Raw genomic sequence first — 72,089 nt, 5'->3', positions numbered from 1 at the left:
AAAGGAGATGAACGCAGAAAGGGAGGTAGCTCGTGCAGCAATTCGGATGCTGGGACCTGCGTCTAACGTTGAAAGGGTTCCAGCCAAACCAGGTCCGATTTCGCGGTTATTCGGACTGCCTGCGGTAAAAGGCATGATAGGAACTGTGTGTAAAACTGTTACTGACTTGAAAAGGGAGGATGAAGTAGATGAGGAGTGGAACGGGATCACCGCGCAACAGCCGATCGAACCGGAAGTTGATTCTTTGAGCGGTTCCGGCTCGACTGAGGAGGACGCGGCAGTGCGTCGGGAGGGAGGAACGGCTTTCTGCGGTCGCCGCCCACGCTCTGGCGCCCCTCCTTCACTGCGGCCCTCTACTCCTCCCATCGAGGAACTGATTCCTTCAGCGCCACCCACATCTGGTAGCAGGGTCATTAAGGATACTATAATGCAGGGACACTTGATGACTCCAAATAACAGTGAAGGGCTTATGCACTTAGCCTTTCCTGTAATTCAAGAAAACGGATAAGGAAAGAGGGAGATAACAGCATCTCTCATGACCTCACATTCAATTAGAATTTTCCAACTGTATTAATATGTTGTAATATATTTTGTTTTCACGTGTCCTTTTCCATAAATGTTGCAATCGGTGCCTTAAAGATCATCTTAAATTTGGTATATTCTGAAAAATGATTTGTTTTCATGTCCCAAAGGGATAGGCTCCAGAAGAATCTGGGAGTGGTCTCTCTTTTTTAGAAATTATTTTTGTTTAATTCTCTAGTTTAAAAGAGGGACAACCTCAAGATTCTCTTCAGACTTTGGAGTTAACTGCCGTAGCTTGGGCCTTGTTAAATTGGTTGAATGTTCCTCTCAATGTTGTCACAGATTCGCTATATGTTAGAACTTTGGCAAACAGATGTTACACATATTGCAGAATTTGGAAGGTTGAAATATGTTCCTGTAACAATTGATACCTTCTCAAAATTTGTCTGGGCGACTGCATTACCTGGGGAAAAGGCACAACATGTTTGTAAACATTTGTTATCTTGTTTTGCGGTTGTGGGGGTGCCTGAGACTATAAAAACAGATAATGGACCTGCTTATGGTAGCCAAAAAACGAGGATCTTCTTGTCTAAATGGGGAGTTCGACACCTTACAGGGATTCCGCATTCCCCTACTGGACAAGCTTTAGTAGAGCGAACGCATCTAGTTTTGAAAGATTATTTGCGAAAGCAAAAAGGGGAAAACATGGATGCGCAAATGAGGTTAAGTAAAGCATTGTTTACGTTGAATTATTTGTGTTTAATGGGTAACAGAGAAGAGCCATCAGTGGTGATACACCATCAGAGCATAAAGTTAAGTGAAAAAACAACTATTCCTCGCTTTCAAGTGCTATATAGGCATCCGATAACTGGGGTATGGAAAGGACCTGTTACTGTTATATTCAATGGTCGAGGGTATATGTGTGTTTCCACAGAGGGTGGTCCAAAATGGGTACCAGCTAGAAGTATTCGACCCTATCGAGAGTCATCTATGGCACACGACCAGTTGCCAACGCAAGAAGACAACGCGAGTGAATAAGTGATGAGATGAGAAGTTTGTTACCCTGATGTTTTGTGTACTTGTTATAGTTGGATTAATGTTGTTGATAATGGTTATTTAAGGGACAGCACTTTTAGCTGTGTAATGTTATATGTAAGAAAAATAATGTTGCACGTAATGTTGAAGCCTGGCTTGTTCAAAAACAAAAAGGGGGATTTGTGGAAGGGTGATTATATGATTTAATAGCAGTGAACAATCCAGGGCTCAACATTCAGGATTAAACCTGGCGTTCCCCTTTAAGCCTTCCTCGGTATGCTGACCGAGAGAAGCGCGTACCAAAAGCCTGGGACTCAGCGCCGGAAAGTCCCTGAAACGGCCGGACCGGTACCTTTCGCGCGCTCAAACCTCTTGAGCCAATCCTGTAACTTTTAAGGCGTGGACAGTTCAATTGGACCAATTGTAAGTTGTTTCTTGGCGCATGCTCTGCTGTAAAGGTATATAAGGAGTGTTGTGTTACGAATAAAGGAGAACGACCATACTCATATTGAGAGTCATCGTTACTCGGGGTCCGGCTCCCACACCCATATCAGAGGAGTTATTTTCTATTAGATTTAATTTATTTGACATTAATTTATTGCAACAGCTGCATAATTCCAAGCAGTTCTTAGAGGTTTTGCAAATGTTGGTATCACTGGATTTTCTAACACAGCTTCTGAGGATGATTAGTATGTTTCAATAGGGAAAAACCTGTGTTTGATATTTTACTTAGAAGAGTGCGCTTGCATGTCAGACAAAATATTTCTGTCTTAACACTGGAACATTTCTACTCTGCTAGTACCCTCAGTATAGAAATGTTTGTTGAAAACCCTTACGGCAACAAATGTATAGAAGATCAGACACTTCACTTTTTATTCATTTCACAGATATCACTTGCCCTTTTAATATCACTGTTAGTTGTGACTCCTACTTTTTATTGAATTCTTATACATATACTATTGAAAAATTTCATTTTGTAAATGAGTATTGGTTGTTGTGCAGCTCATAATGAAGTATTTTCTTAAAATTGACGTCTGGTTTCATTACACTCATAAGAAGATGATGAATTGTGAAGTTTATGTGAAGGAAATAGATATGTTAGAGTGAGTCCAGGGGAGGCTGCAAAGATAATCAGAGGGCTGGAGCATCTGCCATATGAGGACAGGCTGAGAGAGTTGGGCTTGTATTGCATAGAGAAGAGAAGGCTCCAGGGAGACCTCATAGCAGCTTTCCAGTACTTGAAGGGGGCCTACAGGAAATCTGGGGTGGAGCTCTTTATCAGGGAGTGCAAGGATAGGACGAGAGGGAACAGTTTTAAGCTGAAAGAGGGAAGATTTAGATTAGATATTAGGAAGAATTTTTTTCCTGTGAAGGTGATGAGGCACTGGAAGTCATGGATGCGTTCCCTGGATGCGTTCAAAGGCAGGTTAGATGAGTCTTTGAGCACCCCGATCCAGTGGAAGGTGTCCCTGCCCATGACAGGATGATTGGAACAGGATTATCTTTAAGGTTCCTTCTAACCCAAGTCATTCTATGATAAGGTTGATAGAGAGGTGTTGTCAAATCTTAGTTGAAAAAATACTCATCTCATCTTAGAATACAAATGTTCTATTAATTCACTCTAGCTACCGAGCGGGGACTTTCAACTCATTGTGAGTGGTTAAACACTGTCAAATTTGTGTGAGGATTTCAGTAGGCTTATTTAGAATAAGAATAACTTATGCTTGCAATGTAGGTTCAAAGTCTGTAATGCAACATATGTCTGAAAGTGATGGTAGTAGCATCAACCCTGATAGTTATGCTAAAACTACAGGCATGAGTAGTGTTCTCCAGCAGAGTACTCATCCCTGGTTGTCTTTCCAAACTATGCAACTACTTTCCTGGGTAGAAGTTAAAAAATAAGCCCTAAGTATCATTTGGTCGGTTAATTCTGGGAAATAGTCCACAGTCCTGTATACATGCCATACGGTCTTTCTCCTTGGTAGCTGACCTCAAATTTTAGTAGATTAGAAAGAAGATGATTATCTGCACTTGCTTTACCAAGTGTTCCACGACCAGCCTGTTTCTGCTCATATCTTGTGGGAACACAATATTTAGACCAGTAACTCGCTTTTACCTAGAGGCTGTGCAAAAGTTCTCTTTTTTTACTCTACCTGATAATGAAATGTAGCCAGTAAGCTCTAATCTGAATATTTCTGAGGCCTGGGCATTCACAGCTTTGCCTAATCTTTTTTTATGTTGCAAGATAGATAATAAGATAGATAATAAGTTAGTATGAATGGTAGTAATGAAGACCTAGAACTGTCCTATGAGAGAGGGTTGATTCCTTTTTCTCCTTAGAGATATATGTGTTAGTGTGTTATTTTTTTCAATAAACATTGTTTTTACTGGTAGCAGAATTAATCTCTTCCACAATACATGCATTAACATTGCAGGTGACCTGTTAAGTTGATGGAAGTACTTTAATAGTTTTGGAAGGAAAATATGTAATTATTTTCTAATTAGTTCTGAGTGTAGCTTCATGCTGTGGCTTTTAAATTATTAGCATGCTGGCATATGGCTGTCATGGTTTTTTGTATACTATACAGCAATATGTATTCATTATTTTGTCTTTTCTATTTAAAATCACATTTTACATATGAAGAAATTCAGCACGCGCTTTGTATTGATGCTATTGTGTCACTGAATAGTTTTCAGCACACAAGAAAAGTTGTGCAAGATAACTTGAATATCTTTAACACATCATTAGACTTTTAAGTAGCGTTAACTGCTTGCTGCTTCTTTTAGAATCACTTGAAAGCTGTGTAAAGAGTTTGTCAGAAATTAAAGTAAGCCATTAAGACTAGGAACTGTCATTTGTTTTATCCTTCAGGAGTGGCTCACATAATGCTGTTCCAGTTTCATTGGGCTCAAGGTACTACCACAGTATGGGCTTAGAGACTTATGAATTTACACCTGGCAGGTAGCATATCTCATTTTAAAAAGAATCTATTTATTTGGCATTTGTTATTTGTGATTTTTGTCTTCAGCCTGTTTTTTCTTTGTAACATCTCTTAAGTCTGTAATGGGTGCAAGGTAGGATTTTATGGCTTGTAGTGTGTGGGTGATAGTAATGTAGTTATCTGTTGTGTTGTTACCTGCAATTGGTAACAGACGGTTGGGCTCAGCTTCCTGACTTCTTAAGGTCTTTGATTGTCTCTCCTGTAGCTCTATGAAACAGTAGCAAAGCTACTTTGCATATTACTGTCTGTAACAGAGGTAAGCATAACAGGTACTAAAGCCTTGTATAAGTAACAGACTTGTAGAAGGACAATTCAAAATCCTTCTCTTAACAGTACAGGATAATAATTATATACCAGGTAGAATCCAAATATGTCTCTGTCGTGCTATAAGCACAACTACAGGCTGGGTGGAGAATGGATTGAGAGCCGCCCTGAAGGGAAGGGCTTAGGAGTGTTTATGGATGAGAAGCTCAGCATGAGCTGGCAGTGTGCACTTGCAGCCCAGAAAGCCATCACAGCATGCATACTGTCTTCAACTCTGTTCTGCTCTTGTGAGACATCTCCTGGAGTCTCATTTTCAGTTCTAGAGTTCTCAGCACAGGAAAGATACTGATCTGTTAGAGTGAATCCAGAGGAGGCCACAAAGATGATCGGAGGGCTGGAGCATCTACCATATGAGGACAAGCTGAGAGAGCAGATGTTGTTCAGCCTGGAGAAGAGAAGGCTCCAGGGAGACCTTTCAGCAGCCTTCTAGTACTTAAACAGGGACCTATTGGAAAGCCGGGGGGCTCCCTCTGTTATCAGGGAATGCAGGGATAGGATGAGGGGTAATGGTTTTAAGCTGAAGGAAGGCAGATTTGAGTTTGATATTAGGAAGATGGTTTTTCCTGTAAGGGTGGTGAGGCACAGGAATGGGTTGCCCAGAGAAATTCTGGCTTCCCCATCCCTGAAGGAGTTCAAGACCAAGTTGGGTGGGATGTTGAGCAACCTGGTCCAGTGGAAGGTGTCTGTGCCTGTGTCAGTGTGGTTGGAACAGGATAATCTTTAAGGTTCTTTCCAACCCAAACCATTCCATGATTCTATGATAACTTTCTTGATAATTTATCGTAATGTAAAAAAGATGAAATAATTTAGAAGTTAACGCTAAACTGCATTTTTTTCTAACCTTACTAGTTAGTTCTGAATTTCCTCTACATCCAAGAAATATCCTTAAACCCATTATAGCTTTCCCTACAGCTGTATCTATTTGTCATCTTTATTCACAGGTTAAACCTCTGGCAGGAAGGTTTTGCCAGGGAGCTTCTCTGTCTGCAGTTTCTGACTCTGACACCCTGTTCCAAATTGTCACACTCCTTTTATTTGCACAAGTATACCTGCTGCTTCTATTGAATCAGATTGGAAAAGCTAAAAGTTAGGCTGAAATTGAGGTCAAAAGCAACACTTATACTCCAGGACCCCTGTGGCTCTTCAGATAAATATAGCAGATGTCATAGTTAAGTGCTGAGTATGAAAAAATGTTAACACTATTACCCAACGCAGAGAAAAAAAACACAAAACCTTTCAAAAATAAAAGATTTTTTTTTTAAAAAAAAGGGGTTTCGTGCTTCTAAACCACCCAACTGGGGAAAGAGTCATGAAAGTTCAGTATGAAGAAAAGTTCTGATAGAGGTTTAAGTGACTGCCAAGAGTAATAAAGTATTCAGAATATGTATCCTCATGTAGAATTAAGGTTCAACACCAACCTGGAGTCACAATAAGAAATCTAACCAGATGATAGTTATTTCTAGAAAAAATAGTGCAATGGCATAAAGATGTTTGGTACAGATACCATTATCATTGTCGTCATGGGCATCAGGGCTTCTGCAATGACTGTTTTTAGCCTAGTCTCTTCAGACTCCCTAGAGAGACTGATTTTTCTGGGCATTAACACAGAGCACGTGCTTAAATTCAAGCTTCTTTTGGGTACTTTCAGACCTCTCAAGACAGACTCCCTAAGTAAACTATGCCTTGCACGTACCTCCCAGAGGTGTAATACTTACACTGCAGTGATAAATGCATGAGCATTTAACAGTGACACTGTGGCAACCCTTGTGTTTTGCAAACAAGGAACAAGGGTGCAAGCTGATAAAGAGAGAGGGGTATAGCACTATTGATCAAGGGTACAGTATAATAGGGAAAGCACAAGAAAAAAGAATTGTGTATGCTACCAGAAATTTTAAAATTAGGAAGTGCAATTAGCTATATTTTTCCTGTAGCCACATGAGAAAAAAATTACATCTTTGATTTTAGTTATTGTTACCGTATCTATTTAGAAGAATAGTAGATGACCATTTAGGAGAACTGTTGTACATCATGCGTACCATGTGAGTATGAAGTTACTGGAGCAAAACCCTAGTTACATTATCATTGTAGAGTCTTAAAATAGTTTGGGTTACAAGGGAACTTAAAGATTATCCTGTTCCAAACCCCTCCATCACAGGCAGGGACACCTTCCACTACTGGATCAGGTTGCTCAAAGCCTCATCTAGCCTGATCTTGAACACCTGCAGGAATGGGGCACGTACAACTTCTCTGGGAAACCCATTACACTGCTTCACCACCCTCAAAGGAAAAAATCTCTTTCTAATATCTCATCTAAATCTCCCCTCTTTCATCTTAAAACTATTTCCCCTTGTCCAATCCCTGCACTTGCTGATAAAAGAGCCCCTCTCTAATTTCCCTGTAGGCTCCTGTTTAAGGCTGCTAGAGGGTCTCCCTGGATACTTCTCTTTTCTAGGCTGAACAAGCCCAACTCTCTCAGCCTGACCTCGTATGGGAGGTGCTCCAGTCCTCTGATCATCTTCATGGCCTCGGCTAGACTCACTGTGACAGATCCATGTCCCTGTACACCTCTAGATATGAATCTTTTTTTTGTTTTTCCTCTAGTCCAATGACTAGACTAAAGGAACAGGATGTTTTCAGCAGAACAGCTTGAGAGCATCTTGTAGAATACCTGAGCTCTGGTCTGCAAGGGGAATTGAACTAAACCTGTTCCCTAAATCAAGCATAGAAGGAATGAGTAGTCTTGCTCTTCATCCTAGAGGAATCCCCGAGGTGTGAACTCGGAGTGAAAGGGTGAAGGCACTAAAATAATGCTTTGAACATGATTCTTAATTTGTGGTTTTTTTGTTTACAATGTCGTTGATTGTTTGCCCTGATTATTCCGTATTTGTGAAGAGTTTTAGCTGATACAAATTCTGCACCCTGCCCAGGAATGGCACTTTTACTGCTGTCTCCTCTAGTCCTTTTTTTCCACTCTAGAGAGCAAAGCTGCAGAAAGGGAGCCTGTCTACCGGAGTTTTGTGGGGCTGCTCTACTCGCAATGACTCAGCTCCTGTACTGGATGTTCAGGAATACGAATGTGATGGCACTGGCAATCTTAGACCTACCAGCACAAAGACACAAAGAGCCAAGCGATCACAAAGCAGCTGTTGTTCTCTAAGGGATAAAAACAGCATTTGCAAAAGAGGGGATGCACCGCTATCACTGGGTTTTAAAACTGCTTTTGGCTGATTCATCTGGAGATGTTTGCTGTACAGTTGCAGGAGATTTAGGGAAATTTATTTCTGTACAAAAAAAGCCTTATTAGGTCAATGGGTTTTGAAAACAGGTCTCCTTTTCAGACTGAAGCTAAGAAAATACGCTATATCTGTACTTTTTAGCTATGTAGAAAGCAGCTTGCTGTCAACATAAAAGCTTAATAGCCTTGAAGGATAAGCTTACATATGAAAACCAGGCAGGCACTCAGAAGCCCTCACCCCTCCTTGCTGTGTTATCAAAAAAAATGTAGATTGTAAGAGTCTGTCGATGCATACAACCTGTCTACGCCATGCAGAGGTCCATCAAACAGCCTAGCTCTGATATATCCACAAACCGCAGTGCAATGCCACATGGATGATACACATCAATCTGTCTGTCACTTTGGTCCAACTTGAATGAATGCAATGGTACTTCAGCTTTGAGGTCACATCTTCTCTAGCTAACATATTTGTCTCTCTTTCTGTGTGTTGTATGTGCTCTAACTGCTTCGAAGACAAAGTTCATACTATATTTAAGCCATCTTAAACTTCAGACTTGAAGTGAAGGACTGATTGAAAACCAGACATCTACAGCACATGACACCTGTCTTCCTCTAGTGGTGGGGAGAGACAGAGGACCATAGTTGTTAGGTAGGACTGAAGGTCAAATTTCAACACTGAAAATTAGTTGAGGTTAATGCAGACCACAGAGTTTATTAAAGGTGAAGGAAATGCTGCATTTTGCAAAACCTTCTTCCTCCACCTCTCCCCTCCTCCATGGCTAAAATTCAGATTGGTGTCCATACCCATGCCTTTTTAAAGAATTTTTAGCCATCCAATAATATTAATTTCCAATTTTTGCTTACGCTGTGGCAAACTGGAATTATTTCTGTTGAAAGCAGGCCTTCCACCACTGTAAAATTAACCTGAGACAAGAATCAAGTGAAGTGTGTCCAGTCCTGTGGAAGGAGGGGAAGTAACTAAATAGTATTAAAAAAATGGTGTTAAGGAAATCTTTTGTAATTACTTCCCACATACGAAATAGAAATAGTAGAAAACGTATTGTAGCAGAAATATAGTAGGAAAAAAAACATGTTGATGCAAAACATATTGAAATCACTGTAATTCTTTAACTGACTTTCTCCTGGATTGTGCGTTGTCCTTATGTTAGCTCCTTAAGATATTTCACCTGCTAATTGTATGTTTTTGGATACGAATGTCAAATAAGTTTGAGAAGAACCTTCTGCTATGAAGAGAAGAGAAGAGAAAGCAAGGCTCCAGGGAGACCTTACAGCAGCCTTCTAGTACTTAAGGGGGGCCTATAGGAAAGTCAGGGAGGGACGGTTTTTATCAGGGAGTACAGGGATTGGACAAGGGGGAGCAGTTTTAAGCTGAAAGAGGGGAGATTTAGATGAGATACTAGGAAGAGATTTTTTCCTCTGAGGGTGGTGAGGCACTGGCATAGGTTTCCCAGAGAAGTTGTGGATGTCCAGTCTCTGGAGGTGTTCAAGACCAGGTTAGATGAGGCTTTGAGCAACCTGATCCAGTGGAAGGTGTCCCTGCCTGTGATGGAGGGGTTTGGAACAGGATGATCTTTAATGTCCCTTCTAACCTAAACCACTCTACAATACTAGTGTTCTGTATAACTATCTTAGTTCATAGTAATGCTTGTAGAGTGTTGAAATGAAAATTGGCTTTCCTTAGTGGTGTAAAAGTCCATTTACAGGTGCTGCTGTACTGTAGTGGCTCTTGAGTAGGTAATTCAAAGAAAGAATTAAGTGGATGTGTGAAGTAGAGTGGTTTGGGGGCGATCAGGTATCTCTGAACTGCAAGAGAAATTCCTAATAAAAGCATCATTATCATAAATTCAAGGAGTGAGAGAACTGTACAAAAATGAATTTACCTTCATCAGCTTTACGGCAAATGAAAAAAATTGTCACTGTACCTACATGACTTGTATAGTGTGGATGAAACCATTCTGTGGAAAGGGGGCATGAAACTGCTTCTCCTTGCCCATGGATGCTGAGGCAAACTCCACGTGGAAGGGTAGCCCTGAGGGACAGACTGTGTGGCTGGGGAAGATGAGGACCTGTAACAAGAGTCACATACGCAATATGTGTACCAGATGGATTGGTAGCTTGAAAGCCTGCTCCTGAATAATAGATAAATGTGTCCAAAGAAGTGACAGGCCAGATTTCTCTTGAGTCAGCTTCACCGCCAGATGATTTTTAGGATGATGAAGTACTTACTTAAGTGCACAGATTTACTATCATGGGCCCGTATTACGAGCAAACCCTCTACCTCAGCATGCGTTTAAGCTTATATATGATACCAGGTTTCTCTCTTCATTGATCTTGAATGATCGAGTGAGAGTGGCGAGTTAGAGAGTTCAGCATGCCCAGGAAGGTCTGTAGAGCTACAGCTCCCCAAATCCTTTCTGTAAAGTGATTTGCAAAGTCTCTTAAAATAGGAACACTGGTAACTACTCTCTGTCTCAAAGTGGAATGACCCATCCTTGTGATTTGGTACTGGAACAGCAAGTGCTTCTTCTGAGGCACACAGAATTTCTGCCTTCTCTCTGATTAAGGCAGTTTAATTAGCATTTATATTTAATACCTTGATTAGATTATGGGCCTGACTTCAGGCTTTCTTTGTTTCTTTACAGCAAACCTGAAAATTAGTGAAATAATGGTATGCTTTATACAGAAATAGGAAATATTAACTGTGTATATTCTGGTCAGCACACTATAGTTGTATAAAACCTTTGCACAGGGACAACTGTAAAATACAACCACTGCTTAAACTCTGATTTCAGGCGATGTTGCCAAGACTGCACCTCCTTCCCCCTCCACAAGCATATGTCATCGATCCTGTTACAGTAAAGGCACCTCTGAGAGATGATGGCAATAGGGCAGATTTGAGTCAGAAAAAAACAGATTTCGGTCCTCCTATTTTTTTCTAAATTCTATGCTCCACAGAACTGTGATGTTAATAATCTATCACAGTAGCTGTCAAAGGTCCTGCCTAGAGAAAGGCACACCAGCCTTCTCAGAGCTTCTTTAGGGCTGTCAAACGCTCTGCTCTAGTGTACGGTATAAACAAACCTGCAAGTCTCTTGTGGATCCACTCTGTTTGAAATAAGATGATCATAAGTTGCTGTGGTTGAGTCCTCCTCTCATCCTTTTAGTTGGGAATGTAACCCACTTTGTCTTTGGCAGGGATATGTGTCATTTGTGCCTGCAGGAGGAATTGCTGCCCCTTCAGACCTATGAGCCGACATGATTAGATGGTGGTTTACTTGCCCATCTCAGTTAGTGTACATCCTGGGTGAGCTTAACCAGAGACCTAATAATTTATAGCCAGAACAAGCTGAGGCAGGAGGTTTATCCAGCTGGCATGGCAAGAGCTGGAGGAAGACTCTGCTCTCGTGAGACCTCACATGAAGTGTGGTGTTGAATTATGGAGTCCTTAGCCGAGGAAGGCCATGGACCTGTTAGAGCAAATCCAGAGGAGGCCATGAAGATGATCAGAGGGCTGGAGCACCTCCCATATGAGGACAAGCTGAGAGACTTGGGCTCGTTTAGCCTAGAGAAGAGGAGGTTCTGGAAATACCTTTTAGCAGCCTTCCAGTGCTTAAACAGGGGCCTACAGGAAAACTGAAGAAGCGTCTCTTTATCAGAAAGTGCAGTGAAAGGACAAAGGGGAATGGTTTTAAGCTGAAAGAGGGAACATTTAGATTTGATATTAGGAAGAAATTTTTCCCTGTGAGGGTGGTGAGGCTCTAGAACAGGTTGCCCGGAGAAGTCATGGATCCACAACCCCCTGGAGATTCAAGACCACGTTGGATGAGTCTTTAAACATCCTAATCCAGTAGAAGGTTTCCCTGGACATGGCAGGGGGTTTGGAACCGGATGCTCTTTAAGGCCTCTCCTAACCCAAACTGTTCTATGATGCTAACATTTTGTCACAAATTGCCAAAACCCACTGGTAATTGCACTTTCACTATCTAACCTATGTTAAGAACTTGAGATTTATGATAGAAACAAAAAAGGAAAATGTTGACGTATATTTCATAGAATCATAGAATGGTTTTGATTCAGTGGAGTGAATCATATGACTAATAAGTGTCAATCCTTTGCTGACCCTTAAATAGTCTGAAGTTTTATTCTAGGCACAGTGGCAAAAGGGATCTATCTGGAGGTATATCTAGAGATTTAGTATATGGAGAGATTAATGTAGATGGGGTTTCTTGGCGCCTTTGTCCTTCTTGCTTTGAGAATACATGCTATTTGAAAGAGGAGTTTGGAATCTGGTTTGCCATAAATACTTACTGTATTCTTTGTGCGGGTTCTTGCTTTCATAGCCACAACGTCAGTTGCTTTTTGCTTAGCAGGCCAGCTCACAGCAGTTATTGTAGAGAGTAATGAATGATGTTTATTTGTGCTGCACAATTGACCACATCTGGGGATGAGAACATGCTGGCAGCTAATTGGCCTGGCAAATGATCAGACAGGACCTTGTGTGAGGCAGAAAAATAAAATCACAAGGGACTGTCATCTCTTGCTCCTTACCAATGGTTTCTAGTGGAGGTGGCAAACGCTTGCTATGGATATGATACTGAGATCTACTCTGTCATATGCATTTCTCTCAATGAATGCATCAAATCAATTTGCAGTTATTAACTTCTTGACAGTTAGTATCATCCCCAGCAATCTCTGTTAATTACTAATTTGCAGAGCTGTGTCCATCAGCATTTGCTCTCCTTTTTGTCCTGGAACATTTGTGTACTTGATTTTTGAACTAGTAGCATTAGGGAATGTTAAGGACATAGCCCTGCCTGGAAGTCTGTTTTGTGTTTCTTGGCATGGAGCTGTTTCCTAGAATCATAGAATTTAATTATAGAGTGGATTGGGATGGAAAGAGACTTTAAAGATCATCCAGTTCCAATCAGCAGGGACACCTTCCTCTGGATCAGGTTGCTCAAAGACTCATTCAACCCGGCCTTGAACACTTCCATGGATGGGGCATCCGCGACTTCTGTGAGCAACCTGTGCCAGTGCCTCCTCACCCTCACAGCAGAACATTTCTTACTAGTATCTGATCTAAATCTCCCCTCTTTCATCTTAAAGACTTTATCACTTGTCCTGTTCCTGCACTCCCTGATAAAAAGCCCCTCCCCAGCTTTCCTGTAGGCAAGGAAGTGGTGCTGATGCTGCTCCTAGTGAAGATCTGTCTTGTAGGTTTCTTTAAGCTTGAAAACTAGAATAATCACAAATGAGCAAATGGCAATAACTCTTTCATGTGGAGACAGCATAGATCACAATTTGCATTTTTGTATCTTACTAGTGTGTAGTTCCACTCTCTTCCCACAGAGACAGCCTTGCAGGTATGCCCCTTCCTCAGCAGACTGCCTTGTGCTGGTGCTGGAACCAGACAGTTGCCTTCACTCCAAGCTTAGTAGTACAAGTTGAAAAAGCAAGAAAGTCTGTTTATTCCTTACAAACCCAGAAATACCTTTGAGCGTGTCAAAGCCAAAGGGAGCAGAAGGGAAATAGCATCTTCTGGACTGATGATGAACTGATGACCCCAAAAAGTTTAATGATGTGATTGACAGCCTGCCAGCAAGATATGCTTCCCTGCTGTTCCCCATGGGCACTTGGTGGTGACGTTAGCAAGAAGGAATAAAGCTCATATACCCTACCAAAATAAATCATTTTGGTTACACTAAGGTTTTAAAATAGAGAGGACCTGAATATTATTTGAATATCTGAGAGTGTTTAAAATAACTGGATCAATGGGTTCAAATAACGGGACAGATTTGTTGCATTACCTGTGATGGAGAACACCTTTTGGGGGCTTTTGACCCCTTCTAGTTTTGAAAACTGTTTCATGGCTTCTGATGCAGCAGAGTATGCTTCCTAAGAATGAAGGTGATGCCATTGATTTCTAAGTTAGGTATGGGTATGTTCCTAGCTCCCTCCCTTGTGTACATAACATCTATCAGGACAAAATAGATTCTATCACAAATAAACATGTAATACTATAATTTGTTTTTTATCTGTACAAACTTTGCTTGTATCTGGATGGGTTCTCTGAAATTCACATTTTTAAAATTTTCCCTTCTACTTAAAGCAGCTTTATAGTATTTTTGTTTTTCTGAAAAGCCTATGGACATTTTTTAATTTACCTTTTGAAGTTGTGTTAAAAAACCAGGCCAACCAAAAGGCAGTTGTATTCATATTTTACAGGATGAGCTAAGCAAAATTAAATTAAATAAGCCTTTAGCTTGTTTTGCCTACTCTGAGCTCTTTGTGAGTGATATGTAGGAAAAGAGGTGCTGTGTTCTTCTGTTTGGTTGATTTTCCAAAAACAGTGAAAAAAGAAAATCATGCTTATGTAATCAGGAATTGGATGCTGTAAAAAGAGAATGAAAATATGGTAGCTTAAAAGCTTGCTATGGGATTATGGTTGTTTTTAGCACTAGATGGTTAAGCGTCTTTTACTGCTGTGTCTCTGAACTCCCATAACTGACAATTTAACTGCTAATTCAATTGCTATGAACAATTACTTGAAACGTGCTACAAACGTCATGTGTGTTTCTCTATTAACAGTAGTAGGTTTTACTTCCTCTGTTACTTTGTGCGTTGGTACAAAACAACGTATGTAAAAGATATATACCAGAATAGTGTATACGTAGAAGATGGTAAACAAGATATACTTCCTAGGAAATGTTTTGGAGCTCACTCTTAAATGCAGAAGGCTGTGCTGATTTTCTGTTTTGCTGCTGAACTTTGACAATTATTTTCATTTTGCTATAAGTGAAAACTCTATAATAAACACATTAAGATTAGATTATTTTTCTCTCTTAACAGCACTATTCTGTTTATAACCATAAATCTCTTTTTTTCTCCCTCCTCCCTCGCATCTGTAACAGCCAACCGATGGCGGAACCTCTTCTCTACACCTGTCTCCTTGGCTTTTCCCTATAGCCCTGTTGCGAGACTCACTCCATTTACCAATGGCTGTAATAGTCCCAGCTTCTCTAAAACCTCCAGTAAAGCAATACTAACACCTGAACGTACAGGTAATGCTTCTCTTTTTATTGATTTACAGTGCTTACAAAAATGCTTAATTTAGTCTGTTCTTGGTAGAATTTAACAGCAATACGCTGTTCAGGTGACATGGTTAAGTGTAGGCATGGAGGTGTCAGGCTGATGGTTGGACTTGATGACATTAGAGGTCTTTTCCAACCTTAATGATTCTATGACTCTCATTTCAAAGGGAGGTCTTTTAAAAAATGATCTAGAATTGGCAATTAACTGGCAGTGTAGTTTATCTTCTGTGTTACACACCGTGTTATAGTAAAGGGATGCTAGTTAACAGAGCCTATTTCTCAATAATGATTTAACTGAGAGTATTGTTGCAACTGTGTCGCCTTAAACAGTCCCCAGCTTTGTCTGCCCTTTGTTACTCGTTTCTGCCCCTTTTTTCTACAGAAACATTTGTGCAACTGTGTAAAGAATTTATAATAAAAATAGCTGGCAGAGTCATGGCTGTTTGCAAGCTGGCATTGTTGCTGCTATCAAAGATTTTTTTTTTTTTGTTTGCCACTGATTTGCTGGTCAGCAGGAGAGCACCTGGAGAGCAACACAAAGGATCTCCATCCAGTCAGTCAGTTACACTGGGGACCCAGGTTAAGTGCCTGTATGTAAACACACGTAGCATGGGGAATCAACAAGAGGAGTTAGATGTGTGCACACCTATAGGCCTACGATCTTATTGGTGTCACAGAGACATAGTGGGATGGATCCCGTGATTGGAGTGTTGGGATGGAGAGATACAGGCTCTTTAGGAAGGACAGGCAAGTGAGAAAAGGAGGGGAGGTGGCCCTCTATGTCAATGACATAGCTCCACCTGGGGATGAATGAGGAGCCAACTGAGAACCTGTGGGTCAGGATTAAAGGACAGGCAAAGACAGGTGACGTTACAGTGGGGGGTCTGCTACAGGCCACCTGACCAGAATGGCTGATTAGACGAGATCCTCTAGAGACAGATAGGTGCAGCCTCACATTTACGAGCCTTGGTCTTCATGGGGGACTTAAACTTCCCTGATGTCTGTTGGAAGGACAACATAGCAGGGCGCAAACAATCCAGGAGGTTCCTGGAGTACATTGATGACAACTTCCTTCTCCAAGTGATAGAACAGCCAATGAGGAGGGGTGCTGTGCTGGACCTTGTTCTCAACAACAAGGAAGGGCTGCTGGGGAATGTGAAGCTCAAGAAAACCTTGACCGTGAAATGCTGGAGTTTGAGATCCTTAGGGCAGCGAGGACATTGTACAGCAAACTTACTACCTTGGACTTCATGGGAGAAGACTTTGGCCTTTTCAGGGATCTGCTTCATAGGGTACCATGAGATAAAGCCCAGGAGGGCAGGGGCTCCAAGAAAGCTGGTCAGAGATATGAACTGTGGAACTGAGGGCACCTTCACCCAGTTTGCCAACAACATCAAGCTGTGTGACACAGTTGACACGCTGAAGGGAAAGGATGCCATCCAGAGAGACCCTGACAGGCTTGAAAAGTGGGCCTGTGAGAACCTCATGAAGTTTAACAAGGCCAAGTGCAAGGTTCTACACCTGTGTTGAGGCAATCCCAAGTACAGTTACAGGCTGGGCAGAGAAAGGATTGAGAGCAGCCCTGAAGAGAAGGACTTGGGGTTGCTGGTGGTTGAGAAGCTCAACCTGAGCCAGTAATGTGCGCTCACAGCCCAGAGAGCCAACTGTATCCTGGACTGCATCAGAAAAAGTGTGACCAGCAGATCAGGGGAGGTGATTCTGCCCCTCTACTCTGCTTTCATCTCATCTGGAGTCCTGCATTGACTTCTGGAGTCCCCAGCTCAGGAAGGACATGGATCTGTTAGAACGAGTCCAGGGGAAAGCCATGTAGATGATCCGAGGGTTGGAGCACCTCCCACGCAGGGACAGGCTGAGAGATTTGGGCTTGTGTAGCGTGGGGCTAAGGGGCAGGGGACACCTTATAGCAGCCTTGCAGTACTTAAAGGGGTCCTACAGGAAAACTGGGGAGGGGGTCTCTATCAGGGAGTGCAGGAATAGGATGAGGGATAGTGGTTTTAAGCTGAAAGAGCTTCAGATTCAATATTGGGAAGAAGTTTTTTCCTCTGAATGTGATAAGGCTCTGGCACAGGTTGCCCAGAGAAGTTGTAGATGCCCCATCCACACTGGATGAGGCTTTGAGCAACCTGATCAAGTGGAAGATGTCCCTGCCCATGGCAGGGCGGTTGCAGCTGGATGATCTTTAAGGTCCCTTCCAACATAAACCATTGTGTGGTTATATAATTTTCAGGGTACAAAGGAGTTTCAGGAGAAATACAATATTCCTATGGGCTGTAAGGTGCAAAGAGTTGCATTTTTCCTTCTTTGCTACATGTATTATGAGTTTATTTGTATCTGTGACTTCTCTTAAGCTGCACTGTTAGTGGAGAAAATAGTCTTCTGGGGAAGAGGCATTAAAGTTTTATTGCTGGTGGGAGTAGGTGTAGTCTCAGGAAGTTATTAACATCAGTGTCACATTGTTTTTTATACAACACATTAAATCAGTGCAGAAAGCCCTGTTTGGGATGTGGTCACTATGGATGAGATACAGCTCCACACTGAACACCTGGTGTAAGTGTTTGTGTGAACAAAATATCTAAGCTCCTCCTTTCAATGGAATGTAGTTTAGTCCCTAAATGAAGGCGTATTTTGCTATTTGAGATACCCTCAGGTATTTGGTCTAGCTTCCTACTGCTGGTCCAAAAAGGCACAGCTGTTCCTACCTCTGCAAACCTCAGTGACCGTTGTAACTTGCAAATTATATAAAGCAAACATGTTTACTCCTTACAGTCCTTCCAAAGCAAAGTAATCTCCTGCATGTCCTTTTCTGTTGGAGGTATTATTAGGAAACAGCTGAATTTGGGATGAATTTTTGGTGGCTGCTTTGAGCAGTGCTAGAGGATGCAAACACATCAGTGATACAAGCACATTCAATGAGCCATTGTCACAGCAGTTCTTGCTCTGCAGGCTGGTGGTCCAGAGGATACTAAAAAGTCATTTACTTTTTATTTGAGGAATTTTTTCTTTAAAGCTGGACAACAACTAGCTCATGCAACTAATGGCAATTTAGTTTATTTTTTACTGTTGCGCAGGGAAAAAGAAGACTCCAGAGCCCTCTGCAAAACATAGCTCTGTGAGGGAGGCAATACTTTCTCTGTTGCTGCATAATTCAGTCTTAATTGTTATAATCGTTGATTTATGTGATGATTTTAAACAATTAAAACCAAATAAAATTTAGAAAAATGGCTCTGGTGTGGAATCTGAGTACTGAGCAGAAGCTGGTGGCACATACATGCTTGAGTTTCGAAAGAGAATAGGGAGAACCACGATCCCATAAGAAAGATTCAAATGCAGATGTGTTTAGAATACATTAACTAATCTGAGCTGTATCAGAACTCTGTTGGGTAAACTATTCATTGGGCTATGTCCTGTTTTGGGAATAAGCAGTGGAATTCATTATGTCTTGCTACACTTAATACTTCTGAGCCCTTTGCTAATTGTTTGTGGATTGCACTGCACTTCCGAAAATTATCTGTTATACAGAACATATTTTAAGCTAGGGTAACATAAATGGGCAGATAGTTGTGAATGAAAGCTGGCTAGATGTATTCACAGACTAAAGGTTATGTTTGCTTACACAGGTTACATTTCTAGAAGTTCCCCTTTGAGCCCACAGTCATCAATAGACAGTGAACTGAGCACCTCAGAGCTGGAAGATGATTCCATCTCCATGGGATACAAGCTGCAGGACCTCACCGATGTTCAGATCATGGCTCGTCTACAAGAGGAGAGTAAGTGGCTTTTTTTAATTTTTCAAAACAATCTGAGAAAGATTTCTCATTAATAGTCAGAACTGCTCCAGTCTGGTCTTGGTCAAGTGGATCTTTCTTAAACGGTGCCACCTCTTGGGTGGCAGGTGGAAAAGCTCTCCATCTGCAAGGAGAAAATACACACTTCAGATTAATGATAGTTTCAAAAACGGGTCTTTCAAAACCTGTTGCTTATATATTTCTGAATCCCAGCTGGTAGCTCCATAACTGCTGAGTTCATCTAGCTTTAGAAGCTTTATAATATCTTGCCACATTAATTAAAATTATTGTATTTCTTCAGAGGGAAGATGCTGAAGCATTTTTCTCATGCATATGTTTCATGAGAAAGTTAAAAATAAACAACTGTCATGGATTTCTCTGTCTCTACTTTGATTTTTCTTAATTCTTAGATGAATTTTGAAATTAATCATAGAATCATAGAATAGTTAGGGTTGTTGTCCACTTTATCACATGAAAAGTGGTAGTGTTATATGTATGCACAAGCGTGCTTTCTTCATGGCCATGAGTAGAAATGCCCTCTCAGGGTGGGAGAGGAAGCATATTAAAAAGTTTCCATCCTGAAGCAAAGATATCTGTCAAGGCTGAGGGCTTTTTATACACCTAGGGAATCTGTTATCTGCAGTTGTTGGCAGAAGTACTTGGCTCCTGGAAATGTTACATATGTCCCCTTTTCCCCTCACTACTGTGCATGTGGGAAAAGAGGGGGATGTACAAGAGATGTGGATGTTTCCATCTCATTTGATGTGGACCAAATATGCTTTTCTGGGGTAGTGCTAATAATGGGATGGTTTTCAAAACTTGGCATTCTGAGAAGGGGTGGTAGGATGGGTAGATGTCTAAAATACAGCCATGTTACCGCTAAGCCTTGTCCATGAGACCTGCTGCTGGCAGGAACTAATTCTGATTCAGAGAAGTTGGACAGTCAGAACATCTACGTGGATTGTAAGTTTAGGATATGTCATTGTCAGCATTTTCATCGAAAAATTGATAGAGTGAGTGTTACTTTCTCTAATTTAGGATGTTTAAAAGTTAAATACTTAATACTCATGTAGTCTTTCTGTTGTCAGGGAAATAGGCACTTCCTAAAAGCAGTTAATCTAATTTGAAAAGAGGTGTGTAACGTGTCTCGCAGGTACTGCATTTTGGTGATGTCTGTATTCTTTTTTATTGTTTATTAAAAAGACATCTTGAGGGAAGTAGCTCAGGCCTAGATGCTTGAAAGGTAGATACTGAAATTTACATCAGATGAATCCTACTTCAGTTCTTCAGCATGGTGACATTGTAAATCCAATTCTTGCTGTCTGTTTACTCAGTTATATTTCAAGATTGAAGTGCATGTGAAGAGTTAATCATTTAGCAGAAGCCAAATTATCCTTTTCTTGGAATTTACAGGCCTTAGGCAAGATTACGCTTCGACTTCAGCATCTGTGTCAAGGCACAGTTCGAGCATCTCTCTGCACACGGGGAAGAAAGGGACGTGTGGTGACCAGGAGTACGACCGCTATAGTCTTGAGGATGAAGAAGAGTTTGACCACCTTCCACCCCCACAGCCAAGGCTGACTCGCTGCTCCCCCTTCCAGAGAGGGATTCCTCACTCACAGACTTTCTCCAGTATGCGGGACTGCAGGAGGAGTCCTACCTCCCCGCACTTTCCTTCAAATACTTATCAGCAGCCCTACTACTCTCCTCAAGCCCAAACTCCAGAGCAGCAACCAAACAGGATTAATGGAGGTGGGTCATGTGCTTTTCTGAGAAGTGGTCTTTTCTCTGGGTGAAGTGCTAGTGCCGTTTTAAATATAAAGTTGTTTCAAATGAGTGAAGTGTGTTCAGCGTATAACAGCTAGATCAGTCTATGAATGGTGACAAGCAATTTAAACCTGTGCAAATGATTGGGGTATGTTACTGTTAAGTAATTTGCCATATAATGTAATCTATGACCTAGTCATGGAAGTCATTGCTTTAGTCTGTTTTGAAGTGCTGCAGATATGACTACAAGTGAACAAAGAAAAAAAGGAAAGAAGAGCTTCGTTTAGCAGGCTAATAGTTGGTTAGAATCAACCAATTAGGCTGTCAAGTGTGGCCTACACATGTCTATAATGGGTACAGTAAAACATAAAATAGAGTTTTCAGATTTTTCATTCTACTTCTTATTCCTGTCTTTGCTGGTAATGTAACTGTGTTGTGAATCATAGAATAAGAGAAAGAATCATAGAATGGTTTGGCTTGGAAGGGACCTTAAAGATCATCCAATTCCAACCCCCTTGCCATGGGTAGGGACACCTTCCAATGGATCAGGTTGCTGAAAGCCTCATCCAGCCTGATCTGGAACACCTCCAGACATGGGGTATCCGTGACTTTTCTGGACAACCTGTGCCATTGCCTCCCTATCCTCACAGGAAAAAGTCTCCTCCTAATATCTCATCTAAATCTCCCCTCTTTCATCTTAAGCCATTGTCCTCTGATAGAAGAGCCCTCCCCAGCTTTCCTGTAGGCTCCTATTTAAGTACTGGAAGGCTGCTATAAGGTGTCTCTGGAGCCTTCTCTTTTCTAGGCTGAACAAGCCCAACTCTCTCAGCCTGTCCTTGTATGGGAGATACTCTAGCCCTTGGATGATCTTTGTGGCCCTCCCCTGGGCTCTAACAGATACATGTGCTTCCTGTGCTGAGGACTCCAGTATCTGCAGTGAGTGCTTCTGGCACTTTACTCCTGTTCCAGGCCTGGTAGGGAAAGCTGCTGAAGTAGTGGGAGATAATGTCACTCCTAAACTACCATGAGCCATTGCTGCTTTTTGAAATGCATTACAGAATCTCTGAAACATCTCTTCCTCAGTGCTTACTCAAAACTGAAGTTTCCCTCTGTAGTTGCTGTTACCTTCCTGTCATTCCTTATTATGATCACAATTTTATTCCTCCTGCTGCATCTTCCTTTCCTGTTCCTTCTGTCTTTTCACCAAGCTAATTCAGACCAGTCAGTTTTCAGTCAAGGTCTTGTTTGTAACATTACAGGTTACAGCTTACCTTTGTGCAAGAAAATAAATGCGTTCTTTGAAACAGTTACTAGTTATGTAGTTATATAATGTTTTTAGTTGGAAAAGACCTTTGATATCGTTGAGTCCCTCCATCAATCCATCAATGGCCTGCTAAGTCCACCTCTAGACCATGTTCCCAAGTACAGCATCTACTTGTCTTATAAACACCTCCAGAGATGGTGACTCAACCACCTCTCTGGGCAGCCTATTCGAGTGCTTGACAACTCTTTCAGTAAAGAAATTCCTCCTAATATCCAACCTAAATCCCCCCTGGCACATCTTAATGCCATTTCCTTGTGTCCTGTCACTGGCTACCAGGGAGAAGAGACCAACCCTCACCTTGCTATAACCTCCTTTTGGGTAGCTGCAGGGAGCGATAAGATCTCCCCTCAGCTTCCTTTTCTCCAGGCTAAATGACCCCAGCTCCCTGAGCTGCTCCTTATAAGGCTTGTGCTCTAAACCCTTCACCAGCTTTGCAGCCCTTTTCTGGGCACGAGAGCTACATATAGAGCACTACAGGTATGCATGTTGCTTTCCTGACAAATACAACATGACAGGTTGGTACCAAAAGCACTTACATTCAAAGTAAGACATGGGGTGGAAGTAAAATCAACAAGTGGCAGTGTATAAAGCAGCTGAGGTTAACGGAGGGCAGAGCGATGTGGGTATAACATGTGTGCCATATTATTTTCAATGTTATTTTTTTGCTGGTGAGATGCAAGAATGAAACAGCACTGAAAAACTTGCAGAAAAATCTCTTGGGGAGGTAGAAAGGAAAGTTATGGGACATTTTTGATTGCAAGAATAAGGACAAGGTGTGGTGCTGTGATCTTTTTTATATAGTCCCCAAATGCTTTTTGAATATTTTTTTCATGTTCCTTGTAATAGTATCATAGAATTGTTTGGGTTGGAAGGGACCTTAAGGATCATCCAGTTCCAATCCCCCTTGCCATGGGCAGGGACACTTTCCACTGGATCAGCTTGCTCAAAGTCCCATCCAACCTGGCCTTGAAAACCTCCAGGCATGGGGCATCCATGACTTCATTGGACAACCTGTTCCAGTGCCTCACCACCCTCACAGTAAAAAGTTTCATCCTGTTATCTAATCTAAATCTCCCCTCTTTCAACTTAAAACCATTTCAACTTGTCCTATCCCTGCTCTTCCTGATAAAGAGCCCAGAGCCAGTTTTCCTACAGATTTCCTTCAGGAACCAAAAGAAATATGGTGATCATCATTGGCTGTTGCTTCATTTGGAAAGCTGTGAATGTTTTTCTTCTTTTTTATTTCCAAGTACTCTCAAGGCAGATATAGAAAAGCAGCATTTCAGGGGCAATAGGTTGGTGTTTGGGCATCAGTTCAGTGTAGACTAACGTTGGTTTGTGTGTTTGGAGACATGGGAAAAGGTCTTTTCTTTCTGATTTACAGAGGTTTTCTACTCCTGACTTCTCTTGTTCAGTAATAAAGGGAGAATTTGCTGTAGGAAATTGTTGCAGACTCTATTAGAGAAAAGGAGAAGAAAATGTTACTTAGTAATCTTTGGAGTTATATTGAGTATAGTGATCAGTGGGGAGAAGTCATGGAAGGATAATGGAAAAACTTTTAATTTGCTGTAACTATCTGTGGAGAGAGATACATGCCTGTGAAGCCAGAGTGAGATGAAAGAATAATTCTAAATAAAATGGAAGTGTACAGTGTTAATACAGTTATGAAGAATGGTGTCTCTCTCATAAATGGAAGACTTGAGTTTAGTTCTAAATCTGTATTTGTATATTTACACACTGAGCTCCCTGTTGTGTCAACTGACAATTCCACTGACATTGAACTAGACACTGGTGTATTTGGGATGTCATAAATGTTATAACCATAACAAATGTAATGCAGACACTGAACTCAGGTCTTTAAAGATGAGGAAGATAAATTAATCCCTTAAAGTAAACTCATTATTGAGACTACAAGTACGTTAAGGATTTCAGAACAAACTGAATATCTACAGCACATAGAACATAATATTTAAAACAGAAAAGGACAGATTTTTTCCCTTATAGTTTTCCCCCAAAATGTTTGTGCATACAATACAGATAAGGCAAATCTGAATTTGCAGGATTGTTTGAACGATTTAAATGTGTGTAAGAAACTGTTAATGTAGCTTAAACAGTGGTATAGATTTGTCCGAGATACTAATAATTATGATTGATGGTATCATATTCCTTAAAGGTAGTGGACTTCTGGCAAGTCTTGTGATCCTTTCATGCAAATAACATTGACAATGCTTGCAGAGAATAACAGTGAATGAATAAATATGTTTTAAGGCACTTGACTGTAGAGTCAACTTAAGCTGTCCTCCTTGCAAGGAGAGCCTTAATGGGTGAAGTATCTTGGGAGAGACATGATACATAGAATCATAGAATCAAGGAGTCATGGAATCATTAACGTTGGAAAAAACCTCTAAGATTGTCAAGTCCAGCTGTCAGCCCAACACCACTGCGCCTACTAAACCATGTCACAGAGTGTCATATCTACACACTTTTTCAACATGTCCAGGAATGGTGACTGCAGCACTTCCCTGGGCAGTTCCAGTCTGGCAGCTCACCGAAGGGTGAACCTCATGAAGAGGGAGCTGGCCTCTTCTCCCAAGTGACAGGGGACAGGACAAGAGGAAATGGCCTCAAGCTGTGCCAGGGGAGGTTTAGGCTGGACATTAGGAAAAAAAATTTCACAGAAAGGGTCATTGGGCAGTGGAACAGGCTGCCCAGGGAGGTGGTTGAGTCACCTTCCCTGGAGGGGTTTAAGGCACAGGTTGACGAGGTGCTAAGGGGAATGGTTTAGTGATTGATGGGAATGTTTGGACTCGATGATCCGGTGGGTCTCTTCCAACCTGGTTATTCTATGATTCTGTGATTCTCTTCTGTGGCAGCTTTGCCCTGAGGGCAAGGTCTATTTACGTGATACATGGACATTAATCTTGGGCTGGTGATTGTATTAGGTCAAGGAAGGAAAAAAGAAGCGGTCAAATGAGGGCAGCAACCAGCAGGGCCTGGACCAGAAGACAGAAGGCAGATGCTGCTGTGCTGATGTCCTGCTAGAAAGAAGCTGGGCTGCCAGTCCCAGGCTGACTTCATGGAATAGGCAGCATCAGCGGAAGAACATTCTGGACAAAATCAGAACTGAAGCAGCTGGGAAAGAGGCAAACTGCAGTGTTTACTATAATTTTGTGTAACATTTGACAAAAAAAAGTGTAAACGTACAGTAGGCAATTTTTGTTGTGTCATTCTGCTGGAGATCTGTGAAACAAGGGTAACGTATGCTGCCTAAAGAACACTCATGGAGTGACCAGCATGTGTGTATAAGCATGGATTGTTCTTTGAAGGCAGCAGTAACCAAGAGCTGATTATTAACCCCTTTGCATGACCTGTCCTTGTATTTTCTTCACACTTTCAAATATCTTGGTAGGAGGATATCTGTAGGTCATGCTGTTACATCTCAAAGAAGACTGGGACAGGCAAAGTTACATCTCTTATGCTTTATATGGCTGCATCCTATTTAAACAGTGTATCTTTGTTTTGGCCTAGATTGTAGTTAAGACTCAGTAGTTGGTCACAATAACCTTGGATGCAGGTCTTTTGATGTTCCTGGTGTTTATAGCCATGTCTTCCTAAAAGAACGAACTGTAAGCAACTGATAATTTTTTAGGTTTCCCACTGAACCGAATTAGTGCTTGAGAGGGAGCAAAATCTGTAGCAAATTTCAGCATTCAGCATAAACATCATAAACTATTTGAGCAGATTACTTCTCACCTGAGAATACATCTTACCTCTACTCTGTTAATTTTCTCATCAGTCATAGGAGAGCAAAGAGCTCTAGAAATGAAAGGTTTTCTGCTAGTGGCTTAGAAAAATATTTTATTTTCATCTCTTATATTTCCAGCAGGTTTTTATCTAGTCGTGCCTCAGTGGCCTGAAATAATATGAAAAGCACATAACTTCCCTTTTCATTTTCCATATATCAAGCTCACAAGTATGATGGTTTAGCCCTAGCCTGGCCTAATAGGCAGCTAAACAGGAGCAGTTTTGGTGGTCACAATTGCCTTTCCCCACCAAGGAAAGGGGAAAGGGAAATGAGAGAAAAAAGATTTGTGGACTGGAAACTAGAATTAAGATACCTTTACTGAAATAATAATAATAATAATGAAAATACTATGAATTAGAAAATAATAAAATATATACAAATATACAAAGTTCCCCCCTCAGTAACTACATCACCACAGATGCTGCAGAGCAGGCGTTAAGAAAGGTCCTGGGCTGGACTTAGTGGCAGGAGGGAGCTAGACTCAGGAACTGGACTCAGAAATGCACAGACCCAAGATAAAGGCAAAAAGACAGACGAGATCCTCACTTGTCAAAGAAGAGAAGCTGACCCCTGTGATCCCTCAGTTTTATACTAAATATGACGTATGTGAGATGGAATACTGTGTTGGTCAGTTTTGGGGTCACCTGTCCTGTCCACTTCTCCCCACGGGTGGGACCTTTTTCACCCCTTTCACTGGTGGCATTTGACCAACTTGAGAATAGCCTCATTTTCCACAGGAGTAAGTATAAGGAGTTGTCTTTCTGCATGCCAATGCCCTGTGTTATCACTTCTAGAGACAAAACTGCCTGAAATTATGTAGTTAACTCTCAGAAAATGAGGTTACTCGGACAAGACTTAGCTGAAGTTAGAAAACCGATTCTGCTTTAGCTGAAACCAGAATACAGTGTTTCATTTACAAAGTGTCTGTAAGACTCTTTGCACTGTTCTTAGGAGGGGAACAGGTGACAGAACAAACTTCAAGAAAGAGATGAAAGGGATCCCAGGAGATGAAAGCTGCAAAATTCTATCAATACAAGCATTTCTTGGTTTTCCCCAAACACCAAACTTATTTTCATTGCTTCTCAACACCATTTATCTCAGCAGACACAAGGACCCATCAAAGAACTAACGCAGATGCTCAATGAATGAGAATTTGCAGGTGCAGCAGGAATGTGCTGCCAAAGGACTGAATCAGCAGCACAGCACACTGCTGGAATGGGAAAGGACTAATGAACAGGAGGCAAAAGACATGAAGGAATCCAAGCCAGTTCTGTACCTATTTTTCCTGCTGTTGTAGCTGCATTCACTGGGCAATTCAAAGAGCAGATTGTGCCTACGGTGGCTGATGCAGTCCCTGAGTGGAAGATCATGTAGATCCCAAGGAATACCTGCTTATATGTGGATAGTATTAGACATAAAGCTATTTTCTGCACTTCCATCTTCCCTAGCATCATCCTACTGCTCAAACCTTTTTTGCCAAGTGCTGTAATGTTAACCTGGGATTTCAAGACTCAGGGTTTTAAAGGATGGGCTAGGGTTCCAAAATTAGCAGTAGCTACACATGTATTCATGAATTTTCTGCCACCCTGAGCCAAGGCTTGCATCGTAGGAAGAGAGTTCCCTTTCCAGTCTGTAAAATCATGAGTTTTTCAGAAATAGGGATGTGTAGTAGCTGTATGGATGCCATTGTTTGCATCCCCATGACAGTGTTGGAAGCCTGGTAACTATTTTATCATTGTTCTATCAGTGATATTAGTACTTACCAGGTGATTGAACCACAATGATAATCCCTTTGCTAATGTTCATTGCTGTACTTCTAGCAGTTTGAGCTTTCCTGTGTCAGTGGTGAGACACTGGAAGCACCTCTGACTATTTGATGAAGGATTACCCTTACAGTGGTTCTTTATTAGGATTTGACTGTACTCTAGTTTCTGGGAACTCAAACCTTGCATTTCTTTTTCTTACACCGCACTCCTCCCTAGCTCACCTCCCATGCCCACTGTTTGATTTAAAAAATACGAAAATGTATTGTATTTAATTCATGGGAAGTTTTAAACTGTTTCCTAGACAGTGATGATTTTCTGTGTCAGTCTGTCTGTGGTAACTGAAAGTCATTCTTAATTGGGATGGAAAGGAAAAAAGTCTCATTGTTCCAGGACAAGTGTGCATGATACAGTGTTAAGGGTAGGTAAACACTAGTAACTGGGACTTGGGACATGCAAATATAAGAAACACTGGGGCTTTGAATCAGTCATAGAATCATGGGATAGTTTGGGTTGGAAGGGACCTTAAAGATCATCTATTTCCAACCCCCCCTGCTATGGGCAGGGACATGTCACACTAGATCAGGCTGCCCAAGGCCCCATCCAACCTGGCCTTGAACACTTGAAGTACAAGGACGTTGTACTTGAAGTGCAAGGATGTTTTTGATTATTTGCAGGATTCTGTACCAGCTCTGATCATGAAAACTGATCATAAAAACCAGCTGGAGTTTTAGCGTTGCTGTACCTCAGTTCACTGGAGTTAGACAGGCATCACATGCATTAAAGTTGCTGTTAGTGACTACTAATACATTGTATAGATAGAACTGTACTGTCACTTCTTATTACTTGTCAGTTGTTAGCAGCTTTAAGGATTAGAGGAGTTCATGATGGTGCTTAATGGGTTATATATTTATGTGGACTGATAAACAGAGACTCCTATGTCAATTCGATGTTTCTGTGGACTTGCCCTGTGTGAGCTTGGTTGACCCAAACCAGCAGTTATAAACCATGTGTGATGTATCATTGCTGTGGATAAATTCGAAACATCAGTCTTGAAATACCTTGCTTGCCATTGCAGAGAGCAGTCATAGCTGCCTATGAGAAGACAAGCACACCCCTGCTTTCTGTCAGAGTGCAAGGGCTGGAGGCAGGCTGCCAGGCGCTGGAGCCTACGGCAGGGGCAGGAGCTGGTGGCTTCCACTCTTATGATGGTACCAGGAAAAACGTAGCCTACTTAGCAGAGCACAGTACTTGTGCTCCTGAACCTGGCCAAGAGGCCAGTATTAGTCATGTTGTCAATGACAATTTAATGAATGACTCGTAGTTTTCCCACAGTGGTGCTTTACTGAAGTCTGTCATGTCACAGGAGGCCATTCAGACCAGGTCATTCAATGTGTGTCTTTCTGGCCCTGTCAATCTCTTCTGATTATACAGAACCGAGTTATCTCCCTTTGACCCCAGAGCTGAAGAGACCAAAAGAGATTCACCTTAGATTATCCAATGCTGTTGTGGTTGGGAAGGCTTCTTGAAATGTCAGGCTTGGTTTCAGCTTCTCTCTCCAAATCAAATAGCGTGAGAGGGCTTGTAGATATCCTCGGACTTCTCAGACACTTGCCTTAGCTGTTGAACCTGCCCCAAAACATTTGGAGCATTTGCAGCTTTCTTTTTGTGAGACATCCTACAGGCCTGTTCTGAAAGTGCCTGCCAAATAAAGTTCCATAAGAGCGAGGTAGGAGAGAGAACAACCAGATTTGAAAATCCTGATGTCAACCCAGGGCTCTAAGCATCAAAACTCAGCAGGTTTTGCACATAGCCACCTGCAGAAATGTAACACATTTGATTTAGACTAGGTGTAAGAAGGAAATTTTTTACAATGCGGGTGGTGAAACACTGGAACAGGTTGCCCAGACAGGTAGTAGACACCCTATCCCTCGAAACATTCAGGGCCAGGATGGATGGGGCTCTGAGCAACCTGATCTAGTTGAAGATGTCCCTGCTCACCACAGGGAGTTTTAGCTGGATGACCTGTAAAGGTCTGTTCCAATCCAAAGCATTCTATGATTCTTTTAGTAAGGTTGGGTATTGAATGGAATTTTTTAGCATCAGAGTAAGATTTAGTCACTTAGGGTGAATTCCTCTCACCTATCTTTAGACAAATACAGTGTAGATATATGTGTCTGACTTTGTCACTGCAGCTTTGCTTTGTATTCACTGCAAAGAAACAGGCGTATTTAGGGCAGGATTTGTCTGACCTACTTTACACATTTATGTGAGAGTCATCCTTATTATGACACTATAGCGTTTAAACCCATGTGATTCCAAAACTGTGCTGCTCATTGGTGTCTTTAAAATTATTTGTGAGTAATGATGCTGTTAACAGCCATCAAAAGGGTTGAATTAGTAGGCTGTCTGTATTTGTCCTGCAGAGCAAACCTTTTCTTCGTGTTGAAGTAATTGTTTTAATTTTGATTTTCTACGGAAATTATTCCTAGGCTGCTTGTGTTTGTTGGAAATTCTGATATGACTATGGATATTGTTTTCTTCTGGTTCAGATAAACTTCGAAGAAGCATGCCTAACCTCACTCGGATGCCAACTACGCCAACTATTAGTAGTAACACTGGCTTTGCCAGTTCTCCAGTCACTGTGAGGAACAGTCAGAGCTTCGACTCCAGTTTGCATGGAGCGAGTAATGGGATTTCAAGGATGCAGTCGTGTAGTAAGTACCCATGTTCTTTGCTTGAGCTCGAAGAATCGATAGAGTGGTAAAATATATGTCCCAGTGCAAAATGAAAAGCTGGCTCTGTTCATTTTGTACCAGATTTTAATATAGCTCATTTCCAAAGTTTTTTTGAAAGGATTGATTTGAAAAGGATTTTCAAAGTTTCTATTTTGGAAAGGAAATTCTGCCAGTCTTTTTTTTCAGTATTGCCAGTTTCATCACCTCCTTTGTTTTTTATTTGCCCATTCATTTTGTGTCTAAAGTTACAGAATAAGTATTATTAGTAGTACTGTAGAAGTACCAGTAATGGAATTAATTCATGTAAGCTTACATTTTTAGTTTTGGTACTAGAATTGAAAACTGCTTTTCTGGATAATTTATACAATGCTGGTTTTACAGTACGCTGCATAAATACTACCTTAAAATACATGACCTCTTTCCTACAGAAGTTGAGCTACTTTATTCCAAGCAAATGCGGTAAACAGAGGGTTATATCCTCAAGTATAAGATACTTGTTGAGTGGGGGAATTAAAGCTGTAACTAGTTTAATTTAAGTGACTTCTTGTCACCTTGTGGATGGAGGGAGTATTGATCTAGCGGATATTGAATTATTAATGTAGAATGTGACCGAAGTATATCAAGATCCAAACCAATCTTCTCTAGCGCACTGGCTGAAGTACTCTGAGAGGAAATAGAAGAAGTGAATTTCTTTTGACAGAGACAGGAGAGAGAATTGAACTTCTTCCTCCCATGTCCTTTGAGGTTTTGGAGGGAGAAGTTGGCAAAACCTTTTCCTGTAGGTGTTTTCTTTCAAATTTGAGCACAATTTACAAATGTCTTCGAAACTATTAAAGTACGTCTTTTCTGGAAAATATGCTTGACTGATGAATTTTTTTTGGTTTATTTTTGTCCTGTTTGAATAGGAGAATGGAAGTAGTTGCTCAGATTCCCACTTGAATTTGCATGGTACTGTGTTGAGAGTTTAACTTTATTCACTCTTTTAAAAACACCTATTTCTCTGTGTGCATATGTTTGCATATGTATGTGTGTGCGTGTGTATAAAATTTGATTTTTCTGGAGTGATTTTTTTAAAAACATTTCCAGTCATTTTCTGTGCTGGGTATTTAAGGAGCTGTGTTATAATGAGTTCTGTAGGAATATATTGGTGCTATTGTTTAATTTAATCACATACTTCTATTTTTTCTGTGTCTTTAAATTAAGATGTCATTTTTCAAAGACTTGAGAAAGGATTGGCCTGTATGTGCTCTGTTAGTTTATGTGCTTCAGGCTTTGACAGTTCACTTTTCCTATGTGGACTCTGAAACAGATGCGTGTCTGACGTACACCAGAGGGCAGGATTGTGCAGAAAATCTATATATAAAGCTTCTGGAACCTGTAGCATGGATTTTAAATGACAGTTCATATAACATCAGCTTTGGAATATGCTGTTATATTTGAGACCTTTTCATAGCCTTGTTATTTATGTTATACATAAAGCTTAGACTTCTGTGATGTTTTATAGGGCTCTTAGTGCAATGTTCCTTAACCAAGATGCAGTTATTGCAAGCAAGCTGACAAAAATTTCAGTGATCTAACAGTAATTGCATTATAGCTTGAGCAATTTCTCCTAATTGCATAGGTGGAATTAGTGTGCTTGTAATGGTTAATGAAACCTCTTTGAGGGGAGAAAGAACAATGAATATGGGATGGGATTTTTCTTCAGGATGGGGATGGAACAGAGTACTTTTAATTCAGTGTAGTGTTACTGGATACAGTATTGCATCTAAGGGAGTTTTCAGCGGTTTATAATTACCAAGAAAATTACATAATGTTGTGTTTATCCCTATTCAGATCTATCTAGGAATGAGCATTACTACCTGGCCTCACCTTTTTTAGACTAACCTTGTTGCTTCCTTTTCTTTTTCTCGTTACAGTTCCATCACCAGGGCAGCTTCAACACAGAGTTCACAGTGTGGGACATTTTCCAGTGTCTGTCAGACAGCCTCTCAAAGCTACTGCCTACGTAAGCCCAACCGTACAAGGTAGTAGCAATAACAGTAGTAGCAGCAGTATTCCAGTGTCCAACAACTTACAGTTACATTCTAATACTGGGATCCCAATGCCAAACAAGACTGCCAGTCAAGGGATTGTAGCGCGCAGTGCTCTTCCAAGACCGTCACTGGCCATCAATGGGAGTGGCATACCCAGAAGTAAAATTGCACAGCCAGTTCGAAGGTAAGCGTTAAATAGGCATCCTTCCCTGAGTGGATTATTTTGGTTTAGAGTGTGTGAAGGGGGGTTCTCCTGAATGTGCAGCTAGGCTGTGAAAATGGAGAGTTTCTAGATCCCGATGCTGAGTCACTGAATGAGTGAAAATTTCTCTTCAGAAATAGTGATGGACAATGCCAGCTGGTGGTTCCAAGTAAACTGTAATCATTGATAGAATGTAATCCCATGTAAATAAGAATGGATTGCCATCTATGAATAAGAAATAAAACCAAATGGAAATCTCATACCATTGACATACGTGATTTGCCTTCTTCCAGACTTGTGCCAGCTGCTGTTTGATCAGCACATCTTAAAGTATTCAAATAGAAAGAGTGGCATCCCTGTTTTTGCATAAAGCAGTATACTGTAAAAATGCTACTTGTGACATTACAGCATTGTGAAGAAGGAAATATCCTGGATGTTATGATCTTGGGTTGAACCAGCAACTTTTCTATTCCAGATGGGAGACCATAGGCAAACAGGGAATTCCTGAAGGACCACATACTTGTAATGAGCTATACCATTAAGGAAATGTATTCTTGCATTTTTCCAAGAGACTTTAATGCCCAAATGACTATATTTTTAGAGCAAGCAATAAAATAATTCTGAGGAAAGAGACTGTGTTTTAATCACCTTATCGCAGCTGGGAGTTAACGTCAGCTGTATGTTCTGTGATTAATAGATGATGACATTTCTCAAAAAGAAACTTACATCAGTTGTGTCACAGAACCATAGAATTATTAAGATTGGAAAAGACCTCCAAGATCATCAAGTCCAACTGTCAGCCCAACACCACTGTGCCTATTAAACCATGTCCTGAACCACCACATCTACACATTTTTTGAACACCTCCGGGGAAGGAGACTCCATCACCCCAATGGGCAGCAGGTTCCAATGCTTCACCACTCTTTCAATAAAGAATTTTTTCCTAATATCCAGTCAAAACCTGCCTTGGCACAACTTGAGGCCATTTCCATTGCTTGGGAAAAGAGACCAACCCCCACCTTGCTACAACCTCCTTTGAGGTAGTTGTAGAGGGCGATAAGGTCTCCCCTCAGCCTCTTCCAGGCTAAATGGCCTCATTCCCTCAGCCAGTCCTCATAACTCCTGTGCTCCATGTCCTTCCCCACTCCTTGCCCTCCTCTGGATATGCTCCAGCCCCTCAAGGTCTTTCTTGGAGTCAGGGGCCCAAAACTGAACACAGCATGCGAGGTGTGGCCTTGCCTGTGCCAAGTACAGGACAATCCCTTCCCTACTCCTGCTGGCCACAGCATTTCTGATACAAGCCAGGATACTGTTGGCCTTCTTGGTCATCTGAGCACACTGCTGGCTCATGTTCAGCCACTGTCGACCAGCAACTGCAGGGTCCTTTTTTGCCAAACATCTTTCCAGCCACTCTTTCCCCAAGCCTGGAGCACTGCATGGGGTTGTTTTGACCCAAGTGCAGGACCTGGCACGTGGCTTTGTTGAATCTTATACAGTTGGCCTCAGACAGTTTATCCAGCCTGTCCAGATCCTCTGAAGAGCCTTCCTATCCTTCAGGAGATCAACATTTCTGCCCGATTTGGTGTCATTTTAAACTTTAAAATTTATTTATGAAAGAGTGGTGAAGCTTTGGAAGAGTCTGCCTGGGGAAGCGGTGGAGTCAAAAAACGCGTAGACATGACACTTTGGGACATAGTTGAGTCGGTACAGTGATGTTGTGCTGACAGTTGGACTTGACATTCTTAGAGGTTTTTTCCAACCTTGATGATTCTGTGATATCAAAGACAAGTGATCCTGCAACAAAGTGGAGTTGCACCACTTGGCTGAACCTAAGTTTAACCACCTTTTTATTTAAGTCTGGGGGGTTTTGCCCGTAAAAAGCCAGTCGTAGCAGAGAGGTAAGAAGCTGCTCTGGTGACTTAACTAAAATATGGTTGTGGCAAACTAGAGAGAGCCTGCATCAGCACCAAAGGATCTTCAGAGTTCTTCAGCTGCTAAGATGCCTGAATTCTTTGGTGTTAGTGCATAGGGTTTTAATAAAGTGCTGGTTTTTGATGAGCATGCTGAGCACAACAGCTTTGTGGACAATATTTCCCGTCAGATCTCTGTTGTCTATTGTGACAAACAAACCCGCTTCTTTTTGCCTTTAGCCCTGAAGAACCAAATTCTCCCACTTAGAGGGATCTCACGCATCATAAGAATTATTCACTAAATTGCTTTTTACAAAACTTTTATCTTCCTGAGACCAGTACCAGAACTGCGCTGTCATTAGAGGTGGCCTTAATTTCATCATAGTGCTTTCCATTCACATTAGCATAGACCCAGAAATACACTTGTTTGGAGTGATGTCTCCAAGCAAGCCACAAAGGCTGTCTTGCTGTAGAAGTAAATGGTGTTTCTTACCTTGATCTTTCACATGAAATATGACTTTGTCTTTTTTTTACTATCTGTCTAATACAGTTTTCTTCAGCCTCCAAAGCCGCTTTCATCACTAAGTACGATGCGGGATGGAAGTTGGAGAGATGGCTGCTATTGATGAAGGATGCCCGTCAACAGTGGAGGAAAAATAATCTGGATTTCATTACCCAGCTGGCTGGGTAACAATGGTTTGGGAAAGGAGGGTCATACAGTATTATTTCCCCTGGGATTTTAATATGTAACATCCCCTAATACAATGTCATTTTAAAAACATGAGCATCTTTTCAAATACTAAATATTGCACTTAATCAGTTCCCTGACCAGCTGTGTTGTTAGCAGACTAACGATGGCAGTGTTGGCATTTGGAACTGAAGAAAGTCTTAGAGATGTGCAAAGTACCAGAAGATTTCCTCAGAGAGAACTAGGAAATAATGCTTTTGGGCAGCTTTCCCATACTGAAATTCTAAGCTAATTTACTCAGTGTAAAGACATCGTGCTTTTTATTTGGAATTTGGGGGGACTTACGTATGTGCTTGATTTTTTTTCTAGTGTTTCCAGTACATTTTATTTTGTATCCCTGAGTCCATTTAAACTTGCCTGAACCTTGAACAACAGAGAGATAATTTAACTTTTCTGTGCCATAAATAATATTTTTGGGATAATGTACTTTTTTAGTGCTAGGAACCTATCTTACAAAATTGTACCATTGGCAATATGAAGCAGTATATTTATGTTGCAGAAGCACAAAACAAGTAGCATTCACTGGAAATTGCCTTCCAGCTGGCTCAGCATGGTTTTGTTGGTCTTTCACCATTTGTTCAATTGTTAATTTATTGTCATAGTGTTTTATACTTAAAATGGCAGCATAAGTCACGTTGCACTTACAAAGATACAGTGATCTCTAAAACTACAGTTGGTTTTCAGTACTTTATGACAAAGAATAAAATTGTAATGTTTTATTAACAGTTGCTTATTGAAAATGAGTTTTAATGTGAATAAATCTTTTTGATAGATCTTTTACAAAATCCACTTGCACTAATCAATGCTTTCTTATAATGGCATATGACTTAATATTTGAGTACAACTGTGTAAACTGCTGTTTTGGAATGTTTCAGAAATAAAGAATCTATTTCAGCAATAATGCTGTTCTTGAGTGTGCAGTGTAAACTTTGACAGAGTTTAGTAACTGACATCTGCTTAACTCCTGATGGATTTATTACTGAGCATTTAGATTATGCTGGATTTTTCCACAGGAACAGTTTATCAGAAAATTTTTTAAATTTGTGTTATGAAGCCATAGTATGCATAGAAGACAGCTAAGTAGTATTTTTAGATCAGTCTTAGGAGCTTAGATTTTTTTGCTTCAATTTAATGTTTGAGTTCTGCAAGTGCAGATGCAACTGGCAGTGGGAAACAGAGATTGTATACCAAGTGGGTCTTTCACTATGGCTCTGAATTTGCTCAAGGACCTGCTTTTCTTAAAAGACCAAGCTAAAGTAAAAGACAAAGGAGAAGCATTTATTGGTGAGTAAACCCTTCATTACACTGCCAAGTAACTGTACAGTTAGCAGTAACTCTGCGCAACTTAATGTCGTTTAACAGAGATACCAATTAATTTTTCAGAATTTCATTCTTTTAATCCAGTTAAAGTCCTTTTTTTTAAAAAAAAAAAGGCAGAAGAAGATATCAAGAAATTTTCCAGCAAGGAAATTATCCCTGCACAGGTGAGTATTTCAGCAGCAATGCACTGTACTCATCTTGTTCGTAAGAGGATTTAATTAGAAGAAATTAACTGCTGGGTAAAGCAGTTGGCCATTTGGGGACTATCTCTATTGTCTTGGATGGTTTGTCTCAATTCCAGGCTGATTGTGGCAGGATTGTAGAGCCAGGTCTGGGGATACTTTGCGCTCTGCCCGAGACAAGTTGGGCTGCAGAACCTCCCAGATTCACCAGCTCTCCTGGCTTCTGCTGAGAGCAATGGTGCATTCATCTATTGCCTACTCACCTGAAGTCATCTTTGGCCTTGTTGTGTCTTCAACAGGTGAGATCTGTCTGAAGTAAAACTGTAAGATTATTTTCCTGTTTTTCTACTTTGACCATATCGCTGCATTCACCACTCCATGTTTGTTGCTACTCATTATGTCCCCTCTGTGGAATACAGTTAGAAGGAGTTATTAGGTAGCTGAACTCTTTTACAAAGCAATAGACACTATCCCATCCCACTACCAGTTTCTCATGGAGTGTTGAAGGAGATTCCCGGATCTAAGTCATTGATGCCAGACTGCATTGTGCCTATTGCAAGCAAAGCACCTGCAAGCTCCCTTCAGTGATGTCCCCCACTGTGGAGGACAAATATTTTATAAAGTCTATCACCTCCTTCCCTAGGAGCTGGTAGTCCCTGCCCACTGGCTGCCTTGCCCCTCTCCGCAATTGGCAGAATTCTCTGTTTGATGACCAAGTTGGACATCGATGTTTTTCAATGCACACCCCTGGCTGAATCTGCTCCTTCCCCTCCCTATGAGAAACGATCCCTACATTAAATCCCTGACTTTATGACCCAAAGAAAGCTAAGCTCCTGGCAGCGTGCCACACCGCACATCCTCCGAGATGCAGCCGTGTCATACGGGTGAGCAGCACCCACCATCCAGGCAGAGGGAGATTTGCTGCAGCGCTTGACACATAGGAGGGGCAGAGTTAATCCTGCCCCACCAACCCCTGCTTCCCACAGCTTCATCCTCTTGGCCTTGGGGATCCAGACACTGAGAAAATTATCTGGGACCCAGCTCATTTGCAGGTCTTAAAGTTAAGCCCAAAGTCCTGGAATCGGCTGATGCCCCACGTAGACAGAGAAGTAATCACAGCAGCGGGCAGCAATAATCCTAATCTCATCGCAGAGAGTATCGGAGCTGCTGCCTGGCCCAGCTGCTTGGATTATCTGAGTGCTCAGTGCTCCTCACCACAGTGCAGTGAGGGTCCTCAGCCTATGTCTCAGAAATGTACGGACCACACTGCAGAGCTCTTGAAGAGAGGGAGTACTGAGGGAAACGGCAGTGAAACAGGAATAAAGAGTTGCTCAGAGGAATAAGAAGTGCTCCTCTAAGAAGGCTATACAGCCTACAGCCCAGCTGAAGTGGCTCTACATCACTGCATGCAGCCTGGGCAACAAACAAGAGGAGCTGGAAGACATCGTGCGGCTGGAAAGCTATGACCTGGCTGCCATTACTGAAACTTGGTGGGGTGAATCCCATGACTGGAGTGCGGCTATTGACTGCTACAGGCTGTTCAGAAGGGACAGGTGGGGAAGGAGGGACAGAGGAATTGCCCTCTACACCAAGAAATTGATAGAGTGTGAAGAGCTGTCTCTGAGGAATAGCCATGAGCAGGTTGAAAGCTTATGGCTAGGAGTCAGAGACTGAGGCAACAAAGGGAATCTAGCAGTTGGATTTTACTACAGGCCAACCAATCAAGAGGAGGTGATCAATAAAGCCTTCTTACTCCAGCTTCAGGAGGCATGGCCCGTGCAGGCTCTCATCCTGCTGGGGGGCTTTGACCACCCAGATATCTGCTGGAGGAGTAGCACAGCGAGCTGCAGGCAATCCAGGAGACTTCTGGAATGTGCTGAGGACAACTTTTTAAGCCAGGTACAAGACACCCCTACCAGGGGAGATGCAGTACTTGAGGTGGTGACCACCAATGCGAGTGACCTGATTGAGGACATCAAAGTTGGAGGCTGCTTGGGATGTGTTGATCATGGACTGGTGGAGTTGGTGGTCCTGAGGGACATGGGTCAAGCAAAGAGTGAAGTCAGGACCTTGAATCTCAGGAAGGCAAACTTCCAGCTCTTGAAGGAATTAGTCAATAGGACCCCCTGGGAAACTGCCCTTGGGGACAATGGAGCAGAGCAGAGCTGGCAGATCTTTAAGGATGCTTTCCATGGAGGGCAAGAGCTCTCCATCCCCAGGTACACGAAGTCTGGCAAGAAAGGCGAGACCAGCATGGCTGAGTTGTGACCTGTGGCTCAAACTAAAAGACAATAAGGAAATGCACGGGCAGTGGAAGCAGGGTCAGGTATCCTGGGAAGATTATAGGGACACTAACCATTTGTGTAAGTATGGGGTCAGGAAGGCCAAGGTACAACTGGAGCTGAACTAGGTGAGGGATGCAAAGAGTAACACAAAGGGCTTCTACAGGTATGTAAATCAGACAAGTAAGGTCAAAGAAAGGGTACCAGCCCTCATGAGTGAGGCTGCCACACTGGCAACAACAGATGAGAAGACTGACGTACTCAACAACCTCTTTGCCTCAGTCTTCACTAGCAACCTCACTTCTCACATCTCTTGAGGGGGTGGGCTGCAAGACACAGACTGGTACAGCAAAGAACTTCCCCCTTTAAGAGTGGATCAGGTTTGCAACCACCTGAGGAACGTGGATGTACACAAGTCCATGGAACCGGATGAGATGCATCCAAGAGTTCTGAGGAAACTGAATACTGTAGTCACCAAGCCACTCTCCACGATATTTGAAAAGTCATGGCAGTCAGGCAAAGTCCCTGGTGACTGGCAAAAGGGTAATGTTGCACACATTTTTAGAAAGGGTAGAAAGGAGGACCTGGAGAACTACTGACCTGCCAGCCTCACCTCTATGCCTGGGAAGATTGTGGAACAGATCCTACTTGAAGCTACGCTAAGGCCCATGGAGGACAGGCAGGTGATTCGAGACAGCCAACACAGCTTCCTCAAGGGCAAGTCCTGCCTTAGCAACCTAGTGGCCTTATGGAGTGACTACATCAGTCAACAAGGGAAGATCGATGGATGTCATCTATAACGACTTCTCTAAGGCCTATGACTTAGAGAATTCCCCCACAACATCCTTCGATCTAAAGTGGAGAGACATAGATTTGATAGAAGGACTCCTTGGTGGATAAGAAATTGGACAGTCACACTCAGAGAGTAGTGGTCAACAACTCAATGTCCAGATGGAGATCAGTGATGATTCGTGTCCCTCAGGTGTCTGTTCTGGGACCAGTGTTGTTGAATCATAGAATCACCAGGTTGGAAGAGACCCACCGGATCATCGAGTCCAACCATTCCTATCAAACACTAAACCATGCCCCTCAGCACCATGTCCACCTGTGCCTTAAACACCTCCAGGGATGGTGACTCAACCACCTCCCTGGGCAGCCTGTTCCACTGCCCAATGACCCTTTCTGTGAAATTTTTTTTCCTAATGTTCAGCCTAAACCTCCCCTGGCGGAGCTTGAGGCCATTCCCTCTTGTCCTGTCCCCTGTCCCTTGGGAGAAGAGGCCAGCTCCCTCCTCTCTACAACCTCCTTTCAGGTAGCTGTGGAGAGCAATGAGGTCTCCCCTCAGCCTCCTCTTCGCCAGGCTAAACAACCCCAGCTCTCTCAGCCATTCCTCATAAGGCCTGTTCTCCAGCCCTTTCACCAGCTTTGTTGCTCTTTTCTGGACTCTCTCCAGAGCCTCAACATCCTTCTTGTGGTGAGGGGCCCAGAACTGAACACAGGATTCGAGGAGCTGTCTCACCAGTGCCGAGTACAGAGGGAGAATAATCTCCCTGGACCTGCTGGTCACACCATTTCTGATCCAAGCCAAGATGCCATTGGCCTTCTTGGCCACCTGGGCACACTGCTGGCTCATGTTCAGTCGGCTGTCAACCAACACCCCTAGGTCCCTCTCCTCCAGGCAGCTCTCCAGCCAGACTTCTCCTAGTCTGTAGCTGCATGTCTGTTGTTGTGCCCCAAGTGTAGGACCCGGCATTTCGCCTTGTTAAACCTCATGCCATTGGACTCTGCCCAGCGGTCCAGCCTGTTCAGATCCCTTTGCAGAGCCTCCCTACCCTCCAGCAGATCAGTGCTTCCACCCAGCTTAGTGTTGTCCGCAAACTTGCTAAGGGTGCACTCGATGCCTTCATCCAGGTCATTGATAAAGACATTGAACAGGGCTGGACCCAGCACCGAGCCCTAGGGAACCCCACTTGTCACTGGCCTCCAGCTGGATTTCACACCATTTACCACCACTCTCTGGGCCCGGCCATCCAACCAGTTTTCCGCCCAGGAGAGTGTGCGCCTGTCCAGGCCAGAGGCTGACAGTTTCTCAAGCAGAATGCTGTGAGAAACTGTGTCAAAGGCTTTCCTGAAGTCCAGGAAGATACATCCACAGCCTTTCCCTCGTCCAGCACCCGAGTCACTTTGTCATAGAAGGCGATCAGGTTAGTCTGGCAAGACCTGCCTTTTGTGAACCCATGTTGACTGGGCCTGATCACCCGGTTCTCTTGCATGTGCTTCATGATAGCAGTCAAGATCACCTGTTCCATGACTTTCCTTGGCACTGAGGTCAGACTGACAGGCCTGTAGTTCCCTGGATCCTCTCTGCGGCCCTTCTTGTAGATGGGCACATCAGCCAGCCTCCAGTCCAGTGGAACTTCCCCAGTCTTCCAGGACAGTTGATGGAAAGATGATGGAAAGGGGTTTGGCCAGCACATCCGCCAGCTCCTTCAATACCCTTAGGTGGATCCCGTCATCTATGATCATCAATGACATCTTCGTCAATGACATAGATATCATCAATGATCATCTTCATCAATGACATAGATGATGGGATCGAGTGTACCCTCATCAAGCTTGTGGGTCACACCAACTGAGTGGTGAGGTTGACACCCTGAGAAGTTCAGCAACGTCAAAGGAGAAGTCACACATCTGGAATAATCCCATGCACCAGAACAGGCTAGAGAGTGACTGCCTATAAAGCAACTTTGCAGAAGGGGACACTGGGGCTCTAACAGATGAGCTGAAATATAAGCCAGCAATGGTTCCTTGTAGCAAAGATGCTTACCAAGATCTTGGCTGCATTAGTGAGATGGCAGCCTCTGAGTTGATGGAAATTATTTTTTCCCTCTCTTTACCCCTGAGGAATGCAAAGCCATCCAGAGGGACCTGGACAAGCTGGAGAATTAGGCCTGTGCAAATCTCATGGGATTCAGCAAGGGGAAGTCCAAGGTCCTGCACCTGGGTAGGGGCAAACCCAACAGTCTGGGGAATGAAGAGATCAAGAGCAGCCCTGCAGAGAAGGACCTGTGTGTCTTGGTGGATAACAAGCGGGACATGAGCTGGCAATGTGCAGTTACAGCACAGAAGGCCAGCAATACCCTGGGCTGCATCAAAAGAGACGTTGCCAGTAGCTCAAGGGAGGTGATTCTGCCTCTCTACTCTGCTTTGGTGAGACCACACTTGGAATACTGTGTCCAGTTCTGGAGTCCTCAGCACAGGAAAGACACAGACCTGTTGGAGTCTGTGTCTCCACACAGAGGAGGGCCACCAAAATGATCAAGGCCCAGAACAACTTCCCTATGACAAGCGGCTGAGGAAGTTGGGGTTGTTCAGCTTGGAGAAGAAAAGACCATGAGGAGAACTTATTGCGGTCTTTCAAGCGATAAAGGGGGCTTATAAGAAAGGTGGGAAAAAACTTTTTATCAGGGCCTGCAGCAATAGGACAAGGGGCAATGGTTTTAAAATAAAAGAGAAATCTAGACTAGATATTAGAAAGAAATTTTTTTGCTGTGTGTGGTGAAACACTGGCACAGGTTACCTAGAGAAATAGTAGATGCCCCATCCCTGGAAACATTCAGGTTCAGGTTGGATGGGGCCCTGAGCAATCTGATCTAGTTGAAGGTGTCCCTGCTCACTGCAGGGGGGTTGGACTAGGTGACCTTCCTGGTCCTTTCCAACCCAAACTATTCTATGATTCTGTGATACTCTACAACTACCTGAAAGATGGTCGTAGAGAGGCAGGTATTGGTCTATTCTCCGAGGTAACAAGTGATAGGACAAGGCTGCCCAAGGGAGTGGTGGAGTCTCCTTCCCTGGTAGTGTTTTATGACATCATAGAGGCAGGCCATCTAGGGGTGGAGCCACCAGCCACTTAGGATGGGTCAGAGAGAGTCGTGTGCCACTTGGCCTGCTGGCAGCACCGCGCACATCAGCACAGAGGGGCTGCGGTGCTGCCAGCGAGTGTGTTTTTTGTGGGTTGTTGGCCCTGAAATTCTATTTTCTGTTGGAACTGGCTGTACCTGCACAAGATCTGCTATTCCCAAGGTTTGATACCTCTCTTTCTGGCTGTGCTTGGGGGTGGTGGGGAGCAGGCCTCACTTTCTCTAGAGCTCTTTTCCAGCAGCTGGCACTGCCCAACTGCCAGCCTCCACCAGGCCGTGCACCAGGGATTCTGCTGCCTCCTTCCCTTCAGCTCACACAGCAATGGCAGTGCTCCAGCTTCTCCTCCTTCTGCTGCTCACCTACTGTTCTCGAGGCTGGGGGGCCCCTGCTCCCCTTTGGGGAAAACAAACCCTTTTGCCTCTTTTTTCTGTGGCAAAAGGTACCACAGCTGTGCTTCCACTGGCTCTTTCAGTAGCCGGAGCCAACAGCCATGTTGCAAAAGCCATGGGAACACCAGCACCTACCAAGAAAAAAACCTGTTACATATACAGCCTGCATATCCAGACGCCTCCTTATTCCTCTGTCTTGGAATGCAAAAGGGGGACATCTTATGTCTTCTTTGCCAGACTGAAGATAGACTGCAACATCCCGAAAATGGTCCGGTGCTTGTGGAGAGTCTTTCCTGTTGTAGACACAAAAACTCCTCCAGACTGGGAAAAACCCCTGAATAGTTCTTTGTTTCAGGGTGTGGATATTGTACTGTTCACTATTCCCAGTTATACCTTAGAATATGGGATGTATCTGGTTCTTTTCAGTGCTAAGATAACCGCACTCTATACCAAATTAGTCCTCAGGGCCTCAGATCATGTTTATGTTAAATATGAGAAGAGTAGGCTAGTGGCAAAGATTGCAGGAGGCGCATATCGCGTAGTGGGTTTTTCTGATAATTGGACTCTCGATGGCTCTGAATCCTATGATCCTGATTCACATGAAGGAGTAAAGGGAATCACATTTACTTGGTACTGCACTAAAGAGGTGACAGACTATACAAACATGAAAATCAGCCCAGGAAAGAAATGCCATCCGGCCCAGAGGGATTTGAAATGGTTAAAGTCCTCAGGTTCAGTTCAAACAATGGCACCAGAATCCCTCCCAGGACATGCCATCTACTACTTTCGTCTAGAGATTCAAAAGGACAGTAGGAGGAGTTATGCTGACCAAACTGTAGATGTGGAGCCCGGCTCCCCAATCCTTCTGGATGGGAGGTGCCTTGAAAACTGTGGTAGCACTCTAATTCCAACACAGAGATTTACCTTGTCTGGAAAATGCCTAAATTGTAGAACAAATAGCCAGCCAGTCTACCACTGGTCCCTTTTGTCAGGAAACTCTACAGAAATCAGCTTGGACTGGTCTTCTAGAACCTCAACAGGGAGGTCTGGGCCTTACCTCTCAATACGCCCTTGGACTTTTACAACGGTTGCGGAGCAAGCCTACACTCTTCAGTTAAAAGCAGCCACCTGGGATGGCAGGTCCTCAATATACAGATACACATTTGTAGTCAATTCTCCTCCTAGGGGTGGCAAGTGTGCCATCAACCCACGCTGGGGTACAGCCTTCCATACAAAATTTGTTGTTCAATGCAGTGGATTTTCAGACAGCAATTTACCTCTGACATATAAAGTGATCGTAGCTTCCAGTGTGCCCAGCACTACCAAAATAACGTCTTTGGAGGAAAATACATTTGGTCCGATTCTGTACTTTGGTTATCAGCCTAGAACTCCTCCATCATTTCTACCAGTTGGAGAGCCCTCTCAGAAGTACACCCTGACACTCTATGTTCAAGTCTACGATTCCCTTGGGGCATTTACCCAAGTGAGTTTATGTGTTGCTGTATGGAAACCAACTGACAGTCAGCTACAAACTGCTGTTTTTCATGAACTACTGGCCGCAGTGAACGGTTCAAGTGCACCAATGACATCTTATCTCCAGACTGGAGATTCTTTGAGTGCCAGTTATTTAGCTTATCTGACAGCCTCAGTCTTAAACTCTATGAAAGCCACACCAACTCTCCAGCACCTTAGGACTCAGTTTCGGGAAAATCTGATTCAAACCAGCCTGAATATTTCTGCTGAGACCACAATGGAAATCAAGCAAGTAGTTGCAGCTCTTTCTCAAATCACAGAGGAAGCTGCAGAAGTGAAGCCCCGCTCACAAGACCTGGTCATCAAGAAACTGGCAGAAGTAACAGCAGTGCTGAAGGTACGGAGGAATGAGAGCTATTCATCTGAAGAAGCTGAAATGCAGAGCAGTGGAATACTGAGATGCTTGTCCAACACTATGAGAGCTGCTGAACTGCATCACAGGAATGTCAGTAGAAGCGAAGTGAAAAAAGTCTTTTCCATCATGGAAAAATTAACAGACATAGTTTTACAGGGCAAAGTCCCTGGAGAAAAAGAAACTCTTATGGAAACAAAACACTGGACTATCACTCTGAGGAAAGATGAAGCAGGAAACATTGCAAATGCTTCCTCTACTGGAAATACTTGCAGGAATTGCTTTTATCCATCCCTGAGAAAGGGAAATAATTCAGGATTGCCTCCTGATGCTGTCATTTCCACTGCCCTTTTTGAATTTGAGGAGAACTTCTTCCCTTGGTTAGGAGGCACATCAGAAAACCCAACCATGGTCTTGGGATTTGCATTGGCAGAGGACAAAGCTCATGGCAATCTACGTGGGATCGTGCCTGAAGGAGCAGAAGTTATTCTAGCAAGGAGAGAGAAGGATTCTTCAACTTTTCCATTAGCAATAGGACCTGATAAAACACAAAATTACACAATGGGAGGATTTTCTTTTAAAGTGAACAGAAATACTGAAACAGTGTACATCCAGATCCTAACAAAATTGGAAGTATCTTTCCAGGTGCTGGTATTTAAAGGCACCAAAATCACCCATGCTCACCACAGAGCTTCCTTCACTGCTTTTCACAACAGACCAACAGTTGCCAGCACAAATAAGACAGGTAGTTCTGGCTGTCTCATTAAGGATCCCTATCTTATCTGCCTCCCAAAGCCATTGCTGACAGCCATGGCTCTAGGCAGCAGTACAGGCACTACTACCATCTCCATTGTCTTGCGGGCTCCCTATGTTGTCAGGCATCAAACACAGAGTCTGGTGAGCATACACATTTTTAGTGATCAGTGCTTATCTCTGGATGGAGATCAAAGTCTATGGAGAGATGATATATGCAGGCTTGGCCCCAAGACTAATTGGCAGCAGGTGCACTGTATCTGCAACATGGAACAGAGTCAAACGAGTCCGTCTGCCCACGCTGCATCACATGCATCCGTGTTCAACATAAGATTCCTGGCAGCCAAAGTAATAGTAAGCCCCAACCCAGTAGATCTGGGAAAAATCCTGCTAACAGACATATCTCGAAACCCTGTGACACTCTGCACAGTGCTTGGGATTTCTGCCATCTACTTTTGTCTGTCCCTCTGGGCCATGAGAAAAGACAGGACTGACAGGGACAGCAAACAGAAGATGATAGTTCTGCCGGACAACAAACCCTTGGATCCAGCCAGTTGTTTGGTCACGTTATACACAGGCAGTCGCTGGGGAGCTGGAACAAAAGCAGATGTCTTTCTTCAGCTTGTTGGCCAGAATGGCACAAGTGATGTCCATTGTTTATGCCACCCACATCTTTCATCTTTCCAACGAGGAAGTATTGATTGCTTTCTCTTAACTCCTAAGAAAGACTTGGGAGACATTTGTTCCATCAGGGTCTGGCACAATAACAAGGGCCCATCTCCAAGCTGGTTTTTAAGCAGAGCCACAGTTGAGAACATATCCAGAAGGAAAACCTGGTTCTTCATGTGCAGGAAATGGCTTTCTCTTGACAAGGGTGATCATTTACTAGGAGGGACTTTTGCTGTCACAAACCCCAAGGCACGTGTGCCCAAAATGGACTACTTTTTGATTAGTCTTACCAAAAGCCTGAGAGAGGACCATCTGTGGTTCTCAATTTTTGCTCGTGTTCTCAGTGGCACTTTCAGCAGGTTCCAAAGGTTGTCTTCTTGTTTAGCAACATTATTATTGAACTTGCTTGGTAACATTGTGTTCTTTAATGCTGAGAGGGATAAAGCCTCTCCAAAACACTTGAGGATTTTGACATCAGTAGCAGTGGGAACTCAATGTGCTATGGTTACTATGCCTGTGGAAATGACTATCAATGCCTTATTTAAGTATTCCCAGAAGGAGCTTCCTCCTCGTGGTGTGGCTCACAAGGCCTCAAAGCTACATTCACCCCTCGTGTGGGCTTATTCCCTTCTTACAAACAGCAAAGAACATCTGCGAAAATTGGACCTTTCTGAAACTACAGCACAATCGAGGAATGTTAGTTCCGTGGAGAACCTTCCTGCTACTGGCAACTCACGGAGCCCACCATGTTCCAGAAAGACAAGAAGAAAGGGAGGTCCCCAAAGCTGGCAAAATTGCACCATTTCTGAAAGAGACGCAAATGTAATTGAAATTGAGGCACAGACAATGTCTGGGAATCTCCACCCCCTGGCGAAGGCTGGCCAGAGAATGCCACCATCAGGTTCCAATTGTAGTAATTATGCAGAAGAAGAGGGCAACTTTCAGAAAGAAAGGAAACCACCAAGCACTCCCTCCATGCCCTTTTGTGAGAGACTATGCACAGTTTCTTGTTGGTGGGGTGTCTATCTCTCGTGGCTACTGATTATTGCTGTGACTGGAATATCTTCATCTTTCATTGTGTTATATGGTTTATCATATGGATATCAGACTTCAGAAGAGTGGCTTTTAGCTTCTATCACCTCCTTTGTTGAGAATGTGTTTGTCCGTTCAGTTCTACAAATAGCTTTCTTCTCAGCTGTGAGAACAATTAGACCAAAATCACTTGAAAACATCCCGTGGTTAACTCAGCGAAACTATTCTGAAATTCAGCTGGCTAAAGAAACAATGAGTGCTGATGAGATGAGAGAGATGCACTTGAAACTTGCTCAAGTCAGAAGCATCCAGCTGTAGAAGCCTACAGAAGCAGATGAACTTTCAAGAATGCTGAAAAGATCAAAAACCAGTAGGCCTGATCTCTTTCCCAGTGTGTTCTCTGGGCAGCCTGAAAAGGACATCAACAACATTTAAGGCTCAAATTAAGGCAAATAAAAGCAGAAAAAAAAAAAAAGGCATTATCTCATTGTCTGAGCAAGGAAAGATTTGGTGTTCAAGACCCCCTTTCCTCTGTAATACTTGCATTTCAAAGACATGCTCCTAAATAAATGATCCACTTCTAAGAATGTTTTAACAATCAACCCAACACTGGTGATTTTGCTCAGATTTTCTCCAAGCCATTTTGCATCCATTTCAGTGGTACTTGGCTGTCATAGTGTGGTGGTGCCCATAGTGCTGTGGGGCAGAGTCGTAGGGCAGAGCTGTGGAGCCAAGAGGGCTATAGGGCAGAGGCAGAAGTCAGAGCTGTGGGGCAGAGCCATGGTGCCCAAAGCACTGGGGGAGGAGCCGTAGGACAAATCTGAAGGTAACAGCCATAGGGCAGAGATGTAGGGCAGAGCTGTGGCTAAAAGTTGTGGGACCAAAAGCACCGTAGGGCAGAGTCTTGGAGCAGAGATGCAGGGCAGAGTCATGGGACCCGTAGCCCTGCAGGGCAGAGCTGTGTGGATGATACAGCCCATACCCCATCCCTGCTAAGCATCCCACAACCCAACCTTGGTCATCATCCTGTATACTATCCTTGCTTAGCATCCCCTAACCCATCCCCGTTCGCATCCTATACACTATCCCAGCTGCAGCATCCCATACTCCATCCCTGCTAAGCATGTCAAACACAGTCCCTGCTCAGCATCCTGTAAAACGTCCTTGCAAAGCATCCCACATCCCATCCCAGCTCAGCATCCTGTACAATCTCCCCACTCAGCACATTGCACGCTATCCCAGTGCAGCATCACTTGCACCATCCCAGCTCAGCATCCCATACCCCATTGCTGCTCAGCATCCCGTACACCAGTGCAGCTGAGAACCCCATACACTATTCCAAATGAGAATCCCATACAGAACTCCAGCTGAACATCCCATATACCATTCCAGCTGAGAATCCCATACACCATTCCCACTCAGTATCCTGTATAGCATCCCTGCCCAGCCTCCCTTACATCATCCCCAACACTAGACAGCCTCCTCAACCAGCCTTCTGGCTACCATCCCATTCAGCCTCCTTGCCCAACATCCCATAAAATCTACTACACCTACACTGTCCTGCACAGCCCCCATATAACCTGAGCCCAGTGTGGTGCAGGTCTGGGAAAGACACATTTTGCTGCTCCAAGGGGAAAGATGCTCTGGGACTATTCCCCTGGGGAAGTCTCGCTGCCTACAGAAGTATAAAATGTGTGTGCATTGGTACCCTCCCATAAAATTCCACATTTTTGAATAATGTATCTGCTTCCTTTGCTGTGCTGTTTTCTCCTAGTGCCAGTTAAAATGTAGCTCTGGCAGCAGCACTTAGAATCATAGAATAGTTTGGGTTGGAAGGGACCTTAAAGATCATCTAATTCCAACTCCCCTGCCATGAGAAGGGACACCTCCCACTAGACCAGGCTGCCCAAGGCCCCATCCAACCTGGCCGTGAACACCTCCAGGGATGGGGCATCCACAGCCTCCCTGGGCAACCTGTTCCAATGCCTCACAACTCTCATTGTGAAGAAGTTCTTCCTAATGTCTAGTCTAAATCTGCCCCTCTCCAGTTTATACTCATTGCCCCTAGTCCTATCACTGCAAGCTTTTGTGAACAGTCCTTCCCCAGCTTTCTTGTAGGCCCCTTTCAGGTACTGGAAGATTGCTGTATGATCTCCTTGGAGCCTTCTCTTCTCCAGGCTGAACAACCTCAACACTCTCAGCCTGTCCTTGTACAGGAGGTGCTCCAGCCCTCTAATCGTCTTTTTAGCCCTCCTCTGGACCCATTTGAACAGCTCCATATCCCTTTTATGTTGATGATTCCAGAACGGGACACAGTACTCCAGATGAGGTCCCACAAGAGAGGAATAGAGGGGCAGAATCACCTCCCTCGACCTGCTGGCCACGCTTCTTTTGATGCAGCCCAGGATACGGTTGTCCTTCCTGGCTGTGAGCACCCATTACCAGCTCGTATCGAGCTTCTCATCAACCAGCACCCCAAGTCCTTCTCTGCAGGGCTGCTCTCAATCACATCATCCCCCATCCTGTAATGAAAATGGGGATTGCCCCAACCCAGATGTATGGCCTTGCACTTGGCCTTGTTGAACCTCATGAGGTTCTCACAGGCCCACTTCTCCAACCTGTCCACGTCCTTCCGGTGTGGCAACTGCACCACTCAACTTGGTGTCATCTGCAAACTTGCTGAGGGTACACTCGATCTCACTATCAATATCATTGATGAAGATATTAAACAGCCCTGATCCCTGTACGGCCCCCTGAGGGACAGCACTTGTCACAGATCTCCATCTGGACTTTGAGCCATTGGCCACTACTCATTGAATACGACCATCCAACCAGTTTTTTATACACTGAAACATGCACCCATCAAATCTATATCTCTCCAATTTAGAGAGAAGGATGTTGTGGGGGACCGTGTTAAAGGCTTTACAGAAGTCTAGGTAGATCACATCTGTTGGTTTACCTGTGTCCACTGCTGCAGTCATCCCATCATAGAAAGCTACTATGTTGGTCATACAGGATTTTCCCCTGGTGAAGCTGTGCTGGCTGCCATTGATCACCTCCCTGTCCTTCATGTGCTTTAGCACAGCTTCTAGGAGGATCTGTTCCATGATCTTCCCAGGCACAGAAGTGAGGCTGACAGGTGAGGTTGACAGCACTTCCCCAGGGACAGTTTCAAATGCCTCTGGAAGAGTAACCATTCTGACTGTTGGATGGCAGTGAGCACTAGTTCACTGGATAGCATCAGCAGTACAACAGAACATCTTTTGTGCCCCATAAAGGTGTGCAGAATTATCAAGCCTAATCTGATGTGTAGGTTGGAAATCCTTGTCCCAGATAACAGGAGAGTTTACAGCCTGACTCTACTTTTGACATGCTGATATCCTCAAACAGCAACAACAAAGCTTCTCTCTTCTTTCAAGAGATTTGTCACCTTTTAACTGAAGCCAAGAAAAACTGAATTCTGAAGATCACACCTCCCAGACCAATATCCTCAGTAAGTGCTTAGCAAGTGTAATCCAGATTCCAAAAGGGACAGTGACTCAAGTTCTCCTCATGGGGAAAAATGTCAACAAATTTCAAGCAGAAGTAACATTCATAGCCCATGAATTTCCTTCTAACACCACAGTAAGACACCATCCTTTTCTGCTCATCCAGCTTACAGGAAATTTATATGAATTTAAGGTTGTAAAAGCCAAATAATGTATAATTTCAAAGGAAAAATACTAAGTTAAACTTTTGATAAATATTTTATAAGCTCCATCACCTCCTTCCCCAGGAATTAGTGGTCAATTAATTTTTCACAATTTATTTCTTTTAATCCTATTAAAATCCATTTTTTTTAATAAGGCAGAACTGTCAAAGAGGCTATCAAGAAATATTCTAGCAAGGAAATTCGGTGTTTTCCAACATTAACAATCCTATGAATCTATTATAAATAATCTATGCATGGGTGAGTATTTCAGCAGCAGTGCACCATACTCATCTTGCTCATAAGAGGATTTAATTAGAAGAAATTGCTGCTGGTGAAAGCAATTGGTTATTTGGGGATGATATCTGCTGACCTGGACAGTTTATCTTGCTTGCAGGCTGATTGTGGCAGGGATGCAGAGCAAGCTCTGGGGGTATTTTGCTCTTTGCCTGGGACAAGGAGGGCTGCAGAGCCTCCCAGATTAATCAGTTCTCCTGGCTTCTGCTGCGAGGGAACCAGTGGGATCTTTTCCATAAAAGATGGCTGGAGAGCAGCGGCAATAATGAGCTTCATTGCTGGTCAGACCAGAAGTGGCCTGAGCTGTCTCTCCAGCCTGTCCTCTAGTGCCAGGATTTTATATCTGTCCCTCCATTATCTGGGACACCACAGCCCCTCATTACTCTGATTTTTTTTATATAGGTTGCAACTTTTTGTTGCCCGACTAGATGATGCTGCTGAAACATCATTTTATTCTGTGACTATAGCCAAAAGATAATGTTTTGCCATTTCAAACATGCTTTTTCTGCTATGTAGAACTCTTTCCCTGTGCTCATGCATTCAGTATTATGTTTTTCTATTGTCATTGTTTTCTGAGTTAGAATAATGAAAATAGTATTTCTTCTTTGCTTATGTTAGCTTCACTTACTCCTTGCCCCTGAGTTTTCTGTTTTTCCCCCTAAAAAAAGTAAAATATTATTCCTTGTCCTTGTTTCCAGACCTATAGAAAGAATGAGCCTGTAGCCAAATTCCCAGACTGAGCTTTAGCAATCCAGCCAACCTTGATACTTTGCAGTCTACACACGGATGTTACTTAACAAGGTGTAATATCTGTATCCAGGACTGAACTTTTCAATAATAGAACCGGCACATAACATGATGTGGATGTCACTGCAATACATCTAAGATGGATTGTTTAGTTCTACCACTTTGCTTTTCAACCCTCCCTAGCAGAGGTTATATTAGCTTAATTTTTTTATACCTTTGATAAGTGCTTTTTACTTTCTGGTTATGACTTTCACTGAACCAATAAAAATGTGTTTAATTCATTTTTAGTGACACATTTAGTGACTACCAACCCATTTCGGAGAGTTTGTTACATTGTTTCTAAAACTGAAGTGTTCCAATGACAGCATTAGTGTATACTCCATTTTCTTTACTTAATGGTGTTAATATCCCATTCAGCTCCTTAAAAATGTAAATAATTAAGGTAAAAGTTCAATAACTCAGAAGAAAAATCGATTTAGAAAAAGTAGTATTTTTATGTTGATGAAAATCATAAGAATGTGTTTTGATTTAATCCATGGTTTTTTTAGGTAGTTGCTGACTGCACTGAATTCAGCAACTCTTATTGTGTATACATATGTGACAGGAAGGATTTTTCTGTAACTCTTATTATGAATACATATATGCCAGGAAGGATTTTTATGTATATGAGAGAAGGAAATGATCCTGTTTGATCAATGGCTTGCTATTCACTGTATCGGAATTCATATTAAATAATGTACTTCTGCCTCCAAAAAAGGACCTGACTCTGCAAGGGACTGGAATGAACTGGGAGGACTGGGATGGACTGAGGAAGAGGTCCTGAGGAAGGACTGGGATTTACTGGGGGGAAGGAATTTACCGGAGGGGAAACGGGATGGACTAGGGGGAAGTAAAATAGCACTGATGATGTAAAATTGGCCCCATTCCATTTAATTTATAGATGTAGCCACTTGGGTGGGCAGTGATGTGCTTGAGTCCTTTTAATATGCTCTCATCAGGCTGAGGTCTGATTCAGAAGCTATGCTGAGTGTTAGTGGATCTTATCTTGCTTCTCAGGGTATCATATTACTTTGGATGTGGTCTCATGCAGATAGAAATCTGTGCTTGGGTAGAAGGGGATTATAGTCTACCTTATCTAGTTCAGTATTATCAGCCTGGTAGCTGATAGCTGATAACAAATCCCTGGCTTTGTTATCCAGCCCTATGATTTGTAAGTGAACTACTGAGCGATGTTCTTTGATGAAAAGCCACATGTAATTATGCTCAGTCTTGCAATATGAGCATGTTTTTCTGAAGTACTGAGCACCTGTAGTTACCTCTTGCACCCAACCTCAAATGGCAAGACTTAGCACCTCTGAAATTAGACACTGGGCAAATTTTACCTTCCTGATAGTCTCTTATCCCATTTAAACTGGGGAGACAGTCTTTGTCAAGGAGAGCAGTGATAGGATGAGGAAGGACAGTTTTAAGCTGAAAGAGTGGAGATTTAGATTAGATATTAGGAAGAAATGTTTTTCTGTGAGGGTAGGGAGGCACTGGCACAGTTTGCTGAGTGGATGTTTCATCCCTGAAGGTGTTCAGGGCCAGGTTGGATGAAGCTTTGAGAAATCTGATCCAGTGGAAGGTGTCTCTGCCCATGGCAGGTGGTAGGAACTGGATGATCTTAAAGGTTCCTTCCAACCCAAACCATGCAACAATTCTGTGATTCTAAACTGAGGTTTCACTATTGTATTTTCACAGGACAGTGTCTTAGAAGTCTACTTCAAAATGCAGTTTATGTATGAAATTGAGTGAAAACAGCTTGGAATAAAATTCATTGTCTGGACAGTGAATTTTATGGTATTCAGTATTTCTGTGGAATTCCAAACTCAGTGCACAGAATATTCTGTTAAAAATCATGTTTCAGATTGTTTTACATTGTTGACAGCACATTTTCCAAAGGAAACATGAAGAAAAGTGTTATTTCTCTGACAAGCTCTTCCAAACAATTGAGATAATATTTTTCCCTGGTGTCTAATTGCTTTATACAGAATTGAGTGAAAATGTCAATAGTCAAATATTCATTGAAAAGTTTCAGGTATTCATAAAAGTCCCAGTTAACTGTATAATGCAGCAGAGCAAAAACGACACCCAAGGGGTATTTACTTAACGGAGGACTCCATCGTGATCTTAGCACTACTCCTGAGAATGTGTTTACCACCCACACACAGACTAACCCAACAGTTTGCTCAAGAAATTAATGTCTTGTTTCAAAATATGTATCACAGGTGCTTGTTGGGTTTACATAAGCACAAGTACACTTCCAAGAAAGAAATGGAGATGTGGCAATTGGACCATTTCAGCAGCGTTTCAGAACATAAACTGTTGAAGAGAGCTTTGTTTCCTTCTGCATCATTTTATAGCCTCACTCAATATCCTGTCTACTTACGTTCTTGCTGTGAACAATATATGATAAGATGAAAGGCAGTTTACGTAAGCACAGGCCATCTCCTTCAAGAGAATTTATAAAGTACGTCTCCTGTATATTCCTTTAATCCTTTGTAAAACAGTGAACTGCAGCTTTGCCCTCTGTTTTGAAACTTCTTCTCAGTTCCACAGAGCGGATAAGTTTATTGTGAAATAGGTTTTTTTCTCCCCTTTCCTATGGGAGAGAAGATATGGGGAAAACTGTGTCATGACATATGTTAGCCTGCTGACAAAAATCACAAAGCAGTGAAAATGAGCACATCTTATGAAAACTTCAGTATTGCCAGAAAACCAGCCTTGAGCACCTGCATTTGTGTAACAAAATTAAATGTTTGTGCTCAGGCAGTGTCTGTGGGCTGGAAGCAAGTTGGGCTTCATGCAATAAAACAAGAAACCTGGTCCACAGCAGCTGGCCATCTAAATGAGGGGATTGCTCAAGCTCTGTTTGTGCACCTCGTCGTGCAAATAAAGTTCTTCCAGCTGCAAGACAATCACTGAACCTATTCTGAAGTGGGAGCAAACAGCCAGGACAGCAAACTGGAAATTGGAAAACCTGAGCTGTCTTCACACAACATTTTCTGTAGGCCTGATATTTTTTATGCTCTTTCTCAGTTTAGTCTCTGCTTAAACAATCCTTGCTTTAACGAACTTACCATGTACTCATGGAGTCTAGAATAAAGTAGTTATTGTTTAAATTTTATGTGAACTACAGTGAAGCACGTAATATTTTCTGATGCTATTGAACACAGGTAAATATTTAGCAATGAAGAAAAGCAATGGAATAAACGAACTTTCCAATTAAAATTTGAAAACATATTCCTATTTGTAAAAGATACTTTGGACACGGGATTATTTTGTGTAATTGATGCATTTAGTTAATGAGCAAAGGCTCTGTACAGAGTTTAGGTATCCACGTACAGATTCTCAAGTTTTGTTCTTTATTCTGTAGGCTGATGGAGGTTTCACAGCTTCATGTCATAGAATAAAATAGGACAAACACAAATGGAAGGAAAGGGGAGAAAGGGACTCAGAAATAAAGCTAATTGATGGGAATAGTACTCATTTTAAGACAAGGAGGTTTGCATCGCAGGTACTGATGTGTCACATGCACCAACAGTCTGCATTTTTCTCACCGGCGTCAAATCCTAGCAAAAGAAGGAGTGGTTACAACAACTCCTCTGCTTGTTCCCTCTGGGTTCCAGGTCCCTTATGGTTTTATGTTGTTGGGTTAAGTGCACATTTAAGAGAAGAAATGGCTTTTTGACATTCCATATCAACTTCCTAGCTGCCAAAGTAGTTTTGTACAGGGAGAAAAGTAAAAATCTTCCCCTTGACTACTCCCCAGACAGTGAGAACCCGTATGAATGGGAATGTTTTTTTACTTCATAAGCTATGTTTTTGGCTGGTTTAGCTTTTTTATTTTGCTATTTTAAAATCTAATAAAAAACCAACAACTGTGCACTAGTTTATTTGCCCTATGCTGCTTCATTTGAGCTTTAAAGAGAGCATTATCTTACAAGACCTCTAGAGAACTTAAAAGCACTGTAAGTGTTATTACATATCTCACCATTATCAGTCCCATACTGATTCTTATTCTGAAGAACAACAGACTTTACTGGGAAGTTCCAGAGACAAGATGATATAGGTATGACCACAATTCAGGCAGCAGAAAATTTTTATCTAAAATGGGCAAAAATTAGTGTCCTGTATTGTCCGCTCTTATCTGTGTCAGCTGCTAATCCAGCTGTCAAGAATGAGGAAAGGAGACAGAATGATAGAAAACTGAGAGAATTGTGGTTCATCTGTATCTTTATTATAATAGAATCATAGAATTATTTGGGTTGGAAGGGACCTTATATATCATCCAGTTCCAACCCCACCCCGGCCATGGGCAGGGACACCTTCCACTGGATCTGGCTACTCAAAGCTTCATCCAACCTGACCTACACCTCCAGAAATAGAGTATCCACAACTTCTCTGGACAACTCATTCCATTGTCTCCCCACATTCACAGTAAAAATTATTACATTATATTAAGGCGGTTTACTAGTGTTAATAGCGAGTCAGAGCATCTGGGCTAGGACACTTAACATTCTGATGGGTTATATTGGTTATACATTAACTTTCCTTTCCCTCACACATCAAACACTTTTGCATGTTTGTGGTCTTCCAATGACTGTAAACAAAATTACCATTCTGTTTTCTGATGAGTAGTGCAGTGTTACTTGCAGAATCAGGCCTGTTGTTCAGCTGCTGCACACGTGGCATATGTAAAGAGGTAAAACTGGACCAAATCAAGAACAAGTCCCGGCCATAAAGAATTTGAGAGTCTGAAAAGCAAGGAAAAATGCCAGCATAATGCTAAAGAAACGTCTATAGAGCAGTTCAAATAGGTTTTAGATTGTATGTACTTAAAAGGAAAATGTCTCCAACAACTGTCTTTGACATATTCTGGTTTTTTGTTTTCATTTACCACAGAAGCTGGCCTTGAAGCATTAATTCTGAGAACGACTGTGAGAGTCGGGGACCACACAATTGTGGTCATACCTGAGCTAGCACAGGCCTCTTAAAAGGGGAAGAAAGAACAGAAGTGACAGCATCTAGGATTACTTGAAAAACAGCAAAAGAAAAGGAATATGATGCTCTTATTTAATGTTTTAAAATCTTGTGAAGTGCCTTTTTTTTTTCCTAGCATGTGAACTCCTGTCCTGGCTGGGCTCTTAACCACTTCTAAGAAGTTCCAGTGAGCAAGCTTCTGTTCTTCATCTAAATTTGCTTCAGCAGAGACTGCATGAACAGAGATTAGGTCTAAGCCTGGTGCAAACCCACAAAAGAACTCTGCAGGAAGGAGTGTCGGGCAGATCTGATAATGGAAGTGGGTGCTCGCGTGGTAAATATGTAGTGCCTACCTTTGATGTTCCTGTCTGTCTAGGAAGTAGTCCAGAATCCTAAGTAAAATAAAGAAGCATCCTAATTGCTAAGGGAGGGAGAAACACCTCAGAGGAGTGCTCCCATTAGGGCTAACTAATAAAAAATGCTAATTAAATACTTCCCCTTTTCTAGACTGTAGGTACTTGAATTAAGTCTGCAACAGAGATGACTGCTCACTTGGGATTCACAACCATAAATCCTCTAATGAGGTCTGACACCCACAAATGGTCTTTGAAACTATGTTTATGCTGCTCATTAAAAAAGTGCCATGAGTTGATCCCTGATCTCAAAGCCAAATGGCACAAAATGGCTCATGGCTATGCAGCTGAGGGGTCTGGAACAAAATTTATCTTGGAGACAATTACCTGAAGCAGTCCAAAAGGGAGCTGGGATGTCAACTAACATTTAGATACTGTGGGTGGCTTGTGCTGCTTAACCTGAATTCCTGGGTCTCTCATTTAGCAGTAAAGAAGTCCCTTGTAAGAGCTGGGCAGGACTATCAACCTTAAAAGATAGTCTCCAAGATAGCCACCCTCTGTATAGTTATTGATGGTTGTGGTGTTTCCTGAAAAGGCAGTAAGCCTTGTTTCTAGGATGTCACAGTTCATGTCTCACAGGAGTGCCACTGCCATAAGACTCGCTCAGCCTCTCCTGTTAAGCTGGACAGAAGGGACCTACCAGCAACTTCAAGCCAGAGAAAGATCATAAGTTGCTGCATAATTTAGAATACTAGTGGTTAAGGGAAAGGAAATATTATGTTGGTCTGGGTTTGTGTGTTTGTTTTTGTCCTGGGATTATTAAAATGCTTTAGATTAAACTAAAAAAAAAAAAAAAAAAAAGCTCGGAAACATCACCAAAGATGCTCCTGTGAAGCAATCATGACAAATGTCTACAAGATTTACATGCAGGCTGTGTATATTATCACAGAAAGGATCATGATCTGCAGGAGGATCTGCCTGGAAACCATCTGTTGAACTGGTCTTTTTGACTGCTACTTTCCTGGAAGCGGCTGCAGCTGTTAGAGGTACTCAGAATTGTAAACCTTTATGCAGATGTTAGTAAGTAACATCAGCAGACAGAACCTATGGTTTCTGTCTGGATTTTTTTCTGGACATAGCTTACGAGAGTTGAAATTACACAAAAATGTGACCAAAAGAAGGAAGATCAAGGAAGCCAAAATTAGCATCTTAAACCCTCATATTAATTACCTCAGTGTTTCGTTGCTATATTTAAAGACATGTGCCAAATGAACACGTTCCTTTCTATCGCTCTTCAGATGAAGACTGGAATGTAATAGCCAAAGGCAAATACATTCATCCACAAATATTTTGAAAATACTTTCACAGAAGACTTCCTTAAAAGGTTTGTGCTCACTTTTCAGAGGCTTTCACTGTGCATTAATTTTGAACAGTGCCCAGGAAAATGAAGTTTGTAGGTTTTTTGTCCAGAAAGAAATCAGGGAACATTTTACTGCCTGAAATGATGAAAAGTAGTCTCTGGATCTAAATTAGATCTAATGTCATTTGGCTGTTGATGATCACCAGTTTGTCTAGCATGACCCCAGTTCACAGAATCATAGAACCATGGAATGGTTCAGGTCAGAAAGGACCTTCAAGATCATCCAATTTCATCCCCCCTGCCGTGGACAGGGACACATCCCACTGGATCAGGTTACTGAAAGTGTCAGCAAGCCTGGCCTTGAACACCTCCAGAGATGGGGCTTCCAAAACTTCTCTGGGCAACCTTTTCTATTGTCTCCCCACCCTAACAGTAAAAGTTTTCTTCCTAGTATCTCATCTAAATCTCCCCTCTTTCAGTTTAAAACCATCCCCCCTTTTCCTATCCCTGCACTCCCTGATAAAGAGCTTTCCTGTAGTCCTCTTTTGAACAGAACTGTGTCTGAGTCAAAATATCAGTTAAGTTTTTCAACAGCCAAAATAATAATGGGACTGAAAAGGTTTTCTTTTTTTTCTCCATGGTTCTGACACCACAAGCAGCAGGCACTGTTACGACATCACGAAACTTTCTGTTTCTGAAAAGCAGAAGTTTCACAAGTAGAAGAATATGGCATTAACGCTACAAGCTAGAACAGTATGTTGAGCAATATTATTCCTTAGTTTTGGGGGAATTACTGATAGACTTAAATAAACAGAAATCATATCTAAATTGTCTAGTAACTTAGAGCCTCCAGTGTCTGTGGTATCTTTCATAATCAGATCAGAGTGAGAGATAAAAATACTTCACCAATAAAGTTTTCTTTTGCTAATAGCCCTCTTCACTATGTAAAAATACATATCCCCTGCTTCTCACTTCAGTAATGTAAAAGTCATCGACCATCATCTTGATAATTTAGGAAATATAGTTCAGGGAGTTTTATATTTCATGCTACTAATAAAGAAAAATAAGTAAAAATCTTCAAGCTTTCCAAGAAAGACAGGAAGCAAAAGTTTGAAAGCTGACTGCAAATGCCAGTCACCAGAAAGGTGAAGAAAATAAGTGTCTGCTTAGAATCATGGAATTGTTAAGATTGGAAAAGACCTCTAAGATCATCAAGTCCAACTGTCAGCCCAATACCACCATGCCTGCTAAACAATGTCCTGAAGTGCCACTTCAGTGCGCTTTTTTAATACCTCTAGGGATGTGAACTCCACCACTTTCCTGTGCAGCCTCTTCCTGTGCTTCACCACTCCTTCAGTAAAGAAGTTCTTCCCAACATCAAATTGAAAATCTGCCCTGGTGCAACTTGAGGCCACGTCCTCTCATCCTATCAGTTGTTACTTGGGAGTAGAGACCAGTACGCACCTTGCTACATCCCTCTTCCAGGTAGTTGTAGAAAGCAATAAGGTCTCCCCTCAACTGCCTCTTCTCCAAACTTAGCAGCTCCTGTTCTGTCAGCCTCTCATCATAACACTTGCGCTCCTTCACCAGCCTGATACATTTGACTAAGATTTCTTAGCGGCAAGAACTGGTAAACACCAGGAGCATCATGAGTTGCTCTGAGTTTGTCATATGGCATGTCCTTGGGTCATAAAACATTTTTTTCAGTATTAAACTTCTGTGGTTTGAACCATTTTATCAGAGGCAAACTAGATTTGCCAGTAACAAAGGAAAGTACCCTAAGTATGTATTTTTTAACATTTATTCAAGATGTACTTTAAATGCTATTTCAACTTTGATTGTTAGATATTGGCAGAAACATTACTGCTTTTTCTGCAGATGAGCAGCACTCTTTAATCACTCTGAGATCCCAGGGAAATGTACACTGTTAAAAAACAGTTGCAAAATACCTTAGAGAGCTTGTGCTCTGTGAAATGAATGTTGAATGTTATTGTTTCACTACATGCAGGGGATGTGAAGTCTTTTTGAAGCCTCAAAATGGCCCTACCTATCTGATGTTTTTCAAAATTGTAGTTGGAATCTGAGTGAGGAAGCTCTTAAACAACACTGGTAGTGCTCCTTTTCAGGAAAGCATGAAAATAAGTGTCTAGCATTAATTAAATTGTATATAAGTATATACGAAGAATGCACTTAAATTTCCTGAATAGGTTGTTCTGCATCTGGGCCAGACTGAAGAGCTCATGTATAATATCCAGTTCTCAAATGTTTTGAAAATGTTGCTTCTTAAAAACTGACTATATCTTTTAGTGATATAGTTATTTCAGGAGACTTGAGTAAAGCTACTCTTCTAATTGTCATACTAGTCCTAGAATAAAATCCATTTTCTAATGGAATCGGGACTTTGCATTAAGGTATCTTGTTTTTCATGTTTTTCTGCCCCAGAGAATCAAATGCTCATGCTCTGAGAGAGTCTCAGTATCCCTTATTAACAGTGATTAGTTAAGATTTTTAGCAGCCATTCAAGGGAGAACAGTGGCAGTTCTTTTCATTTCACAAAAGAGTTCAGAGGTACAGATGGTAATGTCTAAGTCTCATGCAAGTCTCATGACTTTCAGTCTTGTACCAAATGTTTTGCCTCCTGGAAAGGCTGCATTCATATCAAAGGTCATCATCAAACAATCATGTTGTGTCTACCTGTAAGCCTCTATGTAAATCAAAACCAATGTTCCAGAAACATTCTGCTGCCTCTGGCATGCATGCTGTACAAAGTATAGCTTTTTCAGCAGTAATAATAATTGTAGAGCTTCTTTGTAGCAGTCACAAATAGTCCTTCACAAATTTCAGTTTGCTTAATCTATTTCACTTTGAGCTATAAAGATGTATATTTTAGTGGAGGTGCTACAACAGCATATAGCCCCATTACTGTAATGGAAGAAGGGTGCCCCGGGCAGCTTCCTGTGGCTTCTGTGTGTGTGAATGCAGATGCATCTAAATCTTCATTCTATTTGGTGGCAAGACTGCAGATTTATATAAGCCAGGTCCTCCTAATCATGCAAAGGTGAGAAGGGCTATAGCACCTTCATGGTTTTGCCTCACACCAGCTCCATTTTGTACAGTATATGTTGATAGTTACCTGATGGGAAGAAAATGCATCCCTGTGCATGTACAGCCCAGCGTCTCTGGCTCTCTTTTGCTCCTAGTTACTGTTAATGAAGACAAAAAAAGCCCAAATGGGGACATGTGCACTGCTATCTAAAATGCTGGAATATTTTTTCCCTTCCCTGAAGGAAATATAAATGTATGAAAAGATAAGCTATAAAACCATTGTAAAACTCCAAACTGCAAACCAAACTATTTTTTTTTTAACTTGAATGCCAAGAGGTTTGTACTTATCTTTTTATGCTATTGTGAACTATAGAATCTAGCTTTCAAAATCATAGTATAAATTATATCACAGGATTATTTTTATACTTTGAATGCATGCACAGGTCACCTACAATCTTTTTATTCATTTCATGGAATTTCTTTCTAAGAAAAATCTTTTGGATCAAAATCAAATTATTGTTTTTTGAAAGAAAAAAAATATCGGCATAAATTATTTCTTTTAAGTACCAGAATTTGGTTATTCAGTAAATCACCAATTCAGACATTAAGTGTATTTTGAAAGAAAAAGCAAGACTTTGCAAATTATCTTTTCACAGCTCAAGGGGAAAGCTCCCTCCCTTCCTTTCACACCAGCTATTCTTGACTGCTAAATTGCCTTCCTGCTTCCTCCCTCTTAGATTTCATGTTTAAAGCTGCAGCAAGTTAAGATAAACAGGAGTTGTCACACTAACATATGACTCAGTAATATTGCAGGCCTATGGTGGGTTTGTTGTTTTTTTTTACTAGGCTATCAGTGCTGTACAGTATGTTTTTTTTTTTATTTTAACTATAAGCAGTTGTCTGTGGATGCTTTAATTAGAATTGATTTGCTCATAAGAGATCTTTGCAGCCTTACGCTGTAAGTAGATAACTGCCATCATTTACAGTCAGACAAGTTATACTTAACTCAAATTTAATCACCTTCCTTATAACCTACATTTACATGGTCTTTCAAATTATTCAAAAGCTGATATGTATATGTATGTATAAATGGATGCATGCTACAACAGAAGAGTGAACAGCCTGTTGTTGGCAAAGTATAAAAGAAAAAAGGCCTGGTTTTATGATCTATGTCCCAGGATTTCAAATATCCACTCAAAGTAAACAGGAACTTTTAAAGCTTTGTGCATGACACACACTCATCAGAGCACTGGTAAACTGTGCTGCATTTTGTTTGCCCAGAGGATGGGAGGGAGAGTAAACACTCACAAGCTTGAAAGGTTTGATTCTGAGATAATAGGATTTTTTACCACCTAACACTTAAAGTATGTATCTCTTTCCTTTTTGTGTAATTAAACTGCTAGTGCAGGAAAAATAAAAGCTATTGGGCTTGTAGGATTGTGGTATTCCCCCAGCTAGAAGGGTTCTGCAAATGGTGAAATTTGACTCAATGTATGTCTGCAGGTATTTAATTCTTGGTGAAATAAATCACATTTGCCTTACGATGCGGGGTAGTTTGTCATACATCTGAGCAGAATGAACTATGTTGTTCCCAAAATAATATGTGTACCAAATGGTACACAACTGGCTATAATGAATGGTTGGACTCGATGATCTGGTGGGTCTCATCCAACCTGGTTATTCTATGATTCTATGATTCTATGATTCTATGATTCTATGATTCTATGATTCTAAGAACAAATTTAGTGCTGAGCCGTAATATCCAAAGCATATGCATCTTTAGTGCACCTAATAAATGCTTATCAATAGTGGATGCCACCAAGGGACACGCAAAAGCAGAAACACTGTGAAGTCTGATTCCAGTTTAAAGAGCACTCCTATCACAACTACAGGAAAAGTGACTTTGAATCATAAAATCTTAGAATGGCTTGGGTCAGAAAGGATCTGAAAGATCATCCAGTTCCAACCCCCTGCCATGGCCAGGAACACCTTCCACTGGATCAGGTTGCTCAAAGCCTCATCTAACCTGGCCTTGAACACCTTCAGGGATGGAACATCCTTGACTTCTCTCAGCAACCTGTTCCAGTGCCTCACCACCTTCATAGGAAAAAAATTTCTTCCTAGTACCTAATCTAAATCTCCCCTCTTTCATCTTAAAACCATTCCCCTTCATCCTATCCCTGCACTCCCTGATAGAGACCCTCTCCTCAGTTTTCCTGTAGGTCACCTTTAAGTAGTAGGCTGCTATAAGGTGTCCCCAGAACCTTCTCTTCTCTAGGCTGAACAACAACAACTCTCTGCCAGTCTGTCCTCTTATGGGTGGTGCTCCAGTCTTTAGATTATCTTCTTGGGCTCCTCTGTACTTGCCCTAACAGAGTCATGTCCTATTTGTGCTGATGACTCCAGTGATGAATGCAAGGCTCCAGATGAGTTGTTATGAGTACAGAGGAGAAGAATCACCTCCCTTGTCCTGCTGGTCACACTTCTTTTGGTGGAACCCAGGATACAGTTAGCTATCTGGGCGCACATTGCTGGCCTATGTTGAGCTTCTCATCCACTAGAACCCTCAAGTCCTTCTCTTCAGGGATATTGTTGTCAATAGAGGGAAGTACGTATCAGGAAAGTAATTCAGTCTTTCTGAAATGCCTACTTCTCTCCATTCACTATGGAAATGCATCAGATATGTACATTCCTGCCTCAGTTTCCTCACCTAGGTATCAATACCCAGGGCTGATGAATCTTGGCTCTATTATTATACATTCATATTTTAAGTGAGACACTCTATGAAGTGCTGGACCTATTATAAACAAAGTACGTGCAGATGGGAAAATGGGAAGTGTAGCAGCTATCCCATGCTTTGAAAACTTAGAGAATTCAAAAGCAACCAGTAACAGATAGGACTTGGGAGAGAGTTTGCAGAAATACTTTACATGATCCATAATGCTTCTACCACTAAAAAGCCAGTGATTAAAATATTATGAGAAAACAGAATAATTTTTTTGGAAGCAGAGAAGCAAAATCAAGACAAATTCTCTATCATGAATTCACTCCTGGGCAGGAGGATGGCTGTTAAGATTTGACTTGGAGTAATGAGAATCTACATTTTCCAGCATGCTGGAGATAATGAAGGCTGAGTGATTTTCAGGGAAAAGACAGTGCTGGAATTTTAAGTATTCTCAAGAAGAGAGACTAGAGAAAATGGAAAGTCCTGGCACTTCTGTTGCAGCAATCAAAAAACTTACTCTGAAAAAGGTGTCAAGATATAAAAGGAAGGTCTAACACGAGTTTTCCTGGGGATTAATATAAGATATTAATTATCAGATGAAAGAGTGATTTTTGCTATTTTTTTAACTGTGATTTTTACTGTGAAAACCACATTTTTCTCAGGCCTCTTATCTTGGCTTACATGGTACTTTTCCGTAAAGGCATGGAACCTTCTACCTACTTTCCGTGTATACAAACATGCATATTTTCCCCACCTTTGTTTATCTCTCCTTTCCAATAGTACACATCACAAACCCCATCTTGCTAAGAATGAGTTCCTCACAGGGCTGTATGACTTCCTTGATACATTTCTATTTTGAAATTCCCTATGACTGATGTCAGTTGTTGCTTTAGAGTTCTTATTTTGAATATGTTTTAACATATTAATTCCCAGAATTCTGCTGAAACACATGATCTCCATTGTTAGACTTGAAGTCTGGAAATGGTAATTTGCTCTCGCTCAAGACCCAGTTCCTTGTGGTGAGGTTATACCTGGAGAGTACTTACTTGCACCAGTCACTCTGTAAGTCTCTGTAAGGAAACCCTGAGGGAAAACCAGCAGTACAGAGGCTTTTATATGAGGAGATAATCCATGGCTATTGACACATGTAAACACTGAAATGTAGCTGGAAACCGTAAACTTGATATTAAGAACAGTTCTCTCTCCCCAGGACAAGAGGCAGAGACAGGAAATTACATTGGGGCTTTCCTTGTTTTCCTTTCAAGAAGGTACACTTGATGCATCTTGAAGACAAAGTATTTGTCTCTGAATCACCACAAAGACTGGAGTGAACTTCTAGGTCCACTTTAGGATTTTTTCAGATAGGAAATATTTATCCTCCAGCTATATTTTCCACCATCCTTACACAAATCATCTGCAGTGGGATTCTTCTGAGTTTTGAAAACTCAGCTACCAGCAATTCTTTCTCCATACTCAGTGAAGAGAAGCAGGCAATTCCATGATATTGTATGTCACACCTAGAGGCTGACATATAAGAACCAATTCAGTTGTCCAAACATAGTTTCCTGTTGCCATAGGGTGTCTTGAACCATCTAGATGAGACTGGTAGAATACAGGACTTGTGGGAGGCCTGTGTGCTTCCCTAATGGAAAGCAGGAAGCCCTGCATTATTTCCCTGTTGTATTTAAGCTATTGAGTGGAAACCTAAATTCTCAGGTTTTCATCACTAAACTGTTTAGTAGTGGCATTTAGTACCAAACTGTAAATGCCTCAATGTAATTTGCAAATGAACTACATGTCTAAGCTCCCATTATAATCAAAGTGCATTTAATTACCAGTAATAGTAGGGTCTGGAGAGTTAGGATGCAATGTAACAGAACTTTTCCAGAAAACAAGATTGATTGTTATGATAGTTCTTGACATGACTTGTGGAAACCAAATTATTCTATTGCAGACATACGGAGGAATGATTTAGTGATTAGTTTAATTTGAGGGTGGTAGAATTCTTTAAGAAAATTTTTCCTACCTGTGTCCCAAAGTGGGCATTGCATTAAAGTAATTGATCTTGAATACGTTAATTCTAAACAACAAAGAGTTTGGGTTTATTTGTCTCATGAAACCCCTTTTTTTTCATGCTCATTTTATTCTCATTTGTTTGAATTTTAAGTGGTAGGTTTTAATCAGAACATGTTTATATATTTTAGGATGTTTATAATAAGCTATGCAGTGCCTCAAACAGCTATGCAGGAGAGAGGTACTCTGTATATCAATTTATTTTTACTGCTAGTCAGATGATACTCTCTGACATGACAGTACACCTTGTATTTGCCAAAATGTTATATAAAGGTAATGCCTGAAAGTGTGATAAAAATATTATTAAAAAAAATTCTAGATCATGTTTGTAAGAGACTCATGCATGAGGAAAATTAATAACATCTGTAAGTACAACCAAGACAGTAGAAGCTTTTGTCTTTTTTTTATTTTCAAAATTGCTATGTTTGCGTGTCCAAAAGAAAATACTACAGGATACAAACTTAAAGCTGACCAGTCATGTAACATAATACCTCTAGTGGTTTTCGGCCCAGAAATGTGCTGTCACAGGCCAGCAGTCCTTTGGATGCTGTACAGTGCCTAGGGCATTTTTTGTAAATCTGCATTAAACCAAAGGAGCATGAGTATAGCACAGGCTTTGAGGTGACAACTCAGTCATTTCCTCACTTTGGAAGAAGAGCTACTCTCAAAGAGAGATTATCTGGATAAACAAACCATCCATCAAATGGAGAGTGAAAAGATGAATGCAATTAGATTATTCCGAGCTAGCTCTGGGCAGGATGGCTTGACAGTCTTCAGATCCCTAATTGTAAGACCCTTCCAAAGACGTGCCTCTTAGACAGGTTGGTTCTCTTTGTTCAGCCTTCTGAACAGAACATATCAGTCCTTAAAGAACATGTGTGGGGATTACTTCCAAATATTTGTAATCAACTTACTACATAAACTAGTTATCATGTGCTGAGGTTAACAACTGATCCAACATTTGGCTATTGATGCCAACCTCATAAGCATGTGGGACAACCATATTGGAGTCCATCTGAAGTTTACACAGCTGGGTCTAGCCACAATATGAACAGGAAAAGGTGGGAAGCTGGGGAAGTTTAGCCAATTGTCATATGATTAGATTGCACGACATTAGACACTTTTAACTGGGTTTTGTGCTTCCTCCATCTCCTTTGTTTTCTGATCATTGATTTCCATCATGTGCGTATATGGTGCTTCAAGTCAAGGGATTGCTGGGAACTCCATGAGCATCAGATCATGTTGCATATAGCTGTATTTATACTTCCACAAAACTCTCAGATCAACTTCTATCATCAGTAAAAGCATAATTCTCACTGCCTACTAAAACAAATACCTGCAGGTGGCAGCCTGCATTCAGTTGTTATATTCTGTAGTTTAATTGTAGTAAACCTTGTCCAAGTCACTGTAGGATTATGACTAAGGGTGCACCAGCAATTAACTTGTGTATACACAAACTTCACAAAATACTGCTTCTTAGTAAACTTAGCCTAGAAAAACTGTACATTTATTTTCTTGGCCATTCTAAACATGTCTAAGCCTATTTTGCTCCAGGGGAATAATTTTTCCTGTGCCACCAACAGGGACTCTTTCTCTTGATTTTGTTCTCTCATAGGTTTTTTCAATTCTTAAATGACCTGTATGGGTTTTTTTTATAAAAGCAAGAGTGCAAGAATGACCTTTTTTCTGTCCTTAAAACAAAATTCCCTCTGGATCTCAAAGTCCCTCTTGAACTGGCTGGGGGTGAACTGCTAATACTTCTGTTATTTTTTAGAAGTCATATCTTTAGCTAGTGCTCATCCTTTTTGTTCATACTTTACATAGGAAATCGATGCTAAAAAATCCTTGCAAAGACATAGAACTTTCCAAATTGAAAAGTATGGACTAGAACTCTCTCGGGCTATGTCTAGATGACTAGGCCTAGAAGTGCATCCAGGACTGAGGTTATGGAAGTTACACAGCTTTCCCAGTTTACATTGAAATTAAAGCCAGGAATAAAGGTTGAACAGAAGTTAGTGTGCTTAAATACATAGTGATGTTGACATCTGGGAGTACACCACTGCCTGTCCAGATGATAAAGTGGTCAGAGCTTAGATGTTTGCCTTTCTTTGCCTGTTGTCCATACAGATTTGCCATTTGATCTAAAAGATTTACTTCTATCTTTTTGTTTTCCCACCTACCTAATTCACCTCAGAATTCCATTGAGAAGATCTAAGGAACAAATAAAGACAATACTAACAGAGCTAGTATTTGCTACTACTATGTTGTTTGCTGCACTTGTATGTTCTTTGCTTCCTCTGCCTCTTGTCTCTCTTGTGTATGTATCTGCTGAGTCCTGAGATTTCCTCTGGTTGTGTATTTATAGCACTGAGGTAAATTCCACATTTCTTAACAGCTTTTATGGCATACTGTGAGCTTCTATTAGGTCTACATAGTATACACATTCCAAATACATATATCAACATAGAACTCTGAGGGAGAAAGAACAAAGTCAGAGATTGTGGTGACAAGGAAGAAGAAGGACTTTATGTGTTAGTCACTAGAAAGTTGTTTCTTTGGTATGGATTCTTGTGTTTAGGATGCACACAGTTACACTTTAAGACTATCTCTAACACCTCCTGTTTGAATACGGCTGCAAATATACTTTGGTCTTGGAAGCCAGGCTAAACAACAGGATTTCACATTTAAGTCTATAGATATCTGCATCTTCCTTTGAAGTCCAAGATGTAGACTGTCATTAAAAGATTGTAGTCTCATGTTAGGTATATTATTTGTCACTATGTTGTGTATAGTGAGTAGACTACATGGAAGAGCACTGTACATAAAAAGTAATGTGAAAGTGAGTCCATGCAGTCTATTATATGTATTCTATTTGTCACATACATAATGAAGACTGAGAGGAAGAACATGTATTCAGCCTTTGAAGAACCTCCAAGCTTTATGTTGTATCATCACTTGCTAGCAATGATTTCATTTGGACTCCACATTGGTCTTTTAAGTCAAGTGATTATTTTTCTTCTACAGTTGAGTGTGATTATATTCTAGCATAGACAGAATCACCAACTTGAAGAATAATTTTAGTTGTAACAGAACTCTTAATATCCTTTGGTACAACCCTCTGCTTGAAGCAGGGACAAATTAGACCCGGTCGCTCAGGATAGTGGCCAGCTGAATTTTAAATATCTCCAGTTCTCTATGTGACAGAGGTAGGCGTATAACCTCTTATTTGGACTTCCTAAATAATTTATCCATTGCTGAGGCTACTGACGTTGTCAGTGGCAGTGCTATGCCTTTGACTAGGAAGAATATTTCAGGTTTGTTCACACCCCATGCGTGCAGCAAAAATATCTAGCATGGGATGAGTAGACCCTGTCAAGACAGACCACACTGAGCTGAGATGCTCTCAGACAAGGTTGTTTAGATTGGGACATTATCCTTTATCTTGCATCCAAAACTTTAAGACAAATATGGGAATATACAAAGTTCTTTGTGGGGAGCTCATTCCTGCCCTGCAGCAGCAACATGTCATCATCAGGGCCATCCACCATGGACAAGAAGTGGCCTGAGGCAGCTGTACACCCTGAGCAAGTTTGGAAAGTTTCCTGTCAGGTGACCCAGAGGAAAGATATGCAAGATCCTTCAGCCAGCTCTCCATGCCCATGCACTGCTGACTTTGACCTCTCTGAAGCAGTTAAGTGCATATTCCCATTGTGAGCATAAGACACTAAAGGGAAACTTCCCCAGTTTCCCGGCGCTGGGACCTACAACCGTGTGGATCCCAAGAGGCATCACTCTCTGACCCTGCAGAGTATAGCTGGGTTAGTGAGGAGATTCATGAATACTATGACCTTGTGCCTGTCCACTTCTTCCTGTGGCCCTCACCACCATGGTTAACACCCTCTGCAGGCTACTTTTGTGGGGCCTGGGGTGTCTGGAGATGCTGAGACACAGACCTATTTCTTGGACTCTGGCACTTCTGTATAAGGTTTGGCCTGAGCACATGGGATCATGGGGATATTGGATAGTTACTTATCCATACAAATTGTTGTGTTTATCTTGGAAATGCTGAAACTTCCCTCAAATTCCATTTTTTTGCTTCAGCCTCAGATGATGTTTTATGTATTTGAACTAGTGAAACCATGAGTGTTGATCTCTTGACCACAGCTGGCACGTCTTTACATGCTGTTTAGTACTATTTTATTCAGCAATGGACACGAGAAAGATTGCTGCCTTACAATCTCACACAAGAATGTTTTGTAGCATGTTTCCAAGGTTAAGGCATGTTGTTTTGATCTATAGTATGAGAATCAGGAAGGACATACAAGGCCACGAAGCCTGTAGGCTGAAGAAGCCAGACCTGCCAGGATTTATTTTCATATGTTACATAGGAATGAAACCCTAGCATGCACTGTTTTCCAGCTCATGCTTGCAATTTTTTTCACAAGGGAGCTGTTTAGTCTCCTGCCCTGCCAACAATGGAATCTTGGGAGATGAATAACATGCGTGCAGCCAGGAAGATCAAAAGATGAAGTGTCAAAAATGAGATGTATCAATGTGGACATATCAAATGCAAATGCAAAATCAAATGCAACACCATTTGGAATTCTGCAATGGCCAGGACTCCTCTGTATTTCATGCTCTTCTAACAAGTATGGAAAACACAGAGCCTGTCCCGAAATTATCTGAGGCAAGAGCTGAGAGAGGGGTATGAAAAGTTGTGGAAATAGAACAGAACTATGACACAGTATTATCCAGCATAATTAACACATAAGCTACCTCCCAGGAATATTTCCTAGTATTTGATTGATGAAGCAGTACACAGAAAGCACCATGTGTGCGACAAGCATGCAGAGGCATTTTTGGAAGAAGACACGTGAGCAGAAGTACTGGCCAGTAAATTAAAAATCGTGAGAACTTGTTTGCAGAGGCATAGTCAGACCTGGAAGAAAAAGAGCACTTCAAATGGGATAGTAATAGTAACAACACCAGTGACAAGTGGGGTTCCCCAGGGCTCAGT

The 72,089-nt window shown here is 41.9% G+C and overlaps 1 protein-coding gene and 1 pseudogene across 1 annotated transcript; both read left to right on the top strand.

The window, feature by feature from the left end:
* Positions 1-15,138: 15,138 nt before the first annotated feature.
* On the top strand, positions 15,139-36,204 carry LOC138733041 (SLAIN motif-containing protein 1-like). Its single transcript, XM_069879921.1, has 6 exons — positions 15,139-15,200; positions 18,869-19,018; positions 20,450-20,788; positions 30,248-30,412; positions 32,350-32,650; positions 35,129-36,204. Exons 2-6 carry the CDS (start codon positions 18,958-18,960, stop codon positions 35,202-35,204), a joined length of 942 nt encoding a protein of 313 aa, XP_069736022.1. The 5' UTR covers positions 15,139-15,200; positions 18,869-18,957; the 3' UTR covers positions 35,205-36,204.
* Positions 36,205-43,538: 7,334 nt separating this feature from the next.
* LOC138720308 (polycystin family receptor for egg jelly-like) lies at positions 43,539-48,197 on the top strand (annotated as a pseudogene).
* Positions 48,198-72,089: the final 23,892 nt, after the last annotated feature.

This window comes from Phaenicophaeus curvirostris, chromosome 1 (genome assembly GCF_032191515.1).
Source record: "Phaenicophaeus curvirostris isolate KB17595 chromosome 1, BPBGC_Pcur_1.0, whole genome shotgun sequence".
Classification (NCBI taxonomy): domain Eukaryota; kingdom Metazoa; phylum Chordata; class Aves; order Cuculiformes; family Cuculidae; genus Phaenicophaeus; species Phaenicophaeus curvirostris.
The sequence above is the reverse complement of the archived record's forward strand: the minus strand, read 5'-3'. Positions and strand labels throughout refer to the sequence as shown.

Coding starts and splice junctions, on each gene's coding strand:
- LOC138733041 (XM_069879921.1), top strand. CDS start 18,958: ATGGGATACAAGCTGCAGGACCTCACCGATGTTCAGATCATGGCTCGT. Junction 20,789..30,247: donor ACCAAACAGGATTAATGGAG/GTGGGTCATGTG, acceptor CTTCTGGTTCAG/ATAAACTTCGAAGAAGCATG. Junction 32,651..35,128: donor ATTGCACAGCCAGTTCGAAG/GTAAGCGTTAAA, acceptor TGTCTAATACAG/TTTTCTTCAGCCTCCAAAGC.